This window comes from Littorina saxatilis, linkage group LG17 (assembly GCF_037325665.1).
Source record: "Littorina saxatilis isolate snail1 linkage group LG17, US_GU_Lsax_2.0, whole genome shotgun sequence".
Classification (NCBI taxonomy): Eukaryota; Metazoa; Mollusca; class Gastropoda; order Littorinimorpha; family Littorinidae; genus Littorina; species Littorina saxatilis.
The window spans coordinates 52946498-53018255 of record NC_090261.1 but is presented as its reverse complement, the minus strand read 5'-3'; the positions used below and the strand labels follow the sequence as shown (position 1 = coordinate 53018255).

General features: G+C 41.2%; 4 protein-coding genes across 16 annotated transcripts in view; 2 read left to right on the top strand and 2 right to left on the bottom strand.

The window, feature by feature from the left end:
* LOC138953931 (WD repeat-containing and planar cell polarity effector protein fritz homolog) overlaps positions 1–6985 on the top strand; it is a 26785-nt gene extending 19800 nt beyond the window's left edge. For all 3 annotated transcript variants that reach the window (XM_070325925.1, XM_070325924.1, XM_070325926.1), the window contains 7 exons: positions 200–420; positions 2432–2619; positions 3104–3194; positions 3637–3749; positions 4300–4433; positions 4903–5032; positions 5923–6985. In XM_070325925.1, coding sequence (XP_070182026.1) covers positions 200–420; positions 2432–2619; positions 3104–3194; positions 3637–3749; positions 4300–4433; positions 4903–5032; positions 5923–5979 — 934 coding nt within the window. In that variant the 3' untranslated portion in view covers positions 5980–6985. The remainder of the gene's footprint in view (positions 1–199; positions 421–2431; positions 2620–3103; positions 3195–3636; positions 3750–4299; positions 4434–4902; positions 5033–5922) is intronic.
* A 5121-nt stretch (positions 6986–12106) lies between these two features.
* LOC138953938 (large ribosomal subunit protein mL48-like) lies at positions 12107–18360 on the bottom strand. 2 transcript variants are annotated; one of them, XM_070325949.1, is made up of 7 exons: positions 18290–18360; positions 17722–17810; positions 15281–15332; positions 14116–14246; positions 13638–13740; positions 13153–13242; positions 12107–12304 (listed from the first exon to the last, which is right to left on the bottom strand). In XM_070325949.1, the coding sequence occupies exons 1-7, from the start codon at positions 18350–18352 to the stop codon at positions 12194–12196; spliced, it is 639 nt and encodes a 212-aa protein (XP_070182050.1). In that variant the 5' UTR covers positions 18353–18360; the 3' UTR covers positions 12107–12193. The 2 variants fall into 2 exon arrangements, with proteins under 2 accessions (XP_070182050.1, XP_070182051.1); XM_070325950.1 differs by lacking the exon at positions 18290–18360 and adding an exon at positions 18054–18189.
* Positions 18299–24832, top strand: LOC138953937 (male-enhanced antigen 1-like). 3 transcript variants are annotated; one of them, XM_070325948.1, is made up of 4 exons: positions 18299–18368; positions 18640–19146; positions 20761–20851; positions 21247–24832. In XM_070325948.1, exons 2-4 carry the CDS (start codon positions 18775–18777, stop codon positions 21513–21515), a joined length of 732 nt encoding a protein of 243 aa, XP_070182049.1. In that variant the 5' UTR covers positions 18299–18368; positions 18640–18774; the 3' UTR covers positions 21516–24832. The 3 variants fall into 3 exon arrangements, with proteins under 3 accessions (XP_070182049.1, XP_070182047.1, XP_070182048.1); XM_070325946.1 differs by having other exon boundaries at positions 18640–19164; XM_070325947.1 differs by having other exon boundaries at positions 18307–18368; positions 18732–19164.
* A 256-nt stretch (positions 24833–25088) lies between these two features.
* Positions 25089–61353, bottom strand: LOC138953932 (serine/threonine-protein phosphatase 2A 56 kDa regulatory subunit delta isoform-like). 8 transcript variants are annotated; one of them, XM_070325927.1, is made up of 17 exons: positions 61256–61353; positions 60995–61063; positions 60540–60720; positions 59257–59456; positions 58586–58696; positions 58154–58246; positions 53245–53375; positions 51772–51831; positions 51130–51292; positions 50891–50941; positions 50311–50430; positions 47611–47735; positions 46475–46576; positions 43067–43139; positions 40856–40987; positions 37605–37628; positions 25089–30825 (listed from the first exon to the last, which is right to left on the bottom strand). In XM_070325927.1, the coding sequence occupies exons 1-17, from the start codon at positions 61280–61282 to the stop codon at positions 30670–30672; spliced, it is 1818 nt and encodes a 605-aa protein (XP_070182028.1). In that variant the 5' UTR covers positions 61283–61353; the 3' UTR covers positions 25089–30669. The 8 variants fall into 8 exon arrangements, with proteins under 8 accessions (XP_070182028.1, XP_070182029.1, XP_070182030.1 ...); XM_070325931.1 differs by lacking the exon at positions 37605–37628 and adding an exon at positions 38012–38061 and having other exon boundaries at positions 30686–30825; XM_070325932.1 differs by lacking the exon at positions 37605–37628 and adding an exon at positions 38016–38061 and having other exon boundaries at positions 30686–30825.
* Positions 61354–71758: the final 10405 nt, after the last annotated feature.

Below are 71758 nucleotides of genomic sequence, written 5' to 3'. Positions count from 1 at the left end.
CTCCTTCATATTTTTAACTCTCACCATCTTAATATTGAGGACCAGAGAATGTTTCCTAATGTCAGTTATTAACATGCCAGTAACCAACTTTTTTTGTAATTTGATTCTTAATTTTGGAACCTTAGCAGTCTTATCTGTTTCAAATGTTAACCCATTATAAGCTAAAAATCTAAGAACACAAACATCTTTTTTACTTCAGGGGCCCCCCAGCCCTGTTGATGTTACACCTGGGAGCAGTCAGCCGCGACAGGTTCTCACCTGTGGAACTGACCAGGGAGTACATCAAGACGAAACAGGTAGATGAGGCGGTCTGCCTGCTCAGCAGTCAAAACTGGGATAGCGACGGTGCCACCTGCTACTCCTGCCTCTCCGCCATTGTCAACCACCTGCTCCGACAGCCGCTCAACGCTGACCGGGAAGGTACGAGGCAAATTGATAGAGGTGTGTGTGTGTGTTTGTGTCTGGTTGTGTGTGCGTGTGTGCCACCTGTTACTCCTGCCACCTGCTACTTCTGCCTCTCCGCCATTGTCAACCACCTGCTCCGCCAGCCGCTTAACGCTGACCGGGAAGGTATGAGGCAAAGTGATAGAGGTGTGTGTCACTCTCTGTGTGTGTGTGTGTGTGTGTGTGTGTGTGTGTGTGTGTGTGTGTGTGTGCCAGCTGCTACTCCTGCCCTTCCGCCATTGTCAACCACCTGTTCCGCCAGCCGCTTAACGCTGACAGGGAAGGTATGAGGCAAATTGAGGACTGGGTGGCCGAGTGGTAACGCACTTGCACTCGGAAGCGAGAGGTTGCGAGTTCGACCCTGGGTCAGGGTGTTAGCAATTTTCTCCCCCCTTTCCTAACCTAGGTGGTGGGTTCAAGTGCTAGTCTTTCGGATGAGACGAAAAACCGAGGTCCCTTCTTGTGCACTACATTGGGGTGTGCACGTTAAAGATCCCACAATTGACAAAAGGGTCTTTCCTGGCAAAATTGTATAGGCATAGATAAAAATGTCCACAAAAATACCCGTGTGACTTGGAATAATAGGCCGTGAAAAGTAGGATATGCGCCGAAATGGCTGCGATCTGCTGGCCGATGTGAATGCGTGATGTATTGTGTAAAAAAATTCCATCTCACACGGCATAAATAAATCACTGGCTGCGCCTTGAATATGTGCGCGATATAAATTGCATAAAATAAAAATAAAAAAATAAATCCCTGTGCTTGGAACTGTACCCACGGAATATAGCTCAGTTGGTAGCGCGCTGGATTTGTATTCAGTTGGCCGCTGTCAGCGCGAGTTCGATCCCAGGTTCGGCGGAAATTTATTTCACAGAGTCAACTTTGTGTGCAGACTCTCTTCGGTGTCCGAACCACCCCCCGTGTATACTACATTGGGTGTGCACGTTAAAGATCCCACGATTGACAAAAGGGTCTTTCCTGGCAAAATTGCTTAGGCACAGTTAATAATTGTCTACCATACCCGTGTGACTTGGAATAAGGCCGTGAAAGGTAAATATGCGCCGACATGGCTGCAATCTACTGGCCGTATAAAATTTCATCTCACACGGCATCACTGCAGAGCGCCTAGAACTGTACCCACGGAATATGCGCGATATAAGCCTCATTGATTGAATACGCGCGATATAAGCCTCATATTGATTGATTGATTGAAATTGATAGAGGTGTGTGTGTCTGGGTGGATGTGTCTGGATGGGTGTGTGTTTCTGCCTGGCTGCCTGCCTATCTTTGCATGTGAATGTTGGGAGGGGAGAGGATGTGAAGAAAAATTGACCAGGATGTATTTTACCCAATATTGACGGACTGTGTGATGATATCTGCTGCTATGGTCTGTTGAGACAGTAATATCAAAATCGAGACCGAAGGTCGAGATTTTGATATCACTGTCGAAACAGACCAATAGCAGAAGATATCATCACACAGTCCGTCAATGTTAGCTATATTGCTATTTCTCTGGACATTTTGTATTCACTGTACAGAAATTACAAAAGCATTTGTTTCAATTTTGGCTGTTCCATATCCCTCCCTCTGATTATTATTTCTTTTTGTTCACTCTTTTCTTGTACTTTCCAGTGTTTCCAAATGTCTTTTCTTTCAAAAAGTAATTAGTTACTTGCTCTACTAAATTCTGGGATAATTACATTTTCATATATATCTTTTAGTTTTTAAATTTAGGTGTCTTTGTTTTTGAAGTGGGGAAGCTATAAAGAGGTCGTCGATATCAAAACTGATATCGACGGAAATGTCGTCGATGTCACTTTTGCAATGAGCTCAGTTTTGCCCAATTGACCAATGAAAATCTACGTAACATATGAAATAGCAATATACTCACATATCAGCATCATGACAATGAGATGACATCTGTCGACAACGAAAATGAAAGCAGTAGCAGTGCATTCATTTATCTCATTTATCCATTTGTGTTCAGCTCAGTTGGAGGCAGCATTAGCAACGTTCTACGCACCCAAGCCGCCCATGTCTGAAGTGACCATCGTGGAATACCGTGACCCCATATCTCGGCTGGCTCGCAGATTCTTCCACCATCTCCTGAGATACGCCCGCTTTGACAAGGCTTTCCTTCTAGCTGTTGACATTGGGGCTAGAGACTTGTTCATGGTGAGTTGCTTTGGGAGGTCAATGTTCATGATGAGTTACTCTGGAAGGTCAATGTTCAGAGTGAGTTGCTCTGGAAGGTCAATGTTCATGATGAGTTACTCTGGAAGGTCAATGTTCAGAGTGAGTTGCTCTGGAAGGTCAATGTTCAGAGTGAGTTACTCTGGAAGGTCAATGTTCAGAGTGAGTTACTCTGGAAGGTCAATGTTCAGAGTGAGTTGCTCTGGAAGGTCCTTGGTCATAGTAAATTACTCTAGGGGGTCATTGCAGGTTGAGATCTCCAAACGTCCAAATTATGCATGAAAAAAGAGTGTTGTTTTTATTTGCAGATCATTTTGCAGACTGCATGGAGAGAAAACTATGAGGTAGTCTTTATGTTTTCTCCAAAGCATGCTATGCTTCTCTGTTTATTTGTTATGTCATTTTTTGTTCATGCATGCTTCAAAACTTGGTGAGTAACTGTTTGTGTTTTTCTTGCTCTGTGCAGGACCTGCACTACATGGCTCAAGACAAAGGAGAGACTGCTCTGGCTGAAGTGGCCAAGAGGAAAGCTGAACAGGCCGATGCCGAGTCCTTAGGTTGGTGTTTATCTTTTCTTCATTGTGTGCTTTCTTGAATATTCAAAATGAAGGTCATCTCATGCACCTCACAGTCTGCAGTGGAGATGCAGCTCATTGTGTTGAGATTGATTTAAGAGGAGTTTTTCCCCATTTGACTGTGATGACCACATACATGCAGTGAGCCCTGAGTGTCGTAGGCCATAAATTAATTATATGTCTTACCTTGCTCAGTCATCATTATCCCAAAAGAAAATAGAAATGCTTAGAATGTTGTGATCAGCAAAATTCAAATGTTTCTGGGTTTATGATCAATGAAGTTTGTTAACTGTCTAAGGGTCATCCTATTTGAGCGAGCTTTCATGGGCCCATGTTACAGTCTTATCAGAGAATACGAAAACACCACAAGTATGATCAGCATTTGGCGACATGATCATGCGAGAAATTGTGTTCTTTCCTGTAGACACACTGGATCTGCTGGATGACAGGCTTGCTCTGGACAACGGGTTTTATGGTCACCATGACAACCACACTGTGGGCCAGCAAGCAGAAGTGGAAGAGAACATTGTAGATCAGGTAAGATAACGTTATGTTGTTGTTGTTGTTGTTGTTGTTGTTGTTGAGGAGTGTATCTATACTTAACACTTGCGGGGCGACTTGGTACAGAGAAGGGGACTTGACCCTGTCATCCAAATGGGAAGATTATAAGTACAGCCATTTTCAAACTCCCCACCATTTAGGCAGGCATACTCAGTCTTCGGAGGAAGACAAAATCATCTAACCTCAGCTTACTGATGTGATCAAATTGCACTTTGATTAATCTGTGTTATTCTAGTCCCCCCCCCCCCCCAAACCCCCCCCCCCCAAACCCCCCCCCCCAAAAAAAACCAACACACATACACACAAAAACAAGTGAGCTTAGACAGATACACTTTTTTTTCTCAGGTATGAGGTTATTGGGTTTATAACCTTGACGTAAGAAATGTAAAATAGCTTTTGCTGCACATGAGTACTATCTTTTACACATATAAAGTGTCTTATAAAGAGCACTGTAAATGGTCAAATTTGTATGCATAGCCCATGAAGCTTGTAGGTGTTTTACATGTACTGTATGCTGTGCTTACAGTTACCATTGTCACGGCAACACCCTTGGCAGCAAGAATATTACAGCCAAGGGGAGAGAAGTCACAGCAGCGCTACGTCTCACAGAGGGAGAGGACAGGGCAGGGGATCTAGCTCTGGGGTCACATTCCACAACAGGTCAGTATTCAGTGTAATACGTTTCAGTTCATTGCAGTTTCACATCATTTTTGTTGTATCTGTTGTGCATTACATGAGACATTCCCTGACACTGCTAAGTGCTGTGTCGTTTCTGAAATTAACCATTTCTTAAAGAGAGGCGGTTTGAATGCTTATTTCACAAACGAAGCAGTTTCACGATTTATATAGGTACAACAAATGCACTACTTTATTTTCTTTTTTCTTTACTGTCTGCAAGACTTGTTCAAGATTTTGATTCAGTTGAGAATTATTGAACCATTACTAACCCCAATTTAAGGTCAGATGCACAACAGAGTTAATCTCCAAAACAGCAATCTCTACAAAACTGTTGGATATTTTTCCCTCCTTATAATTTTCTTCCCTTTTTTCAGCAAGGTTAGTTTTCTTAGAATGTAGCATATGAATACTCTGTCAAACACCCAAGATATTGATGGTATCCTGCTTTCAGTGAATATGCTTCCATAGATGACTTTGCAATGGGCGGTGATCTGATCAGCGATTACACAGCAGCGCTAATGGGTCCGACAACGCGTCAAACTCATCAACATGGGGCTGGACCCCAGGAACATGAGGAGGAGGTCACTAGCTTTTTATTTCTCTGCAGTTCTTATGTGTTAATCTGTTTCTCACTGTTACTGCTGCTGCTGTTATTATTTGGACGCGATATGCTATCAACTAAATGTCCACTTCAACGTACAGGAAGTGTAGTCGTATTTGCAAAAAATGTCAAGCAAAGTCATGTGGCTGAAGGTTTCTGTTTTTCTTGCTGTTTGACGGGCGGGGATGTAGCTCAGTCGGTAGCACGCTGGATTTGTATCCAGTTGGCCACTGTCAGCGTGAGTTCGTCCCCACGTTCGGCGAGAGATTTATTTCTCAGAGTCAACTTTGTGTGCAGACTCTCCTCGGTGTCCGAACACCCCCCCCCCCTTCCCCCCCCCCCCCCCCCCCCCCCCCCCCCCCCGTGTGTACACGCAAGCACAAGACCAAGTGCGCACGAAAAAGATCCTGTAATCCATGTCAGAGTTCGGTGGGTTATAGAAACACGAAAATACCCAGCATGCTTCCTCCGAAAACGGCGTATGGCTGCCTAAATGGCGGGGTAAAAAACGGTCATACACGTAAAATTCCACTCGTGCAAAAAACACGAGTGTACGTGGGAGTTTCAGCCCACGAACGCAGAAGAAGAAGAAGAAGAAGTTGTTTGAACATGGCAAGGTACATTGTGGTCAACAGAAATGTTTGTCTGAGAATGTTCACTGTACTTCGCCCGAGAAGCTGTATGTGTTCACTTTAGGCATTTGTTTTCAGTGCTTTTTTCAGTCTGGTTGAGGGAGGAGGGCTAGGTGCCTGAGTTACAAACCTTGCCTTGTAAAATGATGGAAGTGGAAGGGCATGTGTACTTTACTGTGAGATTTTACCCCACGTTCCTTCTGCATTATAGTTATTCTACTGCATTGTTGTGTTACAGGAATCAGGAGACGGATCAAGCGGGAATGTCAAGGTCATTCACTTTGGGATTGTGTGATAGTTATTCTGACCCTCAACAAACGGTTCTACCCCAGTCTCAGGTTGACCCTTCAGCTTACAGTTCTGTTCTGGAGATTTTGAGGACATTCCATGTTTGCTTGGAACATGACGCAGCAAATTTGTGTTCAGTCCAGACGACAAACGAATCTCAGGTTGTGTGAAAACATATCATTCCTGCTATTGCAAACAGTTCAGACTGATCGCCTCTTGTGCAGAGTAACATATCAAAGACAGTATATGTGGTTGTGAGTGGTTTTGAAATCCAAGGAAGAATGGTAGTCTCTTGAGTCAAGACAGTAGGAGGGCAGATTTCATTATGTTCTAGTCACCACCTGTTTAGATTTTGTTTCACCTTATGTAGTGAAACATGTCATATGACATCCTTCTGATGGGAGGGCCCCTGCCAACACAAGACATCTCCTGTTGTTGTTTCTAGTGTAAATGAACAGGACAGTGTGTCCTTTATGGAAAGGACACTGTTAGCTGGTACATGTATATTGGAAGGGGTCGGGCCAGGAAAGGCATTACTGTATGTAGTAAGTAGATTCACGTTCAAATGTATGGCAATGGAAAAAAAACAAATAATAAGAGGGAGTGGGGGGGGGGGGGGGGGGGAGGATGGAGAGGCACGCTTACATCAGTGCTTTTGGATCACCTTTTTATCAGGGCAATGTACTTATTACTTACAAAAGAAGATGTAATACGTGTGAATATCGATATTGCTTTGCAATACAATTATCATTCTGTTAAATTGAAAATTTTCATCTAAATTTTAATTTGATTATATACTTACCCAACTCACATACAGCAATTTACTCCAGTTTAGTGCTAGGACGCTGAATAGCATCGCCTTGGTAACAAGGGGAGGTCACCCTAAAAAAGAGCTACCTTGACCCCTTAACATGACAAAGTCACGCGTGACTTCCTGACCTTGCCGCCATCTTTGAATCATTCAATCGAAAGCGAACATAGAAAAATTTCCCTCTTTTTTAGGAAAAAAACCCCATAAAAACCCCAAAAGCGGGGCAGGCGGGCGGGTATCAACTATGTGAGTTGGGTAAGTATATAATCAAATTAAAATTTAGATGAAAATTTTCAATTAAATTACATTCTTATCCCAACTCACATACAGCAGAATGCTAATGAAGGAGGTGGGAAAACAAAATTCCACTTGTCCAGCAGCGACAATGGCTGGTAGGGAGCTACTGCCACCATGACGAGTGCTGGCCACATCTCGCAGGTAAAAGTTGATGAAACACAGATCGACTGTAGGCTTGCCGAAATGCCACCCAGACGTTGTAGGACCTGATGAGTCAGAGACTACTCCGTGTGCATCGTACACTACGGGCGACTGAAGTAGTCCGCAAGAACGTTGAGTATGCCTGGGACGTACTTCGCTGACGACAGAATAAGGTGCTGGCTGCCCCAGGCAAGAATCTGACCTGACCTGACAGAAAGAGCGAGAGACAAAGTGCCTCCCTGTTTGTTAAAATAGGCCGCCATGGTCGTGTTGTCTGTGCGAACCCCAATTTATTCGTTCCTGACCATAGACAGAAACGATTGGAGTCCCAGGAAAACAGCCTCTAACTCTAGGGCATTAAAGTGCCCCCCACTCTGCGTCTCGTTCCACAGACCTGACGCAGTGTGAACAGAAAGATGGGCACCCCAGCCCTCCATAGACGCGTCTGTGAACAGAAACTCGTCCGGGGGGGGGGCAAACGAGATTGGCACTCCCTGCGAAATCCCAGGGAGCAGCCACTGCCTCGTTGTGTGCCGACACCAGCTTTCAAGAGAGACTACTGTCTCCCAGCCCTGAATAGAAGGCTTCCACAGCGAACTCAGGGCAGCCTGAAATGGCCGCTTGTGGACTCTGCCTAAGGGCACAAGAGTGGCCATCGATTCCATTTGGCCAAGAAGAGAGGTCAGAACACGTACAGCCGCTCTCTTTATCAAGGACAGAGTACGAAACAGACTTTGCAACCTGTCCACCCCTCTCTGTGAAGGGCGTACCCGCCAATCGACGGTGTATGTCTTTGCGTGTGGAAGAAAAACAACCCCAATGCTAAAAACGTCTGTGCCAAACCTAGGCTTAGCCACATGATGGTGTTTAGTTCTTTCCGTAACCTCTTAGAAAGAAAAGCTGAAACTAAGGAATTCCTGCGAGTCCTTTGTGCTGCGCAGCGAAAGTCGCTGACAGAAGCCACTGCCTCAAGAGGTAGGCTTAGCCGGAAAAGTTCCGACTGAGAGGTTACGAGCAATGGCTCAGTGAGCCTAAAAATTTAGTCAGAATGTGAGCCCATAATTTGGACATGTTCTGGCGACTTGTCAGAAACCAAAGCTTATGACCCTGATGAGAAAGCGCAATTCTGTAAGCCGTAAAAGCTGAGAAAGTTTTAACAGCTTGCCTTGTTTTTCACCACAGAGGCAAAAAACAAAAATTGAGGCCTTAGCAACTTCACCGTAGAAGGTGAAAAATAAGAGGTATGCCGCACCAAAGATGGGCGTACATACCGCGAAGCTGCCTAAGGCAGAGGGTTTAACCCAATGTGTGTTTGCTTAGCTCCGCATCTTGCCTAAATAAAGGCCAAATGTGGCCAGCCGACGCAGATCACAGCTTCTCCCAGAAGATGGACCACAAAAAGCAAAGAGCGGAGTAGATCCGCCTCTTGTTTGCAACCTGAGCCAAGCAATGTGCCACGAAAAGCGCTGGGAGGCTCCGCTGTTCAAAAGACTTTAGCCAAAGCAGCTAGAAGCGACATGACATCCTTCTCCCGTGCGTCACGACGAAACTCGAAGTTAACAAGAGCAGAGAAGATAGAGCTCTATAAAAAAAAAATCTTGCAAAGTTTCCTAAACAGAGGATAACTTGAAAAGATCATGTGCTTATTCCCCCGGAGACAAGAAAGAAGACTCAGTATAACATAGCCGTCTTCCCTACCAGAATAGTGACAACTTTCTCTACCACATCGTCACGAAACCTGAATGGGTCTAATGACGACGCGATCAATCTCGACAGAGATCTCTGCAAAGTCTCAGAGAGAGACGATAACTCAAGCAAACGTAAGCCAGTTACTCCAAAGACAAAAGAGAATTCTCCGAAAACGGGACTACTCTGTCTCTGCTGTATCATCTTGCCTAAGGACTGCAAGTTCCGGAAAAGTGGAACGAGGCAAGGCAAACGAGCCAATCAAATTGACTGAATTATGCAGCAGTGTAACCCTCTTAGCCAAACCAGCAGGCAAAGCTGAGGCTAAAAACAAAGAAGCACGGTAAGGCTGCGCTGAATCAGGAGCCAGACCTTGTGCTGTTAACCACGGTACAGCGTGAAACGCACCGCCATACTGCCCAGTAGTCAGTAGCATAGACAGCTCAAACGCTACCAACGGGAATTTCCAAAAAACGGGAATTTCCGAAAGCGGAACTGCTGTTTCCAGTCCTTCGCAGAACGGGAATCCCCCAAAGCGGAAGGAGGTTGGGCAACAAGCCTACAAGTGTTGCCGCACCCTCCTCGAACTACCTTGAAGTAACTTCCGCCGCCAAAGCCAGTGCTAGCGGAAGTTCAACCAGTACACGGAAGTTGGCATCTTTGTCAACCTGAACAGAAGCACCAAAATCCGACTCATAATCCCGCACATCCGTGCAACAAGGCAACGAACGTCCGCCCTGACTACAATAGTCAGGCGAAGCGTCACCCAGAAGAGACGACACACGAGGGATGCGATACCCAAGCAGTGTGTCCCTAGGGACTGCTTTCCTGCCCAGAGGGCGGAAGCGGGGAATGTCACCCCCTCCTCAAAATACTGTGAAGCCACTTCCTCCGCTAAAGCCAGAGCTTGCGGAAGCTTAGTCGGTATGCGGAAGTTGACATCTTCGTCACCCTGGACGGAAGTGCCAAAATCCGACCCGTAGTCCCTCACTTCCGTGAAGTCAGGCAAGACACTTCCGCCGTGACTACCATAGTCCGACGAAGTGTCGCCCGGAAGAGACGCCCACGAGGGATTTTATACCCAAGCGGTACGTCCCTAGGGACTGCTTCCTGCCTGAAAGGCGGAAGCGGGGAAAGCTGTGAAAGCTGTGCTGCCGCACCAACCGCTCCTCTAGGGAGTGTCGGAGGACGCACTTCCCCTGTTCGGTCAGAGACCAAACGCGTGTCTGGGCTTTTCCCTCGATCTAGACGTTCACTCAATCGGAACGACGTAGACCTAGGGCCTAAGCTTTCGCGCACACGAACCGGTGTGGCTACTCTCTCCAAACACGCACTTCGTTTTGGCCGGAGAACCCGGTTACTGGCGAAGTATAAATACCTTGATCGTCGTCAGTCCAAGAGGCCTGGGAACGCAGCAGGGAAACACCACGGCTGCCCTCAAACGAGGCGTGAACGTCGGCGGACGTAAAAGTGGAGGAAGGCGGACACACACCCTGGCAAGGGAACGCACACCTCCCACACCGGAAGGCAAAGACACATCTCAGCCTTGGTAGACGAAAACTCGGCTGAAAGAGAGGATAACTAAGCACTCAAGGAGTGCAAAATAGCATAAACATCCTGCTTCTCGCTAACAGGGCCTGAACCGGACAAGACCGGTGAAGCAGCTGAAGGCAAACTAGGCATAGCCGGAGAATAAGGTAAGTCTATCGCACATCAAACGAGGATTTAGTCAAGGATCTGTGACTTTAATCAAAGCTTAACATGCCGAACTCTACGACTTACGAGAAGGCTTCTTTGTGGGAGAAGGCTCGGCCACCGACTTAGCATTTTTATTTTTTCCTTATCCGACATGGCGAACGGAAAAAATGTAAACAAAGCTAAGTATTCGACCAAACCTAAGTCACAAAACGATAACAAACGACAAAAAAGCTCACCCAAACACACAGTAGGAGCAGAGGGACCGTGTGCAAGTACCAAGGCAGGGTCTGACAAAGGCAGAAGTCAGACAAACCGGCTGAAAGCCGGAGCAAAATCAAAACACGTCTGTAGACACAGATCGCTGGAGAGTGAATGATTCAAAGATGGCGGCAAGGTCAGGAAGTCACGCGTGACTTTGTCATGTTAAGGGGTCAAGGTAGCTCTTTTTTAGGGTGACCTCCCCTTGTTACCAAGGCGATGCTATTCAGCGTCCTAGCACTAAACTGGAGTAAATTGCTGTATGTGAGTTGGGATAAGAATGTAATTTAATGAAGAATGCTGAAGAGCAAAACATTCCTGACAAAAATCAATGGCAGCGTTTTACTCTTGTGTAATGCATTTTTACATATCAAAGAAAGGGAAGTTTGTCATATCACAGCTTCTGTATTCACAATTAAGTTTTTGAAAGTAAGATTTGTTTTTAGTCAAGCAGTATGTAAGAAATGTTAAATCCTTTGTACTGGAAACTTGCATTCTCCCAGTAAGGTCATATATTGTAGTACGTTGCAAGCCCCTGGAGCAATTTTTTGATTAGTGCTTTTGTGAACAAGAAACAATTAACAAGTGGCTCTATCCCCTCTCCCCCCTTTTCCCCGTCGCGATATAACCTTCGTGGTTGAAAACGACGTTCAACACCAAATAAAGAAAGAATGTAAGATTTGTTGAGGAATACCCATCTAATGTGGGAGAACAAGACTGTCGGTCATAGACATTTGTTATACTTTGTGCATGTGTGTGTGTGTGTGTGCGTGCGTTTGTGCACAAGACTATTATGTTGAATATCTAATCTGTTGTATATTACATATACAAAGCTGCTGAAAGCATACATATCTTTTTGTACTGTGAATTTATGACTTTTATAGATAGATAATTATCTACAGATCTTATGTGAATAAAAAAGGTGTCTTGACTAATGTACATTTGTTTTTCCTTTGTATTTGATCCTCTGTATATTTATTCATTGACAGACAAAGAAATAGACACACCCAGGGATCATAGTTTACCTATAAATTACTAATACTTTACCTGTTAACTTCTAAAAAGCATTGAAAATGAAACTGGTTACATATACTGTAACAGTTAATATTTTGCTTTATTGATCTTTTTCCTAAAAATATAATTTAATCTGACAAAATGACCCATTTTCATGATAGCCAGGTCACACTGAAATACCTGTACTGATTTGGAATACAGTCACTCCAATCATTGATGCAGACACAGGTTTTCAAATGTTATAAAACATTTATCTGTACACAACCACACACAAAAACATGCACACACCATACACACACGCACAATGTTGATGATGTTATTTTTTGCGCCGTTCCTCCCTGGCATCTTCAATGACTTTCATCTGCTGCCGGAGGTCTCGCATCTCCTTGTCTGGGATGTAGCGGAACTCTTCCTCTTCTGGCTCCGACTGTGAGATCAAGCATAATGTTAATAAGGCCAACAAAAAAATAGGTCTGTTTACGGTAACATAGGCCCAAAAAATAGGGTCGGTAGGTCGGGATTTTATTTTTTTATCTTTTCCCAAAAACCATATTTTTACATTATTTTGCTTTTTTTTTTCTCCCCCCAAATGTCAAAAAAAAGTCTAGGGTCGCGCGAAAAAAATAGGGTCGGTCGGGTTACCGTAAACAGACTATTTTTTTTTTTGTGCCTAATACATGTAATAGTAGTAATAATAATAATGAAAACATCAATCACCCCTTTTTATATGAGTTAACGGCGGTGTGCATCACACACACACACATAAACTGTCAAACACACACAGGTTTAATACATAAAACACAATAAAATGTTACTGGCAACTCCCAGCTTTCACACCCTGCATGCACCAAAAATGTGTTCGTGTCTGGCGTTACAGTGGTCCCTGCAAGGTGAGAACCCCACCTCCAAAAAAAAGACACCCTCTCTTGTCCTTTTATCTATAAACGTGAAAAAAATATACCCGTCAGGCAAGAAAACCTGCATGTTTTGGGGGGACCAAGGCTCAAAATGTTAAAGAATAACGCTCAGGAAAAATGATTGTCCGTTTATTATTTCCGCTTGTTCCAATGAATAGTTCAGCAAATTATAACATTTTGTCTGAATTAAATCACATTTATTACCAAAAGACCATGAGCAGTTCCTAAAGGTGCTGAATCAACCAAACTCAACTCAGTACATAAAAATGGTTTGTTCATATTACGTCCATTTCGTAATCTTATGTGTGGTCAGACAGAAACTTGACAATTAAATAAACTCCACAACAACAGTAATCACCTCCTTGACATTGATGGTAACGCCCTCTGGTGCATGTGTCCTCATCATTTCCAGAAGTATCGGCAGCCGTGGGGAAGGAACACTCTCAATCTGACGGATAAAATGAAAAAGTCAGGAAGTAGTTCAGAACAAATTCTAGGTAATGAGAAAAACAAGTTAACAGAGCAGCAACATTCTGAGAAATTCAATAAAACAGAAGTTAATGATGCAAAATAACCTCCAATGAAACCAAAGAAAATGTACCAGTTAGCCAGATTAGAACAAAATGTCAGTGAAACTGGCATCAAAGTAACAGCTTAATTTGCTTACTAGACTGTAAAGTATGAGTGCTGTCTAAAAAAAGAAAAGACAACCATACCTTGATAACAAAACAAAAATTTGTTCAACATCGGGTACAGTAGATATTTTGAGAAGATTATCAGAAGGTATACAGTTCCCTCATAAAAAGCAACCTCACAGAAAACAAGTCACAACTGAAGCATCACCTGCACAACTCGTTCAAACATCTTCAGACTGTACTTGTTGTCCACCACTGTTGAGTTTGGTTTGAAAGTGTGAATGTCCTTAGACCTTGCTGGTACCGCCCATCTGTTCAAATCAGAAGAAATTCAATTCAAAAATGTATGTTAACCTGAACCTGTTAAACTAAAAAAGGATTTGCTTTTTCCTTCTTCAGTACCCCATTTTTGCACCCTTTATGCTTCCTTGAAGAAGAAAAAAAGGCTTGTCAAAGTACTTTTCTCCATTGTTTGTTCAGCATACACACACACACACACACACACACACACACACACAAAAGCTTTACAAAACTTCAAGCAGTGACAAATTAGTCTGTGAAAAACATCAACTGCTTATATGAACTATATTTAATAAGCATGTATAGGTTAAGATAAGATAAATAGCTGAAGTCAGAGTCTCGTGAAAATTCTCTCTCTCTCTCACACACACACACACACAACTCACGCATCAGTATCAAGCCCCAGTGAGTCTGCCAGGCCATGAACGTATTTAGCATAGGACTCCAGAATAACAAAGTCGTAGCCACGCATCTGAAGTTTCAGTGGGGGATATTCTGGTATATCAGGCTCCAGTTTCTGTCACAAAAACAATACTTATCATAAAATCAATCATGAGAATCAGAGATTACTTACGGGTTAGGCCAAAAAAAAAAATTGTCTGTTTCTGGTAACATGGCTAAAAAAAATAGGGTTGGTAGGTCGGCTTTTTTTTTTCTTTTTTTTTTTTCTTCCCCAAATGTAGACCAATAAAACTAACTTTAAAAATCGCGCAAAGAGACTGGATTCACTATACATAGAGACAAGACACTCAACACATTTACAAATCTGTGACAAAGACTGAAAGAGTATGACATGTTTTTCTTTGTTTACCTGGTCTGATCGTCAGTGACCAGTCAAGGTCGTATTCGTCAGCTTTCACCTGCACCGAATGTTTTTTCAAGTCAAACTCGGGTGTATGGATATCATGAAACACATCCCGGAGCGTGAATGTTTCAGGATACGCAAGTTTAACTCCCGTTTTTTCGTGCACGCACTTCTCCAGCGTCAACGCCAGAATGTGTCGAACATCACCTTTAGATTCCATATTTCAACGCAGCGTGAATGCTTCGGTGTTTGGTGGTTTTACAGGAAGTACATAGAGTGATGTCCCTTACAACTGTGATGTAGGGTTATGCCCCTTCAATCGTCAGCGGACTTTCGTTTTCACACGTTTTTGTTGTTCATTTTCTCACCCTGTCCTTATACCACCAAAAAAAAATTAAAAAAATTTGAGTTTGGAAAAAAAAAGTTTAGGGTCGGCGCCGAAATTTAGGGTCAGTCGGGTGACCAGAAACAGACAATTTTTTTGGGGGGGGCCTTAGCAAACAATAGATAATATAGAGATGGTTGTCCAAGTGAATAAGGAACAAACCTTATGTCAATCCCTGCAGTAAAAGTTGACACTAAAATACACACACAAAAAAGGTAACAACAATAGTATTCTACTTTAACAATGATTGTCACAATCACAACTCTTGCCACATTTCACTGCCTTTCCCACCACTGCTGCTGTACTACAGTAATCCTTGAAATGTATACTTTGTTTTTTCATGAATAATCCGAAAACTTACCAGATCATCTGGCTCAAAAATCCCTGCCACTGGAGCTGACCTGCTTAATGCTCTGAAACAACAACATACAGTTTTCTGTGATACGATAACGAAACCAAGCAAATAGTTTGTGCTAAAATCAACCAACACTACACACACACAAGTGAGGGCCCCAAAGGGTTTAAAATCGTGATCGTGATTGGCGTTTTTTGACCTTTCTGTGACCGTGATTGCCGAAATTTCCATTTCTGTGATCGTGATGGGACTTTGCCCGTGATCCGTGATGACAAAAAAATCAAGTCTCGTGATCGTGATCGTCATTTGTTTTCGTGATCGTGATGGGCATTATTGCAAAGCATTTTATTTTCAACGAACATTTTTCACAGCTGTATCACTCTATGATCCTCTATTCGTCAAGGAGTCAATCCCGATTGAAGGGAAGCAACAACACATTCAGAAATATGATTTTGACAGCGATTGCTTCCCTTTAAGAGAACCAATCACACACACAAAAAATCCAATCAGAAGGCAAATTGCAAAAGTCTGCCAAACTTCATCCAATGGAAGGGCTTCGTGCAAAAGTTTTGAGTGCATTCAGTCAAATTCGAATTCGAAGATCAAAAATGGCGTGCAGCGGTACTGTCATCGAACTTCTGTTATATTTTGTGGATTCAAGCCAGACCAAAGCAGGCGGCGAGAATGCCTTCCTTAATGGAAAGGTCAGGCTACGGGTCGGTCTTTCCGAAGACGAAATATCAAGGTATGTTGATCTATGTTGCTCTATGACTGTTCTGAATGTAGGCAAAGATCTTGACATTTGTTCAAGATCTTTGAGTTTGAGTGAGATCATTGACATTGTCCACATTGCTATGTCTGGCTGTCACTCGCTCAGTGTGACCTCGACTGGCTCGAGATCGAGTCTGCGTGTAGCCAAAACCGAAACTAGAAATGTGTTTTTCATCCCAGCAACGTGGACACGCTTGGCATAGATTCTAATTGTCGCTTCTTTGCATTAAGCTTGGATTTATTTTAGCGCCTGTAAACTTTAATATCAACAATGGGTTAAATTCAGAAACAATGGCGGGGAGACGTGCCAGTTTGGGTCACTTGATCCTCATGTCAAAGACGATCAGTCAAAGTCATGTTCGTTGGGGATTTTGTCAGGCATGCTACTTTTCCGGTAATTGCCAGAAATCCGATAAAGCCGTTTTCAAAATTCGGTAAAGTCAAATTTATTCCGGTGAAGTTGAAAAATTTCCGCAAAAACGATCCGTGTGAATATCGCGCAACGCGATCGGGCGCCGGTCTCAATGAAGCCAGCGCACAGTAGTGTTGTTTTCACCAGTTTGGAGGTGTGTTGAATGGTGGTGGGGGGAGGCTAAAATGGGATTTTTAACAAGATCACAACACTATTACAGCCCTGAAAATGATGCCCGGAATGCACCAGATTGCACAGATTTTAACCGTTTTTTGAAAAAAATTCCGGGGGGGCATGCCCCCGGACCCCCCTAGTTGGCTCGCCTGCTTCGCAGGCTCAGGCTTGTGGCTTCGCCACTGGCACTGCGCGCTTCTTTCAGGTAAAACCATTGTTGACCTGTAGCATTCCTGTTTGTTTTTCAAGGCCATGAAACCAGGCGATGGTGTACCTCAAATTGTATGGCAAAGTTGAAAATAAAGAGCCCATCACACATAAATTATATTCATGTGTGTGAGTGAGGGTGTGGGAGTTGAATGTGTATGAGTGGAGAGAGAGAGAGAGAGAGAGAGAGAGAGAGAGAGAGAGAGAGAGAGAGGAATGTGTATGAGTGGAGAGAGAGAGATAGAGAGAGAGAGAGAGAGAGAGAGAGAGAGAGAGAGAGAGAGAGAGAGAGAGAAAACAATGAAAACGACATTCTATGTGTGTATGAAAGGGAATTCAAAAAATAATGATAAAAAAGTGCAACAGTTCTCACTTTGTGTTGAATATACCATATAAAACCCATGATAACAAAAAAATATCTAAAGTAATATATATATGGGTATTGTAGTTGTACATATATTACTTTAGATATTTTTTTGTTATCATGGGTTTTATAAATTTTCTTCTCTTCTTCTTTTATAATTATTAATTAATGACCTATATGTGCTGATGACCAATTTAATTTCCTTTGTTGGATCAATAAAATGTTATGAGTTATGAATAAACAATAGATCCAGAGGAGCGATTTACTGTGTGGTTGTGTTTACTTTGACACGAGCTTTCCGTACATTCAACTTTTACCGTGACCGTGATTTGCCACTGGTGTTCGTGATCGTGAAAACAAAAATCAAGGTAACTGTGATCGTGAAAGCTAAAATTTCCTTTCCCGTGATCGTGATGATACCCCCCCTTTGGGGCCCTCACAAGTGAAAGATTCACACAAACTGCAATCATTGCATGTAATTTAAACAATGTCACATACACACACACACACAGTTCTTACCTGACATTTGTCTTACAGCAGATTTCACAAGTGTTAGGTCTCGCTGCCTGAGCGGTGTGTACCCATCCTGACACCACCCGTCTGCCGACCTGACGAACAACAAAAACATCACACACATGGTCATTTTCGTTCTCACTCTCAGACGAGTCAGAGTCAGACACAGAAGGCAAACACACACGCACCCTTGACTGCACACAAAACGCAACAAATACAATTTGTTATTCATTTGACTGTAAAATTAAAGCCTTTAGTCCAGTTCCAAAAGGAATCACCCCTCGGCAACAGCTACGCATAATGCACATTAGTACAATCTATCATTTAGATCGGCACACCTGCAGTAACCTTGCAGCAGACGCCATGACACTGCTAGTAATAACAATATGAGAAACACGCCATTTAAAGTTTACTGTACATTTTTCAAAGTTAGGATCTTATTTTCTATGTTTAAGTTGTTTTTGTGAATGCATTTCGCAGTATATTTGTGTTCCTTTCTTCAAAGTGAAATGTTAAAATCAAGAATGAAAGGCAGAAGACCCTTTTGTAATTTCTGAGTATGTCAACGTGTTACCTTGAGCCTATATTCCACTTCCTGTTCCAAATGACAACAAACAAAATTTAGCAGCAGACTCATACATTTGCCGTGAGAGGTATGTGTCAAATTTAAGTTTGTTGTTGACCTTTTAAATCAATTATGACGTTATGCTGTAGATGTTTAGAATGATACGAAAACAATGCAAACATCGGTTTACCTTTACTTGTTCATAGTTGAATAAATGAAACGCCCACAATGTTGTCTAACTTTCTATGACTGTCTGGTACAAAGTGATTTCTGTTTGTTTATTAACACAAACTGATTATGCTGGTTGGACATGCATGTGCGAGAGGTTGAGTACATATAGTTTTGAATGATGCTTGCAGGAAATTGAAGACGTTGGAACACCGATAAAGCAGGACAAGTATCTGTCACTATCACAGGGTCGGGGGTTCTTACACATGTATGTCTTGATCAGATAGACGGCTTCAAACTACAAGTGTCACTTAGTGTCTGTCACCATGGCCCCCATCCCAGATGAAAATCGAGACAACCCAGCAGACACGGACCCCAATCATGCCGAGGAGCTAGAAACGCCCAACCACATCATTCCTCCGGCCCACGATTCTTCCAGTGATGATGACGACTTTGACAGCGACACAGAGGGTCCAGCTGGTGATGGCTATGTGCTGCTTCCTCAGGGCCCAGAGGAGGACGAGGAGGGAGGGAGTGGGGATGTGCACCACCCACAGGCATGGCCCCCACCATCAGCGCTGGATGGACTGCCGTCCGAGCCGATGACAGAGATGCGAGGAGCAGGTGTCGATTTGACGGAGGCTATTGCACAGGGCAATGTACATCCAGCGTTTGTTGCCAACTTTGAAGACAACAAGGTGCCTGTCCATTTACAGGTGCATGATGTGTTTGTACTTGTAGAGATGCTGGGTTGATTTGCATTGTAGGTGTGTACGTGTGTGTTAAATATGTGTGTGTGTCACTGTGTGTGATGGTTAATAATTCATTTACTTAAATGTTTGATTAACATACAGTGGTCGCCGCTTAATAAAGCCACTTCTGGACCGACGAAAAATGGCTTTAATAAGCGGCGGATTTATTAACCGGCGGTCCAGGAATACGTCATTTTCGAAAGAAAAAAAAATCTTCTCTTTTGTTCACGTCACTCAGTCACTTTCTTTCGTCATTTACACTTGTTTGAATCAAAATGTTCGTTAGCAAAGTCCTGGACACCCCCAGGTTTGCTGCACCTTCCCTCAAGCTTGTAAATTTCCAGTTTCTCGTCTGTTGTCAAATCCTGGCGTTTTATTTTCGGCATGTTTGATTCAATCCCTCTTGTTGCCAATCTGATAGAAAACAGTAAACTGATTTAATTTAGTCATGAACACAACACGCGATCCAAGTTACACAATTTAAGAACTCAACACGTGCGGGTTTTATTGACTGACATTCTTTTCTGAACTCAGTTACTTCGTGATACGCGTGAGCGTGGACATAAATAGGCCTATGACTTGAGCGATTACAAGAACAAGATAATGTGAGTTTTAGTCACAAACAACGTGATTTCTCTGCGAAAACTGGCTTTAATAAGCGGCGGGTTGGGTTTATTAACCGGCTTTTTCTAATACATAAGATATAGTGATAAATCCGGACCGTCTGAAATCGGCTTTTATAAGCGGCTGGCTCTATTAACCGCGGTTTTATTAAGCGGCGTCCACTGTATCACAAAGATTAAATTTCAGAGTGTAATTCACATTAACATTGTTAACTTTATGTCTTAGCTCTTGCCAAACATGTCGCAGTTACCTAAGTAAGACATATATGTGCTTGTCTTCAGCAATTTGTATTTTTGAGCCATTAATTGTAGCCAACTGATAGTGATACTGAATTTCTATATTTTTTACATTAAAAATATATACTTTGTATATAGTGCAGCTTTCTGTCAGACATTATGCATGTTGATTGTTTCGTAGTTATCTATTTAAGAAATTTACATAATCTGCCATATTAGTTTGAACAGTTCTTTTCCCAATCCCAAGGCCCAAAAAAAAAAATTGTCTGTTTCTGGTCACCCGACCGACCCTAAATTTCGGCGCCGACCCTAAACTTTTTTTTTCCAAACTCAAAAATGTTTTTTTTTTTTTTGGTGGTAAAGGACAGGGTGAGAAAATGAACAACAAAAACGTGTGAAAACGAAAGTCCGCTGACGATTTGTAAATGTGTTGAGTGTCTTGTCTCTATGTATAGTGAATCCAGTCTCTTTGCGCGATTTTTAAAGTTAGTTTTATTGGTCTACATTTGGGGTAAAAAAAAAAAAAAAAAAAAAAAAATCCCGACCTACCGACCCTATTTTTTTTAGCCATGTTACCAGAAACAGACAATTTTTTTTTTTTGGCCCAACCTTAATTTGTTTTCGTTTGAAATTCGTAGTCCTATAGGCTATATATATATCAAAAACAATTATTAAACTATATGGTTTGGTGTGATAATAGGTGCCTGAAATACCCAAGACCATGAAAGAAGATGTTTTATGGAACCAGTCTCCAACTACAACAGGTTCACAACGTCTGCAGCTGGATTCAGGTAATGCATTTTGTTGGTGGCTTTTTGGGGGTCTATTTTGTTGTGGTATATCATCAGTCTAGTATGAGCTCTCAGAATTACTTTTTCTTTTGGCTTTTATACAAATAATTAGAAACTAACTCTGTCGTGGGAATGACGAACTCAACATTTCATGAGGCCAGCCTATCATCTTTTTGGGATGCAGAATTACTTTTGTAGTGTGCGTTTGGCTTCAGGATACAAATGTACATAAAGTTGCGTGATGTTTTCATCCCTTTGCATTCTAGGCTGCGAGTGCATTAGATTTCATGTTTGCTGCAAGTCCTAATAATTTGTGATTTTTGTTGCAGACGGCAGGTTCAGACTGCCAAGGGACATATCAGTTACATAACCACTTTGTGTCTTTTCTTTTCAAGATCATCTGTCCAAAGTGAAATCAGCAATGGCCGGGTTCCAGTTGCCAGCAGCCAACATTCCTGACTGGGTGAAGCAGGTACCTGAGGACCAGTGGAAGCAGCGGATAGTTGGCAAGCTTACCTCACCTGCTGGAGAAACGAACAAACTGACTTCCGGGAGCAAAACAAGAAGCAAGCAGTCAGCTGCTGTCACGGACACTAGCAGTGGTGAAGCTTCACACAAAAAGATCAACTGTAGTGAGGAATGGCCTGGCACAGGTGGAACTTGAGTCATCATTTCACAAGGGTTTTGTGAATGCGTGTGTGTGTGTGCAAAAGTTTTAGAGCCTATGAATATGAAATGGCCAGATACAGATGGAACCGGAGTCATTATTTCTCAAGTGGTTGTGTGAATGTGTTTTTGCAAATGTTTGGAAAGCTAGGAATATATAGAAATTGCCAAGCAAGGGTGGAACTTGAGTGGTCATTAAATCACAGATGTTTTGTGCTGTGTGCATTTTTATGAGGTGAGGAATGTGGAATGATGAATCCAGTTGTAAACTAGCTGATCTGATAACTGATCATCTATTTTGTATGTACACAATGTATTTCTTTTGTATTTCCCGATTAAGTTGCTCTTTTTCTCCCAGGTGTATGTGGTTTTATCTTAATTTATTTCTTTGCATATATATGTTGCATAATTAGTTTCCAGTGAAACTGTTTATATATTATATGAACAGCTCAGATCATGGGTAATTTTAACACCTTCACATTTAAATGCTTATTTTATAGCCATCCATTGAATTGAGAAGAAAACAAAGCATACTAAACTGCTAAGCATGAATCAAACAATAAGAAAATAAAAAGAACCAACAACATTGTTTTGTATGTGTGGGTAGTAAACACGTTTTATTTTCAAAACACGGCGGAAAATGGCGACAAATTTGTTGCACAGCGACAGGTCACTTTCTTCAACCAAGGCCAGTACTTTCATACATGACAAAGGAAAGCAAATATGGCCTGAATAATAAAGTTATAGTGTTCCTTTGCGTGTCTGAGTGATAAACTGTTTTAACCAACTCTCTTCTGAAACGTAATTGCACTCAGCAGATTTGTCTTCCGCTCATAACTTTCGTGTCACACGGTCTTTGCGACAAACAGATAGATCGCATTCTCGCAGAAAATCATTGACAACACAGACCAGTCATTTTTAGCATTGCATTTGGGAAGGGCTACTATTATAGTGTGTTTTAAGAAAGAAAAACATTATAGTATCGGCAGAACACGACCAAATGAGTTTTCGTGTCACAGCGTTATGGGCGTGAGATTTTTTAGACTTTTTGTTCTCACACTGTAGCAAAATCATTGACAACACAGACAAGTCAGTTTTTGCATAGACATTGGGAAGGGCTACTATTATAGTGTGTTTTAGGAAAGAAAAACATTATAGTATCGGCAGAACACGACCAAATGAGTTTGCGTTATGGGCGTGAGATTGTTTTTTTTCACACTGCAGATCATATCTCAAAAACTACTGAGTGGATCTTTATGAAATTTGATATGGATATTTTTGACTGTATTTTCTCATAGAAGGTTTTTTCGTTTATTGATAGGACAGTTTGATGACGTCATATTTTACCGTTTGCCAAAAGGTCGAGGCAGCACTTTCACAGTTACAGTTTTTCATCAATTTGATCGAATTTCTTATCACACAATCTCAGATCTAGGCCGGATTATGGGATTGCATTTCAGCTTGGTCACTTAAAGTTTTGTTATTGAAATGTTTGTTCGAAATATGTCATTTTTCCCAATTTTTAAAAACTAATATTTGAAACAGAAAATTTATATTGGTGTATTCCCTATTGCGTCCTGTATCTAAAACTATATAGTTTTGTTGTTTTGTATTGATAATTATGCTTAAAAATGAAGAAAACCGATAAATAACCACTATCTTTATTTATGAAAAAAGACACTTAAAAACAACTTCTATCTATTCCTTATCATTTTCTGATTCCAAATATATATAGTTTCATGGTGTTTGACGTTGAAAATATGCTCAAACTTAACAAACTCGGATCGTTGAATGGAAATTATACTTCCAAGCTCCAAAAGCACGTCATTTCAAGTGTGGAACACGCTCATGACGTCATACTGAAAGGTGATGAATTATGGCTTCACCTTGCGATGTTTCAATTCAAACATGGTAACATTTTTAAAGGGGTTTCTTTCTCAGATTTTTGTTTGCCCTCTGTCTGTCTCTCTATGTCTCCGTCTGTCTGACTGATTCAATTAAATGTGTAATTACTTAGTTTTGCAAAAGTCAAACTAAGTATGATATACCTAATTGATTCAGGTCTCTAAATTCTTATTGTAAAATTGTGAGTTTTATTCAAAACAAATTTAATTGGTGTTTTAAACTCAATAATGGGGCATGCTGTGATGAGCAGAAGAATGTGTGTTTACGAGCAGAAAAAGACCATCGAAGTCAAGAATCGTGTTTTTCTTTTTCTATTTTCACCTTGTAGCTTCATACAGACACTAAGCAACAGTGTAGTACCACTTCCAGTGCAATATCTTGTACTTTGATTTTGACCATCTGTGTAACACTTTATTGACCCATGATCTGAGCTGTTCACATATTTTACGTGTCTGGACAAACGATACTTTCTGATATGCTTTAAGGACATGTTAGCGAATTATTATTGACAGCAGTGCAACACAGTATCAGGGGCAAGTGTGATTTGTAGGGCTTTGTTTCTGAATAGCTGTTGGTTGCAGTTGATATCTTTGACGTCAATTTAGGTAAGTGTTTGCCTGCAAGGCATATTCTGGACTTCTTGCTTAATCATTACAATATTATGCAAATGATGGGTATTATTAGACTTGTCAAGGCCAACTGGTCAGTGAAGAACATTGGTACCATTAATCATTTGAACCAAGATACATTAAGTGCAGTCCAATGTACATGATACATTGTCAAAAACTTCATCACACTGAAGACCCTCCCTTTGGGATCGATCACCTGGCTAGTTGATCACTTCATTATTTAGGAAACATTTCATGTATTATGTGCATTTTGTAAAGCTTTTAACAGTGATTGTCATGAAAACTGTGGGAAATAAAATCACTTTCAGTGCTACATGTACTTTGTGTGCGTCTTGTTCCTATCCTTTACAAGGCCCAGCAAGTGTGTAAACTGCATTTAATTGCTCGATTTCACTGTTACGCACATGTGCATTGCTCAGGTTCTATTGCTTGTAGTTCTGGCTTCCACAGTAATTATGAAATTTGTGTTGATGTTAAATTACATGTCACATGAATTCTGTGAAGCAATTGTAATGCAATCTTCAACCAAGACAGGATTTATTGTGCCAAGAAACGTTATAACATCAGCTTTAGCTGTCCCGATGTAAAATCTATATGTGACTGGGCATGTGTCTGTGTTTACATTATGTGATACACACGTTATGCAATTAGAACAAAGAATGGGTGGGTCAGCTTCTGAACACATTATTTGCTGGTTGAGCTCTGTGTTTCATTATGCCATTTCAACATCACTTCATATTTGTTGTTTGTTGTCCATGTGCTAAAATAGTTTGATGATTTCTGTCCGTGTTTGAAAATAGTTTTTGCTGGTTTGTTGTCCGTGTTCTAAAATACTGAAAGATCAGCTGTATAGATTGGCATATGAAGGAAAGGCGTAAGAACAGTGAAACAGCAGCAAAATTGTATGTGACAGACAGATGAGAGAGACAAGTACATGACAGATCAACATCTGCAACACTGGTGCACAAACACAAAACGCAGAGAGAAGACATTCCAGACAGCACAGAGAGGAGTCCCAGAGAGACAGGCAGAGACCGTTGAAGCATTTTTATCAATTTACTGTTAACTGACAGTTGTTATGTTATCATGTTGTGGTCACAAACAGCAGCATACTCTCTGTACTATGGCTGCTTCCAACCACTGGACACTGTGAAACCACTTACATCTGGACCAGACAACAAGCACTAGTACATGTCCATACCGACTCAGTGTGTTGCGACTGATCAGTGATAGCAATCATACAAAAAGTCGACTCCCTCTTTTCTCTCATATTCAGAGGCAGTCATCAGTCGCTCACTGCTGGCTGGCTAGAGAGACGTTGCAAGAACATGGCTGACTGAGCGGATACTATGCTTGGACTTTTGAGGTATAAACACAGTGCTTTCACAGTGACAACTACAAAAACGCAAAGACGAAACCAGTTAGTGCAAATCCACAAAGGAACATAGCAAGCAACCACATGACACACGCCCACTCACAGACAATTTCTTTTTCTTTCTTTTTTTTCTTTGTTTCTTCACAGACATTTTCCCTGTAGTATTACTGCATTATGTCGACATAGAGTTTATACATTTATCAGGACATGAAAGAGAGAGGAGACATGATGCATGGTTAAAAGGCTGTACAAACATAACTCTTTATCACTTTACAAAACCTAGTACACTTTTCCCCCATCTGCGCACGTCTGTAATAAGATTGATACAGAAACAGTACATGTAGATAGAAACAATTGCTCCCTCCAAATAACATTGCATCGCACTTGTTATATAGTCCTTGCGCACGTTACCAACTGTATGACCCAATCGACATTGCACTCTTTCACCTGTCATAAACCACACCTAGATGACCAAGCACAACCGTACATTCTGCTGCTGCTGCTAAATACAGAGTGAGACGTAAACACTTTCTTGTTAGCTACTCCAATGCACACCGACACGACACACTCAGGTCTGTACAAGTTATTACAAAACAACTTCTTTGCAGGAATCAACAACATAAAAACTAAGTAAAACGTTCACTTTCTGGGCCCACACAGCCCTACACTGGTCTATGCAAAAAGACAGTACAATGTACAAATAAAAATATATTATTCCAAACAACACAATCATTCTCCACAAACACCAAGTACACAAAATCTGACTCATGTCAAACCTCAAGGCCTCACTACTCCTTTTTTTTACAAATTTCCTATCAAAGGTTTAGGGCGTGGAAATTATAACTGTGAAAACAATGCCAAACAGGCTCTTGTTCAGCATGTAATTATACTGAGCTATTATTACCATTTGCTGCCCTTGAGATGTACGCTTCTTTAAATGAGACTGGTCTGTATGTCTTTGGGAGAACAGTGCTTTGCTCTCAATGTCCTTCAAGTCAGTCAACAATATATGTGAGCATTTCCTGTTCATAGTAAACTTGCATGCACATGTGTATCGTTTTTCAAACTTCCAAGAACGATACTACATTTGCAAGCAAACTTCATGCGTATAAAGCCTGAAGTTCCAACTGTTTATTGCCTTGATACTTTCTATCAAGACTTTGGGATCCAACAAATTCTGAAGTTACTGACCCACACACTTTCTGTATTCTTGTCAGATTACTGATAAAATACATTCAATATGAGCAGGGTAACTGGTGCTTAAAAGCCTGCTTACTTTCTAATCAATTGTTGCATTTACACGGCAAAAAATTGAGCTGATTACCGTATTTTCCGGGTCATAAGGCGCGACTTTTTTCCTCGAGCTTGACCCCTGCGCCTTGTATAACGAAGCGCCTAATCCGTGAATGAAATACGAAAAAAAAATTGGGGAAAAAATCATGGGGAACAAAACGTGACAAGAACTCACCTCCATCTCGAATACCGGTAGTCGTTTTTTTAAATTCCGTGAGCACTTGTTTACACAACTCACACTGATCGTCACATTTCTCGGCAGTTTGATTTCATGACACACCCTCACACAGTCACACAGCAACCATGCCGAAGACGAAGCGACTTGCTTACAATGCAGAATACAAGTTGAAAGCGATCGAACTTGCTGAGGGAAAAGGACAAAGGACTTTGCCTAAGTTGAGGTGACTGAAATTTCTAGCAACAGGTGCTAGGATCCCGGAGGAGCCCCCAACTTTTTCAATTTTGGTGCGCCCTATCGGCCCCCTGCGCCCAATGAGTGACTGGATTACAATTTTTTTTAAAAGAAGGGGGTGCGCCTTATGCGCTGTAGCGCCTTGTAACCCAGAAAATACGGTACATTTTACACAGGATTGTGTTTATAGGTCCCTTACTCTTGGCTGATCATGTAATCTTAATTCTGCTTGTCAATAAAACAAAGACAACAACAACAAAACATGCACCACCTAATCCAATGACAGTAATCATTCAGGCTTCAACACGCACACTTGTTCATAGCACTGCACTTCTATAAACATTCCACCAACTTGCAGGCACCTTACCATTCTTATGCATCAAGCACTTCAAGATATTAGCACAAAAAGTTCAAATGCTCAGACCCACGTTCAAAAGAAAATGTCACAGTAACATTCCCCACATGATAACAAGCTGTGACCTTGAATATATTCAAGGACAGAAAAGAACTCTTACAAAGCATACTTAAAAAAAGTCGGTCCAATTTATCTCAAAGAATACTTGAAAAAAGTCGGCCCAATCTATCTTATAGAGAAAAGCACACTACTGAATAAAAAAGATTCCCCCTCCCAAAGAGAAACTTTTAACATGTCTGACCTCCGTGTGACCTTGAGCAAAGATCAAGGTAATCTGACCTTGACTGAGAATGAAGTGCCCCATTCAACAAGATTTAAAAAGAATTCGGATTGTTCTGCTGCATCTGAATGTCTAAATCCTCAGTAATATTATGTCAAGTTAGACAGGAAAGAAAAACACACACGTCATTCATTACACAGACTGCTGTGTATGGAGAAAAAAAAAAAGGAAAGTAAAAAAGACAAAAGGCGTGCAGCCATTGGCAACAAATGTAACAAACACAGTAGGCCAACGTGAGAGTCAACTTGCACAGAAAATTGCATGGGCGGAAAGCTGGGCTACGTACACTCAAGGCAATGACCTCACTCAGTACATCTCACATTTCACCGCAGTAACATCATCACACACATGGCACCGCATTGTCTTAATGGATTAAAACTTTGCGTGACAATGCAGCCATCTTTGTGCACAGACTGTCGACTCATTCCGTGTCGTCACACAGACAACCCCACCAAACACAGCAGTGACTTCAAGCAGAAAACCTCGCACGACACCACAGTGTCTTCCAGCAGGAAACTTCCCAAACATCACAGCCAACTCGCGCTCTCTTCAGCCCAACTAGTGTAGACAGCGCAATCAAGTTAATAATGAGTGCATTCATCATCTACCTAAACCTCAAAGGTTTCAGGCACACAGATCTAGTACAAAAAGAAGAGGTGGGGTGGGGATGGTCTCCAAGGAGTCAACATATTTAAATGCTGTGGAGGATGGAACAAAAACTTGGCAGGGTCAGGTCAGAGAGACCAAAAATCAAAATGTTGAAAACGGTTCACCAGGGTAGTGATTATGTCAACATTAAACATCAAATAAAAGTCATGAAACAGAGGAAAAGACCCCATAACAGGCAACCAAATTATGTGTTACTTGCGGTCTGTCGAGTAGAGTCATTTGGCACTTTACTGAATCAGTTTCCACACCAAAGAAATAATTTTGCATCTTACTTCTAGTAACAGAAAGCACGTACATGTACTTGCATTGCCGCACAGCTTCCTCATGCACTGTCACTAGTTTCTTTGAAGGCTAGAACATGAACAAAATTACACCTACTGTTGAGATGAACCAAGATTACCAGTACGCAGCACTGACAAGATGTAACAAAGAAGTGTGCATTAAAGGTGCTCGTCTACATTTTTGCTTTTTTTCAATAATCTTATGGTTAGATTTCGCTAAAAAGTTATGTCAGATGATGAATGAACCATGGGGAAAAAAGTTATAGAAAAAAAAAATATGTAAAAAAAGATTTTATTTTTGGGTAGCGTGACTCACGCTTCCAATATTTTGTTTTCTGTTTGCTGAGAACATGTGCTTTGCTTAAAAATACTGACCAATCAAATTCATGTCACTATGCTTATAGCCACGCCCAAACAAGTGCAGCAACAGTTTGACACTCGAGCGCTGTCCACGCTTTTTTTGAAACGCACGGGATTTGAGAGGAGTTTTGCGCTTGGCATTTTCCAAATAAGGATATTCTACTATGAGTACTACGCTGGAATACTACAATGAATTTTCAAACGGCTACACTGGCTTCGTCTTTCTTGATCAAAAGGGGGTGTATTGTTGATATTTGTACATAATAGTCTCTGCATTTTAATGGTCAAATGGCGATTTCGGTATAAAAATGTAGACAAGGACCTTTAACAATAAGAGATGGTGAGAACATGCAGTATATGATCAACACAAAAAATGTGTACCTTATCCTATAAGTCATAACGGCTGTTCTCTCTGTCTTCAAAACAAAACATGAAACTCTACCATGAAATACATTAGCTATAAACTTAACATTTAACCACCAAAAACTTCAAAAGTATATAACTAACAACACCCTCTCATCTCATCATTTGAACACCACACATTCACACACTCTCACTATAGGCTGTGCAGTATCTGTTTTTCAGACACACCAAAGAAAGCACAATCTTTCACATTATGACTCATAAAAGGCTCAGTCAGACATCTACATCACTAGTGCACACATCACATCAACACATTGCCAGAAAATTAAGAGACTGAAAAGGGGTGGGTGGGGTCACACAATGGACGATAACTCACACGCTCATCACAATATTCTGACCAGTCAAATATCCAGGCAGAAACTGACAGGCGTTCGCGTGTCAAACATGGTACCCAAATATCCTACATTGTCACACATATTATTCTGGTCCTGCAAGTACTGTTGACAAACACTACTGTACAATTGAATGTCAAAAACAAAACAACATAGACATGCCTCTCAAGAACCGGGTGAAGACGCCTGTAACCAACAATCATGTGATCATGGAAGAAAGAAAAAGACATCCAAGTTGCTCCAGTTTGAACTTGTTGAAACTTCTTTTTTTCAAAAACAAAGAACAAATGATCTTTTCTATGTCTTATCTGATTAAAGTTTATCACCGTCAATAATGAAGCCTGAAGCCACTTCGCTTAGAATTCAAGCAGCCGCAACAATCAACAGTTTACTGCACTGATTAGTAAATTGTCACACATCATTACTGTAGTCAAGTTCCGTTACGAAAAGAAACTATGCAATTTTTATTAGTACCAAGTATCTACAAACAATTATCAGACATAATTTTGTCAGTACTAAATCTTCCCCTAGACTTTGACACCGTGGATGACTGAAAATGTGAGAGGAGAAGGTGACCTGTGGGGGTGAAGAGGAGAAGGGGAGGGGGGTAGGTAGCTTAGTACACAGTGGGGGCAAGTGAACAGTGACAAGAACAGGGGACGGGAGGGGGGGCCGAGGTGAGGCCAGGTGCGCAATGACAAGGGGGGGGGGGGGGGGAGGGTGGGGGCTGATCTGCAGGAGAGGCAGAGCTGGTGACTGTCTAATGAGCATGACGGTGTCAGTTGCTGTTGACCGGGTTGTTGTCGGTGGAGTTGACACTGACGAGGAACTCGTCGGCACGCTTGTGCGTCTCCAGAGCTCGCATCATGGACATGTCGTGCGGCAGCTCAGACTTGCGACGCAGCAGGGGCTTTTCACGCGGCTTGGCCTTCATCTGAAAATGGAGCAGACCACGCACAGGTTAGCTTCAGTCACTGACTGCTGCATCAAGGTCGTATGCATAGGACAATTGGACCACCAGCATGTACAAAGTGTCCATGGTACAGTTCAGAAAATCATTACCCTACATCCAGTTTCTAAACTGAAAAGCACAGATATGTGCACATTGCAAAATCAATCATCACCCTACTTCCAGTTTCACAACTAAAAAGCACAGGAAGGTGCAGTCTTTCTCATGCTCTGCTAATATCAATAATGAATCACTTGCCCTACTCAAGAAAACATCATAAAAAATGATCCGCTTATATTGCTGAAGAACTGGAGGCTTTGTGTGCCAGATCTGTGTCTCTCCCACTGGCACCAAACAGAGACACACTAACATCACCTCGAAAGGAAGCAGTTATCAAAGAATACCAATTTATCGCTCAGGAAAAGTCAGGATGACAAAATACAATTGACAACTTTGAACAAGGTGGTCTCTAGGGCAGGTTCAGCTTTATATCTAATTACTAATCGAACATTTTAATAATACATTTTCATTTGATTAATATACTTACCCAATTCACATAAAGCAATTTACTTCAGTTTAGTGCTAGAACGCTGAAACTACGCTCAACCCTGGTAAGGGGGGAGTAACCCTAAAAATAGAACGACCTTGACGGTCACATGACAACGCCAGGTCAAGGCTACCTCCCAGCATGCATTGCGCATGCGTGCTTTTGCCGCCATCTTGTATTCATTCGCTCAAAGCACCCTCTCATTTTTAGGGATCTAAAGCGGAGGGACTTTACTACTTTAAACAAAGAGGCTATACATCTGAAGCTAGCCGTAAGCTGTCTGACATAGAGTCCTAGATTGACATCACCCAGTCTCTGGTCTGAGTGTGTCTCTGACTGACGCGGGTGTCTCCATTGTGAATTTGATTTGTCTCAGAAATCTATTCAGAGGGGACAGAAGTACTTGTATCGCTGTCTTTGCTTTCGTTAAACAGGAAACTTGACAGCTGCGGCGCTCTGGTTAAGGGAGCCTACCCCTCCTTCCAGAGTAGCCTGAATCCCGAACGCACTATACCCACTATTCACTGACTGATTACCTAAGGAACCAATGTGTAAGTGCCCGTGACAGGCCGCCTGCCAACAAAGGCGTAGTGGTTGCATGGGCTAGTGGTTCGGGGACACATCATAGGGGGTGTAGCTTGCGTCCCGCACCCTTGAATGAATCTTCCCCGTCCTCGTGAAGAAGAGCTGGAGTGTGCTGACCTGCCCCTATTCGCCGAAGAGGCGGCAGGTTTAGGCGGTCCGTAGCTCTTGCTCTGAGGCTTAGGAAAGCCGTGTTACGCTATCTTGGCTATAGCTAAATCCCGATCGTCCTGGGTTTGCTTGTGGAGCGCGTCGAGCGACGGCTGTACCAACAAGGCACCCTCCGTGAAAGGGGATAACTTGGGAGCCTCAGGCGCCGCTTTGTCTTGGATCATGGAACCCAAGAGAAACGCTAACCTGCGCGCGTGCACCGCGTGTGCAAAAAGGTGCGCAGAAAAACGCATTTGTTCGGCTGAAACTTCGCCAAAGTAGCGAGCAGCGTCGTTACGTCCTTTTCGCTCGCGTCCCGTCTAAACTCAAACGGTTCTAGGGACGTAACGATAGAACGGGAGAGAGACCTAAGCAGCGTTTCCGAAAGAGACGCTAACTCTAGGTTACCTCTCCCTGTCTTTTCCAGTGCCACAAGGGCGGACTCTGTATAAGGGACAGCTCTGTCCTTACTGTAGCCATCCTCCTTGAGCAACACTAACTCCGGTGTCACCGGAAGTGGAGCTCGTGGTAGAGAAAAGTGTCCAAGAGATTGCGTGGCATAGGGTTCAACCCGAACTTCCGGCCAGCAGCTTGCCCGACTTAAGGGGTTGTCTATGTAGAGGCTAGCCACGGCTGTGCTACCTCTGGTGCCAGACTGTGCGCTGTAAGCAGAGGCACTGTGTCCAACGGCACATATCGCGACCGGGAATTCTTAGCCAGAATCTTAGCCTCTCATCGCCACTGAGGGTGATTAACGAAACTTAAAAGTTTGTTTTTCTCTCTGTGTTGAGCGAAAAACTCTGACAGCAGAAGGTGGTGGTGCAGACAAACTTGTTGCTGACACCACTCCTTCCTCAAAGTATCTTGAAGCTACCTGTGCTGCCAATGCTACAGCATGAGGAAGCTTGTCTGGTAGCCGGAAATCTTAGACATCTCATACGCCACTGAGGGAGATTCACGAAACTTAAAAGTTTGTTTTTCTCTCTGTGTTGAGCGAAAAACTCTGACAGCAGAAGGTGTTGGTGCAGACAAGTTTGTTGCTGACACCACTCCTTCCTCAAAGTATCTTGAAGCTACCTGTGCTGCCAAAGCTACTGCATGGGGAAGCTTGTCTGGTAGCCGGAAATTAGGATCTTCCTCAGAAAGGGAAGCCCCGTATTCCGATTCTCCTTCCGGCACGGAAGTGCCTGCCGGAAATTCGCCACCATATTGACTGTCATAGTCATAGGCAGTGTCATCCGGAAGAGAGGTACCGTGTGAGACATGTCCCCTACTCGTATCCTCTCTGGAGAGAACTTCCTGCCCCCTGGGCGGAAGTGTGGAGAGCTGTGCTAGGGATGTTTTCATTGAGCAAACCGGCACTTGCGTGTCTCCTGTTGTTTCTGGGTTTCTTCTTCCCACTGTCTGCCATACTGGCGTTAGTCTTGCAGACGAAAGTAGACAAAGACTAACTCGTGGCAAACGAAAGCAAATACAACGAAAGAAAATGGAAAAATCTCACCCAATCTCAGCTAGAAAGCTAAGATACAAACGAAACCAGGGTGTAGTCTGCCAAAGAAGCAGAGGACTAACAAAATAGCCCGAGCGTAATCCAAACACGTCCTTAGACGCTATCGCTGAAGAATAGAAAGCGATACAAGATGGCGGAAAGAGCACGCGTGCGCAATGCATGCTGGGAGGTAGCCTTGACCTGGCATTGTCATGTGACCGTCAAGGTCGTTCTATTTTTAGGGTTACTTCCCCCCTTACCAGGGTTTAGCGTAGTTTCAGCGTTCTAGCACTAAACGGAAGTAAATTGCTTTATGTGAATTGGGATAAGATATGTAATTTAATCTGTAATTACTAAAAAAAAAAAATTCTAAGCCTAAAAGTAAAAATAGAATTAAAAAAAAATAAACTGCACAAAAACATATCCAACTAACAACTGTCATTACATGTGTTTCAAATATCAGCATACACATGTAAAATGAATTTTACAACTCCAAAAAACCTGCAAGAAGGCAGAATCTGTACATACATGTATACTTTTACATGTATTAGGCAAAGTTATTATCCATCCCAATAAAAAGCATGATTAATCGCAAGAATACGCTGCTTAAAACCATTTTAAAGCAAATGCATAAGCAACACTGTGCCATTTCTGTATTTGACTTTTGTTGTTCAAATTTGCTGAAAGATGGCCTCATTTTCTACAATTACAAAGTCTTAATCTAATAAATAAGTAAGTGTAATAGCCCTGAAATGGTACAAATTCATGCAAAAGCAATAGGAGAGTTTGCTACGATTATCTTCATTCAGGACAGATGGTCTATTACTCGCTCGAACACAACTTCCTGAGGGCTCCCAGTCGCATGTCTACCAGAAAATGCAGATACTGCATAAATACCAGTAAACGAAAAGAAAAGTTGGGCATAAAATTTTAGCATATAAATGGAGTGCACTCTTTTACCGATAACGCACTCGTCCGTAAAAGAAGCCCGCACTGTTCTGAGAAGACCAGCAAGTTTACGCAAAACACATGCACTTCATCGTCAAAACTCTCTTTTAGCCAAGGTGAGGACCAACCACCTGTTGAGTGGCGAGGTTGAACTCAAAAGACTTGGACAGGGGGTATTGCAGCCAGTGCTTAACAATGTGTGTGTATATGTGTGCATGTGTGTGTGTGTGTGTAAGCGAGTGTGAGTTTGTGTGTGTGTGTGTGTGTGTGTGTGTGTGTGTGTGTGTGTGTGTGTGTGTGTGTGTGTGTGTGTGTGTGTGTGAGTGTGTGTGCAGTCTTTGCTTTCGTTTACAATTATTCTCTGTATATGTTCCTAGGACAGGTTGGAAGATTAGGCTAAGCCTAAAACCTTTCTCCTTATGTAATAAAGTTCTGAGTTCTGAGGAATGTAACCACTGAGCATGGCACAGCAGACGATGCATCGGACAGTTGTAACAAAGCAAGTATGAGACCAATATGTCGTCATAAATGATAACTGTAGCAAACTTTCCCATTTGTGCTTAATCTTCTACAGCTGTATACTAGTACACCGTACACCCATCAAATCAGCAAAAATTGGCAAAATACTATTCATGCAACTACAACTGACTAAACACAGAATACAAAACACAAGTTTTTTAAAATTCTTTTGTGAGTTTAAGAATATTGTAGATTAGGGGGTGTCAGTAGGAATTAATGCTAAGATACATAATCCTAAAAAAAAAGGCATGGTTGAATAATTAATGTTCTTCTTTTGTAAATGAATTTGGAAGGCTCCCCTCATCTATTCATAGATTGTCTTCTTCTTCTTCTTCTTCGTTAATGGGCTTAGACCCCCACGTTCACTCATGTTTTTAGCACAAGTGGATTTTTACGTGTATGACCGTTTTTACCCCGCCATTCAGGCAGCCATACGCCGATTTCGGGGGACATAGATTGTCTTATTTCAAGGAAATGGGCTCCTGCTATGACACTTCTTCCAGTCAATCATTCATTAAAGTATCAAGGAACCAGGATTGTCATCGGCATAGAGAATGCTGAAGGGGCTAGGAGTGGTGTTGGGGGGCGACTGTATGTAAAACGTTAATTCAGTCTTAGTACAATCTGCTCTCATGCTACACTGTGTGCTAACACAAACAGTACAGTGTGCCATTTAAGTACAGCATGCAGTGATGTTACCATGATCATATTTCATCGCATTTCAGTATACTGTATGACCCACAAGTTGTGGGTCTCAAGGTTAAAGAAGATTATGTCACTTCAGAGAATGAAAGGTATTTTAACATCATACCCACAAAATTAACACACAGTAACCACAGCACGCTTGAAAAAAAAAAAATCTTTTTTCAAATACAGCCCAACATCAAATCAAAACCAGGACACAAACACCCAAGCAAATCACCTACTGCTCCGTATGTGCAGGTTGAGATTCTTCTGTAGTTATACAAATATAAAAAAAAATCCAAAAGTGGACAATTTAGACTGCGAGGACATTAATCCCCAATACCACCCTCTTTTATGAACCGTGAACTGGTTTTGAAAATAAAGAATGCTTGGATATTTTGCACACACACACACGTTCTCAAGACTGGCAAAGATGTTCCAGCAACATCATTTTTCGAGTTTGCTTTTGGGGCCACTGTTCCTTCTTCAAGGCGAAAATTATGAAATTAAGTAATGTTATGCACAAGCACTGATTAACATTCACAGCAAGTAACGAGTGCTAACATACTTTAACATCTGAAGTTCCAAGTTTTAACACTCTTGACTAAATGAGTAATCTCTTTTTGCTGAAGTTACAAGTTCCAACACCCCCAACTGTGAGAGTGATCTCTAGTACTGAAGTTACAAGTTCCAACATACCTGACTCTACAAGTAACCTCTTTGCTAAAGTTTCAACACCTCTTATTGTAAGAGTAGTCTCTTTGCTGAAGTTACAAGTGTTTATATCGAAAAATTCCGGCTCAAAAAGAAATGTGATGCATGCAAGATGCACTTGTTACCATGCTGGAAATGATATGTTTTCTTCCAGATCATGCTATGACCGAACATCTTTTGTGCAAAAACCAACATTATGGACCTTTTTCTTTATACTGAGTGGCATCCAATTGCATTAAGCGGAACCTGCAATGTAAGGACACCTTTGGGATCAGATAATAGTCAAGGGGATAACCGAACGTGTCCTTTATTGGGAGGTTTTCTATCATCAGAGGGGCCTCACATCACAGGCACCACTGTACTGCATTACAAATCAGGTCATAATGCTCACTTCAAGCCACTGCAAAAAAAGGTTACGGTTTGCGGCAGTGCACTGCAGTTGGTTAGTTCAGTAGTTAGTGATTCAACCTACAGCTAAGGGTGGAGTCGGCTTAAGACCCTCTTAGTTTCACAAACATTCTTCCTTCTTTTCAGGTTTGGACTATCTGGCAAATCCTTCCAGGCTTAATTTCAACTTCACGGCAACTTAAAAAAACATCAGTAAGGTCTTTCAGCCAACATTAAGGTTTAAGCTTTACAACATCAACCACATAGCCATCAGTGCCAAAGAACACTAATTTTAATAAATAATCACACTGAACAAACACAAACAAAACCAATTATTTTGGGGGGGAAAAAGGAATACTTCTCTAACAATTACCTTAACCTGGAAGCATTAAAAAAAGATTCATATGAATTACACACATGCACTGAAACTTGTAAACAATAAGACAACACCTTGTCTGACTTAAAAAAAAAAAAAAGGAAAAATAATCAGTCAACTTGACTTTACAACAGCTGACCATAAGAAGAAATATCACAGATAAAACTGAGCCGTCTATTAAAATATGCATTAAAAAAAATGAGAGAAAGAAACCTCTGCCAAAGTTAAAAGGGCCAGACAAGACAGCAGGCAATGTCCCGCACTTGCTAAGCCAATTGTCACAGTCATCAACAGTACAAAACAACTACGCTCTGCTGAGCACACAAAATATTCACACGCCAAACAGAAAGAAGAAACGTTGTACATACATCTGGACCGTACTTGAAACCAGCCTGAGTAAAAAAAAAAACATAAACAAAGACTAAGTATTCAGAACAGCTGGAAGTGTAAAAGCAAACACCATAATTTCAGATAAGACAAACCACAACATGAACTGAAACAATCAACTTTTGTCCAAAAAACAAACAAACCACTAGCTAAAAATGAAACATAACTAAAGGCTGAGTAAAGCGTAAGAGGGTGTGGCCTTCCTATAACCCAAACCAACTCCACCCTCAAAACAAACCTGGGAAAAAACTAAGAAAACAGAATTAGAATGGCAAGAACTCAAAGAAGTCAAAATCAAAGTCAAGCCAAACAAAAGAAATTAAACTGATAAGGCACAAGATCAAACGAGTGAGGAAAGGAAAAAAGTGCCGGCACTGTCAGAACATACACACTGTGAGAAATGACTGCCTCCTCTCTCTCTTGCTACCGTATGCACCGCTGTAAGGACAGAACGCAGTCAAGTGGAGAACAAATAAAACGACACAGTCACAGCGGTCAGTCACATCAAACATGAACAGGTAGATATGTACCTGTGTACACATCATAACAGCCATACAAATGCAAATAACCTCAAATATAAATTAATCTAGGGAACCCAAGTCAAAAATTATGTGTTAATTTTTTTTTAATTTTTTTTTATTCTTCTTTCTAAAAAATATGTTTTATTGATAGAAGCTGTCTTGGAAAAAATCTTTTTAGTAGCTATGTTGGTGCATACTTTTGTAACTGAAATTTGTTTCCCCCACATTTCCTGTACTCTAATCAAAATACTGCAAACTCTCTTTTACTAAAATTGTGGCAAGACAATCATCTCACATACAGTATAAAGAATGCTTTGACATCAGCTTTGGTGTTAATCGAAAATTTTAAAGTTCCTGCTTGTACTAAAAATCAAGACTTCAAAATATGTCTCAGGTTTACCTTCTAATAAACCCTCTTTAAAATAAAAACAAAAAGATCTTATTTCTCTAAAGCAGCAATAAAAACTCAATCATTCAAAATGCCCGAACAGCATCTTTCCAAAATGTATTCCAGAAGACGACTAGCCCTCTGTGACTACATCTGTGCTAACTGAAGTATGTGTACACAGGACAAATATCTTTCACAGGTAAATGACAGAGTAGAGAAGTCAGAATTGTCAAGACATGATAAGAAACTGGCACAGAACCACATGACAACAACATACTTGATAGGAAATGAAAAGTGAAATAAATAAATGAAAAGTGAAATGACTGGGAGAATGTAATGGATGTATATTTGAGTTTGTGAAGTGTATTACATAGTAAATACATGTGACAGCTGTGAGTGAATTAAAATCACCTCACATATTGTTTTAGAGTGCAGCACTTATGATGCACAGAAGGCAAACGACCTATGTGCATAAAGCCCTAATGACAACACATTGCTTATGGTCTGACAACCTTTATGTAATGCACTTTTCAAGGGAAAGCGAACAACTGACAGGGGGGATGCAAGCACTTGATGGCAAAAAGAAAGATCCACTAAGCCAGACAGATGAAATAGAATTGCCAAGTTGATGAGCATTTAGGTCATTTACAGAGAAAAATGCATGCTGTGATATTCAGTGTAAACTTCTTCACTCAGACAACCAGCTTAAAAATGCAAAGATGAATTCCACAGTGACATAAGGAAGAAACTATGACTCCTTTTCACAGTGAAAGAAAGAATTGGAGAAACTGTTAAAAAGCAAAGTCCATGCAAACAAAACACATACATCTAATGTAATCCCTACATTATTTGCAATCAAACTTTCTCCTTGAGGAAATAGGTTTCATGAGAAACAGTGGATTCATCATTTTTCATGTTCACGAAAAAAAGTGAAAAACGTGATGCAAATATTCCATACTTCTCGTAACATTAACGATGTCACAGCATCTTTGTCTTCTTTAATAATCTTTTGCAAGTAATAGAAGCTTCAGACTACAGAAATACTTATAAATATATATATAACCCTGACTGATTTGAGATGTTTGGGGATAAAACCCAACAATCTATTCCCACCCAAAACGTCTGCTCTTAGCCTCCACGACAAAAAGGCTTACCTTCTCACACCATCCCAAATAACACTCGACATAAAAAAATTTGTACTGTCAGTGAAAATGGGGTAGGTGCAAGTATGCATGTGAACAAGAACAAAGGGGAAAATCAAAATTAGGAGAAACATAAACAGGGGAACGTGACTTCATGAGAAAATTGTCATATTTGCAAGAATTGAAAAATCACTAAATCGCATGCACAAAAAAGAGTGGGAAAAGAGAAAAAAAAATGAGAAAAAGAATAAAAGGGCAAAAGAAAACAAAATCCTACACATAACTGCATACAATTTACAAACAAAAATAACCAACTTACATCTCTCAAGATCATAACAAAAATCCAAAGGCCCATAACCACCTCATTCAAAGAATATATATGGGTACACACCTTTGTACCTTTGCCCAAAACTAAACAATATACCCCTTCAACGCTGCATAAATTCAACCAAATATCATTTGTTACATCCCTCCATTCCAATTGGTTACATGAATACATCCCTCCATTTCAACTGTTCCCAAGTCAGACATAGGACTCTGACATCACCATTTTTACTAAAATTACTAATAGTGAGTAAAGTTGTGGTAAATACCTACTTTTTGTGTGCTGGTTTTAACTAACAAAAAACCCTTCTGTTGGGGTTTTGAAATTTACGGAAAATCATACATTTACTTAAAAATCTCACGTCTGACTAATAAGTGGTCTTGCAACAGTCCATGGGTGAAACTTGTTAAAAATAAAATAAAAGAAGATAACATAAAGATCAATTCCTTGGCAAAGCACAAATCACTTATAACAAAACCTGTGACTGTGATCTTATTTCACTTCACGCCAGACAACATTAAATCACAAGCTCACTTGCAAAAAGTGTGATATGCCATCTCACCAAAAGGAAAATTTAAGACAATGTTCATTGCTAAAATCAACAAATAATTCCTAATTTGTCTTGACATTTCTGAAGCCCTCACTTTTGAGGAAAATCCAAAATATGGGTACTACAGAAAAAGAAATCCCTAATCCGTCCGAACATTTCCGTAGTTTTTACTTTTATCTTTAAAGACAAGCCACAGTATGGGCAATACAAAAGAAAAGAAAAGACCGGACTGAGTTTCACCCATGCGAACCAGATGCACAAAAGCGCAACAGCGACAAAAGAAGGACAAGCTTTGCAGGGACTTACATCCTTTGCCTCTGCTTCCAACTTCTCCATGGTTGTCATGACGTCGCTTTCTTCATCATTTGCTGCCCCCGTAGGAGTGCTGGTCGTGGCATTGTTATTGACTGTTACGGCCGCTGCCCTAAAACTTCTAGACTGAAACATCAAATCAACCCCAACCGTACGGTTACCACCTCTGTCTGGCATTCACTGTATGAGGCTTCTTCTCTCCTTCACTTCAGCCACGTACCCATCTCATTTTTTTCTCCAACCTGGATAAAGAAATCACTGATTCGCAACAAAGCTTTAATTCAGCCTCCCTGATTTGTTTTATTTTTGTTTATTGTTTGATACCAACATTTAACAAATTACCTCTTTCAGTACCTACACTTACTGGAGAACGACCTAAAACTTAGTTTAAAACTGCTATTATTTAGGTCCCTAAAACGAAGTTTGTACCGGCATCCATTCAAACTTAAGTCAGTGGCATTCACACACTGGAAAAGTACACAAATGAGAACTGTGACTACTGTTGCCACACTGAACAGGCACATTTTGAAATGACTGACCGTACAACTTTCTCAATCTTCTCTTTACTGTCTGTTTGCTGAGACTTGGCCAACATCTTTGTCTTGTTGTAATCATCTTTGTGTACAACAACTAATTTATAGTTTATACACTAAAAAAAAAAAGGAAGAAAAAAGAGCATCGTTTACAAGGTAGAAAAGCATGTGAAAAAGGTAAGCTAGCTATGCAATAATACTAACACACACATAAAAAGTTCTGTTTATGGCTATATGTTTATTGTGTCTTAAGCAGGCAGCATTACCTAATTGAAAATACCTAAGAAAAACTGTAAGTTTCCTGCATTCAGAATTTTGTTTGTTTGTTTGTTTGTTTGCTTAACGCCCAGCCGACCACGAAGGGCCATATCAGGGCGGTGCTGCTTTGACATATAACGTGCGCCACACACAAGACAGAAGTCGCAGCACAGGCTTCATGTCTCACCCAGTCACATTATTCTGACACCGGACCAACCAGTCCTAGCACTAACCCCATAATGCCAGACGCCAGGCGGAGCAGCCACTAGATTGCCAATTTTAAAGTCTTAGGTATGACCCGGCCGGGGTTCGAACCCACGACCTCCCGATCACGGGGCGGACGCCTTACCACTAGGCCAACCGTGCCGGTCATTCAGAATTAAACAACATTCTAAATTTCAGATCTAAATTATGGTTACACTTACAGTTACACTGTCAGATGCAACCACTTCCATATAACTTTTTCAGTTTATTTTCCTCTCTTTGTCTGTATGTGTGTGTCTCTGTGTATGTGTGTATGCGCATGCCAGCATGCATGAACTTGAACATATCTGCACGCACACAGAAATATCCTTGCACACACCGACTAAATAATTCTTGCCCACTCATGCAAATCGAATTGCTGAAACTGAAGAAAATGGATAGCTCAATATTTCTTACTCTTCTGAGCTATGCAACAGCATTTGGAAGGGGGAAGGGGGTTAACCCAACTGCCCAAGTTGAACAAAAGAGAAAGTTTCAATAAAGAGCATTCCACAAAGTTCTAAAGACACATGAAGGAAAGAAAGAGCAAGGTAAAAGAGGTGGGGTGTTGACTGGGTGCACACTAATATGACAACTAAAACCTACAGGACATTCTTGCAAGATAATGGACACCAACCATATATAAACACTTCAGGTGATGTTGAACAAACAACCCGTATCTGGAACCCTACCCCCCCACCCACATCCTTTCATTATTCCAACTTCATTTTCATGCTGATGCCAACAAACCCCACAAACTTCATGCAACCCACCGAGAGAGAACAAGCAAGACATGTGGAGTGACTTCTGTCACTCAACCCCACGTGACAATTCTACCAATCCCAGCACTGAAAAATCAGTTTTAACATCACAATTCCATATAGGTCTACACTCCTGTTTGAACATGAATAATCTGATCAACATTTTCTGATGTCTACTTTTATTGTCAGTACTAATTGGAGTTTTCAAAATTTCCCTCCAGCAGATGATAAAACCATGTGCATTTTTTCTTACATACATAAAGTCAGAGATAAAAGAGTGCACACTGGTTGAGATAATGGCACAAACAATTTATATATTTTTTGGCGGTGCAGTACAGAGTTTAGCTGAACAACATTAGCGATTCAGGAAAGGCAAAAAGCTAAGCTTGTGAACTCATCTGAACACTCACTTGGGGATTGTCTTTTGCTAGAGTGTTGATTTTTGTCCACGCCTCATCTCGCTGTTTCAACTTTTCCTTCTCCCTGGAAAAAAAGAAGTCGCGTAAGGCGAAAATACAACATTTAGTCAAGCTCAGTCGAACTCACAGAATGAAACTGAACGCATTGCATTTTTTCCGCAAGACCGTACTCTCGTAGCTTCGTCTGTCCACTGCTCGTGGCAAAGGCAGTGAAATTAACAATCCAGAAAAGCGCGGTAGCGGTTGCGCTGAGGAGGATAGCACGCTTTCCTATATCTCTATTCTTTTTAACTTTCTGAACGTGTTTTTAATCCAAACATATCATATCTATATGTTTTTGGAATCAGGAACGGACAAGGAATAAGATGAAATTGTTTTTAAATCGATTTCGGAAATTTAATTTTAATCATAATTTTCATATTTTTAATTTTTAGAGCTTGTTTTTAATCCGAGTATAACATATTTATATGTTTTTGGAATCAGAAAATAATGAAGAATAAGATAAACGTAATTTTGGATCGTTTTATAAAAAAAATAATTTTAACCCCTTGACTGCCTGCTACGTGTGTCACTCGTAGGTACACTTGATATCCCGGACGCATATCTACGAGTCACATTCTTACTTAGCGCGTCGTTGGTTTATGAGAAGCACACAAACGATTAAAGGGAGGCAAGTGCTCCCAGTGTTGGAAGAAACACTGGGGAGGAGTTGCACACCTTTAACCATCTGGTTTGTTTATTTTTCCGCGAATTGAACGTGATTTCTCGAGATTACCAAAACAAAATTATCAATGCGACCAAAGATGGCGGACCTCGGTGGATGTTCGAATTCTGGTGGAAAAAAACGGCCCTTCCAGCGCTTATCAGCTCTAGAAGTTTTGAATGAGATTATGAACGATGATGACAGTGTTGATGGGGATCTATATGATGATGGAGAGTCTTCAGGTTCGAGTGACGAAGATGAAACAAGTGGTCACCATCCTCTTGTTGTGAGAAACATGGTAGGTGCATCAGGTGATGGGGATTTTATACCAGGCTTGTGTCTGTCCGAGTGCTTCAGGGCCTACCACACAAAGTTTATGTTCTGGCAGTGACTTGGTGAGTAAACAGCTAATGTAAACCTCCCATCTTTTTGTCTTGGACATTATGTGACATATGAAAACGCTGATTTTCATACACAATGTACACGCTTTCAAGCACAATGCACACGCTTTCAAGCAGAATCACACTTTTAGTTATGTGTTAATTTTATTTGATTTTATTTTCTAAAAGTTACATATCTGATTAACATTTGTGTAAAATTTGACATCTCTAATTCAAAAAATAAAAAAGTTATAGCACTTTTAGTAACAGTATACTGTGTTATAACTTTCGTCCCTGGCAAATAGAATGCAGCAACTGAAAAAAATCGCGGCAGTCAAGGGGTTAATGGGCGGGGATATAGCTCAGTTGGTAGCGCGCTGGATTTGTATTCAGTTGGCCGCTGTCAGCGCGAGTTCGATCCCAGGTTCGGCGGAAATTTATTTCACAGAGTCAACTTTGTGTGCAGACTCTCTTCGGTGTCCGAACCACCCCCCGTGTATACTACATTGGGTGTGCACGTTAAAGATCCCACGATTGACAAAAGGGTCTTTCCTGGCAAAATTGCTTAGGCACAGTTAATAATTATCCACCATACCCGTGTGACTTGGAATAAGGCCGTGAAAGGTAAATATGCGCCGACATGGCTGCAATCTACTGGCCGTATAAAATTTCATCTCACACGGCATCACTGCAGAGCGCCTAGAACTGTACCCACGGAATATGCGCGATATAAGCCTCATTGATTGATTGATTGATTACAATTTTCAGATTTTTAATGACCAAAGTCATTAATTAATTTTTAAGCCTCCAAACTGAAATGCAATACCAAAGTCCGGCCTTCGTCGAAGATTGCTTGGCCAAAATTTCAATCAATTTGATTGAAAAATGAGGGTGTGACAGTGCCGCCTCAACTTTTACAAAATGCCGGATATGACGTCATCAAAGACATCGAAAAAATGAAAAAAACGTCTGGTGATATCATACCCAGGAACTCTCATGAAAAATGTCATAAAGATCGGTCCAGTAGTTTACTCTGAATCGCTCCACACACACACACACACACTCACACACACACACACACACACACACACACACACACACACACACACACACACACACACACACACACACCACGACCCTCGTCTCGATTCCCCCTCTATGTTAAAACATTTAGTCAAAACTTGACTAAATGTAAAAAGGAATGTCACTTGCATATCACAAGTACCACTTACAACCAACCCTTTCCCTTGCTTATTATAACTAAAAACACAACATTCCCCTGAAATATGACACTACTTCCTGATATACAGCTATTTCAGACAGTATGGAAAACAAGAACAACTATGACGGTGTTTAGAAGATTAGCTTTTGCATTTGTAATGTTTTGTTCTGTATATACAAAAAAGTAAACAATTGGCAGAGGTGATAGATACATCGTGCTATCACCAGTACACCATTTACTTTCAACATCTTTGCTCAAAATGTTGCATCAGCTAATGTTTCTTTATCGTTTTTGTTATTACAGGGCTATATATTACTACATAAATAGTTTTACATGTGTTATTGTTTTCCTTTCTCCTGCCACTCAAGCCATTGTTGAAGTATTTGCTTTAACCCCTTCACTGCTGGTTTGTCATACGCCCATACTTTACATCAGCACTTTCCAGGACATTTGTGAAAACTAAATGGGAGGCAACCACTGTCCAACTTCTTGTAGGGGTTTAAACACAGTTCTTTCCCGTTGACTGTTCAGATAAGTTAGTACTACGTGGTAAAAACATTTTTAGAAGTTTTTTCCGATCTATAAGATTCAAAATGGCGGCCGAAAGTCGGACATCAACTCGTAGACCTGTTTTCAAATGATACAGTGTTCTGGAAGCTCTACAAGAAGTGATTTATGGATTACCACACAGAAGAATACTGTTATGGGCTGTAATGTGAGTACCTGATGTTTGACACCAGTTTTAGCTGTGTTTTCTGCGGTTTTACGTGCTGCAGTGTGTGTGTGAAAGTTTGGAAACTGTAATTTTTGAAAAAAATGGTCATTATATCGATTTTTACTATAACAATCACAAACAAAGTCCAATGATCATGTTATCACATAATAGCCAAGGGTGTAAACAAACCACATGCCAAAGATCTAAGAGATATCTCAATAAATGATTGAGCAGTGAACAGATTAGTGAACCTACCGAAGAAAGCGAAATTTGCCCTGGCGCACAGCAATACCAAAATGCTGTTATACTGTGGCAGTGAAGGGGTTAAATGTTGATATCTCTATTCACACATGCACTGACAGCACACACAAGAACTCACTTTAGCCTCTCTGCCTTGTATTGCTGAGTACAGTCGTCGAACAGTTTCTGGTTCATCTCCATGAACAGCTTCAGTGCATTGTATATTAAGCCATGAATTGTTCTGAAAAAGCCATCAACACATTTTAAAGATATGACAAATTATTACCAGCAATAACAATGCTAACTGTTGAGATGTCAGTTTGGCTACACAGAAAAATGCCATTTGCAGATAAAATAAATCAGAGATGTTTTGTTGTTTTTTAAGTTCAAAACTTTCTCTTCTCTAATTTTTGTGTGTGTGGATGGATGTTGTTCAGGACTGCAATACAAGCTTCTCCAGAAGACAATTATATCACAATGGCAGTAATGACTTTTGCATAGTCCTAAAAAAAACACACCTTAGTACCTTACAAAAGTAAAAGAAAGCAATTTTTTTCAATAGTTTTTTATTTCTTATTTTTTTACTACATGTATAAATGCAACCATGTCGCAGGAATAAAATCATGCCAGAATGACAGATATCTGCCAGATGTCCAAAAGCTCTCAAATAAATGGAAGCGAAGCTCAACTCACAACTGATTGACTATGTCTATGTAAACTGTTCATGCAACACTGGTGAATGTGAAACTGAAAGATCACGACTGAAGCTTCAGAAATAACATGAAAGTGGGGTAATTCATACTAAAATGTGAAAGTAGATATTAAAAATAAATGTCCCACAAAAAACGGTGGGTGATGCTCATGTTAATAAAAACTGGCTATAACAAAGCCTGGCATCTATCTAACCAACCTAATATATGTTACTTCGTGTGACAAATCCGTATTCTCAGACTAAAATAAATCTGGCTTTGAAATTTCATTTACACCAAGTGGCAAGCACATGTGGTTTTTTTTACAGGATTAATATAGCAGCATTTTTTAACATACACATTCTGCCGAAGAAGTAGTCAACCAACTGCATGTTCACAAAAGCAATTCTTTTCGTTTACACTATATGTAAAATTCAAGGTACTAGAAGCATAGTTCTAGGGGCAAAAGCTAGGCACTCCTACTCTAACTCTAGCAGCATACGAAGAAAGCTACCACAGAGACAGAGAGGGAGGATGAAGAAGGGAGAAGAGAAGAATAGAAGACAGACCAGAGGCAAGAGCTTACTTGTTCCAGTGTTCTTTGCTTTTGTACAAAGCTGGGAACATGAGGGGCATAACGGCCGACACATTGTCACTGATCAGACTCAAGATGTATTCGTTATTCCAAAAATACAGCGCACGCTCGGCTACCTGTGCCCCGCAGAAGAAAACAAAGACAACACATCACGTGACGTCACTATACAACACCCACTCTTTTGCCAAGTGCGTCTCTCTCTCAACTAGTACTTTTGCACTTGACTCAGTGTCTTCTCTGCTACCATACAGTGTCTGAAGTAATGCCTCCGTGTTGTACTTAGCAAGTTCGACAAAAGCAAAGTGCAACAATTCACTTATTCAGCTACACACGCATCTCGTTACTGTGCAGCTCCCATTTTGCTAAGCAGCTCAGCTTTAGTTGAAGAAATGCTGCCTAAATCACCACAACTACTTTTTCTCTTTTCTTTTCAACCAATGTGTTTTTACAACCCTCACTGAAAATGAGTACATGTATGACCAACAGTCAGAACTGCCCAAAACAGCATAGAGGCTTCCCCAGACACTGTAGAATTCTAACTATTGTATAACTAGAGGTAAACATCAATACATGGTACAGAAAGTGCCGCGCTGCAAGATACATGGTAGCTGAAACAAAACCAAGAACTGGAAAGCAAATGATCGACGTTAAACTCAAAGTCACTGCAGACATACCATGCATAGTACACTGTCACAACACACAAATTGAAGGGACAGGTAAAGCAAAATACATGTTCTGTAACAAAGAAATAAATATTTGATGACCAATGAATATGTCAAGGACAAACATTGTGTGTCGAGCACAAAAAGAGGATAGGATATCAACAATAGTTTTAGGAAGAGAAAGCTACAGCCCTTCAAATTCATCGATTTATTTCAATAATAAATACACAAAAATGCTCGAAAAAGGACCCCCCAAAACTCTCGTGTGTCAATTACGAAATAACAAGGTTTACTAGCATAAATTATCAGCTGTTGTGAGCTGTCATAAATCATTAAATGAACCTGTTACTGTGAATTCTGTCTCCTTCACACTCTTTCAAGACACCAAGTGCGCACAGCCTTATTTCTGCTTCTTCAAAACTTTCTTCCAGAGGACTTTAAACTGAATGTTTCCTGGTGTAGTGTGACATTTTTTATATACATTATTTGAAGTACACAAACAAATACTGACGGAAAGCACTGCGCATGCATCAAACTAAACAAAAGTGGATCGAAAGCCTGATGACAAATAAAGGCGCTGAACAGGTGGGTGAAGGTGTGCGCTACAACCATCACTGTCTGCTGGCAGAAAGTAACGTATACACACAGACACAGAGGGGGGTATCACAAGTTGCATGCAGGGGGAGGGCAGTGGGCACAGCCCAGCCAGGAGGAGGGAGGCAAGGGCTGGGGTGGGAGGGGGCTTACTTATTCCAGTGCTGTTTTGTTTTATACAGAGCCGGGAACATGATGGGCAGAACGCAGCCTACATTGTCACTGATGAGACTGAGAATGTATTCGTTATTCCAGTAGTACAACGCTCTCTCCGCTACCTGCAAAGGTAAACAGGCAGCATCCACAACTCAGAATGTTTTAAGTTAGTTCAGGGGCTCAATGCTTGGTCTGAAAAGATAAAAGAACAAATTCAGAGTGAATATGATACATACGGCACCAGCACGCAAGCTCCAACCAAGTACGCCTCTGAGTCTGAAAAATTGAACAGCAGATGCCCACAAACATGTTCTTTGCTGAAATAAAAACTTTTTTCAACTGACAGCACTCCCAGTCCTAAGCACACCCTGAAATCTCGCATGGACAGATTCCTCACAAAACTTGATTCACAGGCAAAATCAATGTATTGTAAGGACAGAGGGACAAAACACAAAGCATCAGATCAACAATACAAACAAGACATGATTTTTCATTGTAATTCAGAACATCTCAATTACCCAAACCAATGAAACCCCACTTGACCATTGTTACTCAATTAAACGTTGTCAAACAAGTTTCCATAATTCATGAACAAACACAAATTAAAACTTGAGATAAAACAAGAAGACTATGCTTGGAGGAAAACCTCAAAATCGTCAACAGACCATACCTGCTGGTCCTCAAAATCAGTTTATAGCAATAAATTGTACTTCAACTTTATGGTTGAAGGATATTGACACAGTAGCAATTTTACAACCTCAATGAAATATGTATGCCTCCAAGCTCTCTTTGCAACATCGAGACGACATATTACCAGACCAATCTCTGGGAAGGGTCTGCGGACCAACTACAGTGTTGCCGCATCAGAACAATTGATTCTTTTTTTTCTTCAGAAATGTGCTTTCTTCAGCAGTGCCCCCTCCTCTCTCATTGTGTAGAGAATGTTCCAAATATGGGATCCAGATTTAATTATAGGCTGTGGGGAAAATTATAAAGAGAATTGTGTGATGACTTGATGTTGCTTTTACACATAAGTTTGTGAAGGAAAAACCATTACCTGGTAAATAGGCATAGATAAAAAATGTCCACCAAATACCCGTGTGACTTGGAATAATAGGCCGTGAATAGTAAATATTCGCCGTAATGGCTTGAGATTTACTGGCCGATGTGAATGCGTGATATATTGTGTAAAAAATTCCATCTCACACGGCAGAAATTAATATGTAAAGCGCTTAGAGAACGTCAAGCCCTATATAAATCTCCCATATAAATAAATTACCTGGAAGTGTGGACTGGAGACGCACTTGGCAAGTTGTTTGAAGAGTGGCACCATAACTTTGGTGAACTCTGCCGGTTCTATCACATCGAGGATCTCCTCCAACTCGTTCAGAAACATCACCTGCACAACATCACATGTTCTATCAAAAATGGTGACTTTGGAATCTATCTTCTTTTTTTTTTAAATCGTGGACATGCAAACAAAAATCAGAAATAGAAAAAAAAGAAAAACAAACACCATTTTGCAATGTTTTCGGTCAAAACACTCCCCACAGCTTTCTATTTCAAGAAAATGTTTGCAGATAGCAAACGCTAAGATTGAGGTTACAAAAAAGATAATTTACGCTGGTACAAGGGAACGATATAAAAGCAGACCCTGCTGCCTGAAAACAAAAGACAGATGACTTTTGACTGATACAAAATTGCTGATACCATTTCAGATGATGGGCAACACACAAAAACAACACACTCCTCCCACGGATGCAATGAAAGACAGAAGATAGAGCAAACATTCTGCAACTTTTTGGTTATGATGATGAACTTCCATGTTGCTTATTTCGAAGATGAAGAAAATCTCTCACCTCTTTTGGACTGTGAACCTTTGGCCAGAACTTCAACAGACCCATGATCACCTGAAGACGAAATATAAACACATGTGTTTAGTCCCGGGATATTTGAAGAATAAAACAAGAAGAAGAAGGAAGAAAATTAAAAAATGCACTGAACTTATCGTAAATGCAACCGGCAAAAATGTTCAATTTTAGAATGTGTATGTGACCACTTTAATAAAAAAAAATATGTCACACACCCTGTGGCTTACCTGTTCTGTAAGACTTGGGTCTTTCTCCAGAAACTGTACAACACAATATGCGAGCTGTGGATGGTAGACACTGAGAGACTTGACTTTATGCAACGGTAACAACACCTTCAGCAGGAAAATCTTGTGTTCTTCCTTCAGTGGCAATGCAAACCCGTTGATTATACTGGCGAAAAAAAGAGATTCACAATAAGACAGAAATCCAAAGGCACAGCCTACCCGACCCATGAATAACACAGAAATACATATGTGGATAGGGGCTGATAGAAAGTGAAAATATAAATCCCTTTAATAAACGCAGAGCAGTTTTCGCAGAAGTGTTTATGGCTGCTTCATATTCATAATCCATGTGGCATCCAAATGAAAGAAACTTGGCAAACTAATGCAACATGTCATCTTCTTGAAGCTCAACAGTGGTTAGTTACCAAAAATTGATGTATTTTTCTCCTGTAACTAATTGTCACTTCACTAATATTCCCCATGGTGATGTGACGTGAAACATCTTTTAAGGCTTCATATGTTTGAATGCAGACATATACTGGGATCCTGTTTAGTGTTATCAATATCTTCTTCTAAGAAGTTGGATGCAACGCAACACTGGCTTGGAGACAAAGAATGACTGCTGATAAAAAAAAGCGCACTCACCTCCCTAAGATTTCCAACAACTCTGCAATGCCATTGTGATGTTCTGTTTCATAAATAAAGCTGGAAAAAAGAAAACCAAGAAATAAATATAATGTCAGGACAAAGCTAGGCTCAAGTTGTAGCAAGTTGAAAAGAACTAATTCCAACAAAGGCTCATCCTACTCCCGGTGTTCGCAATTTATTCAACAGCTACAAGGTTGGGTTTGTTTTTACATTTAGTCAAGTTTTGACTAAATGTTTTAACATAGAGGGGGAATCGAGACGAGGGTCGTGGTGTATGTGTGTGTGTGTGTGTGTGTGTGTGTGTGTCTGTGCGTGTGTGTGTGTAGAGCGATTCAGACCAAACTACTGGACCGATCTTTATGAAATTTGACATGAGAAATCCTGGGAATGACATCCCCGGACGTTTTTTTCTTTTTTTCGATAAATGTCTTTGATGACGTCATATGCGGCTTTTTTTTAAAGTTGAGGCGGCACTGTCACACCCTCATTTTTCAATCAAATTGATTGAAATTTTGGCCAAGCAATCTTCGACGAAGGCCGGACTTCGGTATTGCATTTCAGCTTGGTGGCTTAAAAATTAATTAATGACTTTGGTCATTAAAAATCTGAAAATTGTAAAAAAAAATAAAAATTTATAAAACGATCCAAATTTACGTTCATCTTATTCTTCATCATTTCCTGATTCCAAAAACATATAAATATGTTATATTTGGATTAAAAACAAGCTCTGAAAATTAAAAATATAAAAATTATGATCAAAATTAAATGTTCGAAATCAATTCAAAAACACTTTCATCTTATTCCTTGTCGGTTCCTGATTCCAAAAACATATAGATATATGTTTGGATTAAAAACACGCTCAGAAAGTTAAAACGAAGAGAGGTACAGTAAAGCGTGCTATGAAGCACAGCGCAACCGCTACCGCGCCAAACAGGCTCGTCACTTTCACTACCTTTTGCACTAGCGGCGGACTACGTTCAGTTTCATTCTGTGAGTTCCACAGCTTGACTAAATGTAGTAATTTCGCCTTACGCGACTTGTTTGTTTTTTAAGGCCAAGATTGTGTTGTACTCTTGCAGATGTGATTCTGTCACAAAGACTAATGTGACCCTAGAAGGGTTTTGACACCACTTCTTTTAAAGACAACAGCTGGGGACACAATTTTGAATCAATGATTTCATAAACTAGTCCTTTATTTGATATCAACATTTTCTTTCTGATTGGGAGATGTCAAAAGAAAGATCAGAAGTACAGGGACCAAAGATCACTTAGACAGGGATAGGTTTATGGTTTGCCAACAGGCCCCCAAAATACCTGGTTCAACATGGCCCCAAAAGACATGGCTGCAGGATCACTGTAGTTTACAGTAGATTGACGCGCTGTGCTTGTGAGATATTTATGATCATCAGCACCAAAAATGGGGTAACTCAAAAAACTTACTGACAGCATATATTTTGACTCTTGACTTACCTGTAAAAAATGTTGTTGATGTGTTTGCGAATGAAAGCACGAAGGCCAAGGAATTTGCCGTATATCCTGTGTAGTATGGTCTTGAGGAAGTCTCGCTCCCTTGGGTCCTCACTATCAAACAGGTCCAGAAGCTGAAACACAACACCTCACAATGTCAGCATCCTCACAGTCACACATGCATGACCTTGAGAAGAGTGTGGCTTCAGTGGCAGCCTGAGCTTGGGCCTGGGGCATATCCCCCCCCCCCCCCCCCCCCCCCGGTAATTACGAACCAAGTGTATGTACAACGCTGACTGTCAGGCAGTAACATAAGAGTTACTTCATACTCTACCAGTACACACTTTCTGAAAGTTAAAAGTTGCTTTACTGATTTAGTGTCGAGTGATACATTCACCAATCTCTCAGCCAGTACACAGCCAAAATCTTTGTACAAAGAACAGTGGCAGTACGCCTAGACACTCATAGTCACAATTCACACACCCCTGCAAACCCCTACCTCTACCCATCTGGGTGTCTGGTGGATTGGTACAGAAAATTCAAGATATCATCCGTGGCATAATGAAGCACGCAGAAGAACCAAATGACTTTTAGTTTTAAAAATCAGTAAAAAAACAAACTAAACTATCTAGGGCTACAAACCAACATTCATTCAGAGCAGGCACCAGGTACGAAAAAAACACATACACCCCCCTCCCACCAAAAGTTGCATGTAACTTAAGAAAGGGGGTCAAACACCAGATGATACATACATATTAACAAGAAGAGCAAACGCTCGATCGAGTCACTTTCGCAGTTCTGAATATTATATGAGGCATCAGATGGACAGGAAGAAATTGCTATTCACAACACAATACAGATGTAAATAATTTGATGTAAAGAATAATCCTATAAAGTTTGAATCAAATCCGATGAATAGTTTCAGAGATATGATATTTCAATTTTTTTCCTTCAAGACATACCTGTGACCTTGAAAAAGGTCAAAGGTCACCAAAGCAGACGTCAAAGTGTAGAGGTCACTGGGAGTCACGTTCACATAAAATTTGAGCCCGGTCACTTTTATAGTTTCCGAGAAAAGCCCAACGTTAAGTTGTGTGTTGCCGAACAGAAAAGGCTAGTTATCTCCCTTGTTTTTCTGATAACGTTCGTAAAAGGCTACAGATGTAAATACTTTGATGTAAAGAATAATCCTACAAAGTTTCAATCACATCCGATGAACTTTGTCAAAGATATAAAATGTCTAATTTTTCCTTTGACGCTGACCTGTGACCTTGAAAAAGGTCAAAGGTCAACGAAACCATCGTTAAAGTGTAGAGGTCATTGGAGGTCACGACTAAACAAAATATGAGCCGGATCGCTTTGATAGTTTCCGAGAAAAGTCCAACGTTAAGGTGGTGTCTACGGCCGGACGGCCGGCCGGACAGACTAACACTGACCGATTACATAGAGTCACTTTTTCTCAAGTGACTCAAAAATATGAAGAAAGAACACGCACACACTCATACATGTAAGTTAATAGAAATGTGATCAAACTTCTCTGCACATTCCATTAACCCCTTCACTGCCACAGTATAACAGCATTTTGGTATTGCTGTGTGCCAGGGCAAAATTTCGCTTTCTTCTGTAGGTTCACTAATCTGTTCACTGCTCGATCATTTATTGAGATATCTCTTAGATCTTTGGCATGTGTTTTGCTTATACCCTTGGCTATTATAGGATGACATGATCATTGGACTTTGTGATTGTTATAGTAAAAATTGATATAATATAAAATTTCTAAAGTAAATTTTCATTTGATTAATATACTTACCCCAATCACATATAGCATTTGACACAGTCTGAGATGCTAGGTACTGAAAACGCTTACCCGTCTAACAAATCTGACCACGTGATGGTATAGGAAGTGACGTAGTATCCACTAGATGGGAGGTAACTCCCGGTGTACCGGCCCGTTACCATGGCTACGTTTGCCTTTTTGGTGATGGGTTTGCTTCCCTTTGATTTGTTAGACGGGTAAGCGTTTTCAGTACCTAGCATCTCAGACTGTGTCAAATGCTATATGTGATTGGGAGTAAGCATATGTAATTAATGACCATTTTTGTCAAAAATTAGTTTCCGGACTTACACACACACACATTGCAGCACGTAAAACCACACAAAACACTGCTAAAACTGGTGTCAAACATCAGGTACTCACATTACAGCCCATAAAAGTATTCTTCTGTGTGGTAATCCATAAATCACTTCTTGTAGAGCTTCCAGAACACTGTATCGCTTGAAAACAGGTCTATGAGTTGAGGTCCGACTTTCGGCCGCCATTGTGAATGCTATAGATTGGTTCTACATTTCTAACACAGTTTTCACCACGTGGTACTAACTTATCCGAACGGTCTATGGGAAAGAACTGTCAGACCTGTTTACCCTAAACCTGAGGCAAGAGTACTTTCCCAAAAAGTTGAGTGTATTTTTCAAAAAGTTGGTGTACTTTGCAAGCAAAACCATATGGGCTAGGGAAAATGTACGTGTTTGTGTAAGAATAGCATGTCTTGTGAACACCTTCAGAATTTCAGTGACTCCTTCCAATACAACAGGGATAAAACAATTTTATTTACCTGTCAGTTTATAGCATTATAACCAGTGTCTTCCAAACAGATTGATAATGAAAAGATGAAGTTCGTGAAATAACATCTGCGGTTGACAGTGGCAAGTTCATTTTTTACAATCATCTCAGAAAACCTTGCTTCAGCACGGACTACAGCCTTTTCTTCTGGCAGGATTTGCTTTGCGGGAATGAACTTCATAATTCCTTGGCAGCTTTCAGCGGATTTCTTTGCAGCAACCTTGTCCAGGTGAGTTTTGGAAATGCAGTGTCGTTCGATGTCATATTTCCCAGCATGGGCAACGGAGAAATCTGATTTACAATACTTGCAGTGTGCATGACTTTTTCCCATAGTAGACTCCACAATTCCTGGCTCTTTCTTATATTTCTCCAAGAAAATCTGCTGCTTCTGCTGTTTAGACTTGGTACAGTCATCCGAAACTGACACATTTTACCGCTTCATTTTGCCACGATTGTCCAGACGATCGCACGTGCCAACAACTGAACAAGGTTTCCACAGCTGAAGACTCACTGTCATGGTTATCTCCCTTCGACCGAAACCGGTATCAGTTGTACCATCCCGTAATCAGCACACCAACACCGGAAAACGTATTCTAGACTTTTTCTTATGCGTATTTTGTGCGTGTGTCGCGTATTTGCGTACAGGTGTACCAATAATAATTTGGCGTACAAAATATGCCCAAATCGTACTGCTAAACAGGTCTGAACTGTGCTTTGAACCCCTACAAGTACTTGGACAGTGGTTACCTCCCATTTAGTTTTCAGAAATGTCCTGAAATGTTGCCGACGCAAATCCCACGTACTAGGTACGGTTATGGGCGTACGACAAACCGAAAATGACCACGTACAGGGTCCCCACTGGTTTTTAGAAACAAAATTCCATGACTTTTCCATGAGCCTCAATAACATTTTCCATGACTAGATCCACAGGTCGCCATTTCCGAACACGCAAACTTTTTACGTCTTGTCACTGCCAGTTTTGACACTGGCTTGCTTTGCACTGAATTTGAGTCAGTTTCTACGCAGTGTCTCTTCGACAAGCAAGTCAAGCATTTGCTACGCAGTCAGATTATCGGTAATGTTTGCTGGTCCTGTCATTTCACTAAACTGGACCAGCCACTGTTTGTATCCATCTGCACTTTCGAAAATTCCGTTTCGTAACCGTCACTGTGACTGACTGGAACTGTCATTTTTTTCACCGCGATACACAGTTCATTGCAAAGATCTTCCTCGGTAATTCGTTCCAATTCCGCATACTTTTTGTTGTCAAGAAACAACTCGAAAGAAAGTTTCAAACTCATCATCCTCCATCTTGCTTGTCGAAGCGCTAAAGTACTTTATTGATGCAAAAACAAAAGCAGAAAACTTTGACGAAACCGACTCAAATGCAGCGCAGACGACACGACGAGATAACGGAAGGAAGTGAGCCTCGCTGGGCAACGAAAATCGCCGCTGGCGTGCTAAAGGTTAAATTTTAAATTCCATGACTTTCCATGACTTGAATTGAAATTCCATGACTTTCCAGGCCTGGAAAATTAAAAATCAAATTCCATAACTTTCCAGGTTTTCCATGACCTGTACGAACCCTGCACGTACCAAGTACGGGGTGGGCAGTGAAGGGGTTAATAAGGGCTACATCAATTGTCTAGCTTTCTACCACTGTACCAGACAGATTTTTCATCTGTTTAGAATCTATATATATGTGAAAATTCTTTTCAACACATCAGTTTCCAGAGTAACAGAATTCCCACTGCTATGCAAATTTAGCCCACACTAGCTTCAGATAACACCTTGTTCTGTAATTGAAGAGATGCAGAAGTCAGTGACCTCACAGACACTGAGACAGAAAGGTAACCATAGCAACACTGGAACACCTCCACAGATAAGCTACATGAAAACTTACAAAAATAACTTTTCTGTCACATCCGCAAGTAAATGTATTTCAGAATATAGACTTTACGCTATGAGTCTGCTCAGAATTAAGTTCTACATTTTTGACAAAAGACTGCAATTTTTGTATATTTAATTCTACCAAATTCAATCACCTAGTATTTATCAGTTTTCATTAAAAGTTCTTGGCTGCCATGCCGCTACCATAACTGTATGCAATGTTTATGTGTTGTGTTTGTTGAGTTATGCTCCTCCTCTGATTTATAAGACCATCTCTACCCATCCATGCTAGAGTGTTCTTTCAATATAAGAAGAAACCAAGACACCCAACCCAGTAAAGAGGTACCATAAACAAAAGAAATTACCGCAAACAGTGATTAGAGATGGAGTGAGCTAACTTACTTGTAAAACAAATTTCTGGTCTATGTAACGTTTGGCAGTGTTGGGCTGAAAGTCAGGGGACTCCAAGAATCTCAAGAAGAACTCGTACACAAGCTGAAAGCAAACAGAGCACAATAAGATTACTACAAAGAATTTTCACCAAACACCCATGTCAGAATCAGACATATTGAACAAGAGCTTTGCCTCACTTGCTCGAAAAGAGAGACCCCCATTTGCATTTCACTTCTTTCCACACTTGTAGACCTGTAAATGTAGAGGTTGATAAAGTCTATTCACAGCTAAAAATCAATGTCTGTTGACAAAATGGCAAGTTCAAAGGGCAGAATTTAGCTTTTTATTACAATAACAAAATCATTTAGGAGACAAGGATGTTTATCAATTTAAACAGTCATTACCTGACACACACAGACAAACCAACAAACACACACACACCTGTAAATGTGGCCATGCAGCTTCCAGTGTAGGTTCATCTTCCTCAGGATCAAACTCAGCACCGCTAGGATTGGACGATGGTGGTAATGTCCGGAACAAGTTTGTTGAGAACTGAAACATACAAGGTCTTGAAAATGAATATAAGCCAAAATGTCATAACATTTCTGAAGACAGATGGAACAGCTCAGTGGTAGAGGAAGATGCAGGGTCCATATCCTGCTGGCACTGGCAGCACCTGGTGGAGTCTGATTTATTTGAGTCAACATGCAGACTGACTAATGCCTGAGCGCCCTTCATGTGTAAATACCCAAGCACGTGATCAAATATGAATAATAAAGATCTTTGTCATAGTTCAGTGGACTATAGAAAAAGAAAAATACCTATCAAACACCACCCCCAAATCTGAGTGCTTCATTGGCAAGACTGAAAACAGCCACACACAAGAATTAAAGTCCATTTGTACAAAATCTGGGAGGATGTAGGAGTTGTGCACCCATGAATGCTCAAGGCAGTCCTTAGTTCAGCCCGAACTCGACTTCAAGAAGTCTTTTTTTACCAAAAACGCAGTGCAAAATCTTAATGCAGACAACTTCGCGAAATATACTTCACGTAGTCTACTTCGCCCAGTTAAGGACAGGCTTATAGAAGACACAATTCTGATGAACCCTCACCATGTTGATGGCCTCCGGGTAGATGGCCTCTGTGACGACACCACGGTTCTGCGTGACATACTCCACCATCTCGTTCAGCGCCGCGCGCTTCACCTCCTTCCATTTTAGGTCGCTCAGGGGGTCTTGTACAAAGTCAAACAGCACTGTGCACTGCCGTATCTTCTGTATGAACAACTCTTCCCTCTCTGCAGGTGTTGCATCTGAAAAAAAAACCCACTTAATTAATATCAATGTTATACTTTTTTTTGTTATTGGTTGTGCTGCCACACATTTTTTTTTTTAGAAAACTACAAATGAAATGGTGGATAGTTACTTGTTTTATATGGTGGTGGTGGTGCCAACTTCACAAATATCCTTCTTGCAGAATTTAACCAATAAAATAAAATATTAGAGTTTAGACTCAGACTCAAGAGACTTATCACACATCTTCCTATTACAGCTTAAACCTCTATCTAAGTTGTTTCCATTTAACATGCCAATTCCCATCCACCTCACCCATTCACACTGCATGCAGTTAAGCCCTTATCAATACCAGCATCTTCATATCTGAAGAAAAGTTACGCTTCATTAACAAGCAGAGCAGGCCCCTGCCTCTGTGTATGGAACCTTGTTCAAGATAAATCTTCATCATGACGTCTTTGCACTCAAGAGAGAACCACAATGTTACTCATTACCCACTGAAGAGATTTCACAGTAATATCCTGATTTAGCCACATGTCAGGATCACTCAGTCACATTGAATGAATCTCAAAAGGTTCACTCATCTGTCAGTATGTGATGTCATTTAAGCTAACTTTGGAGTCAATGTCAATTACATAATCATTTGCATTGTACTTTCTATTCACTGAATTCAGGCTTCTTGTTGAACTTGACAGTCTTGCATCTTATTAAACAAACTCACAAAGAATGACTCTTATATAACAGTAAACATTCAGAACACCTCTAGTGCCACAGTGGATAATCAATGTTCAACAACAGTACCTTTGCAGCTGTTACAAACAAATATATAACTTATACCTGACGACCTACACCTATTACAAATCAAAAGCGGGTGTAATTTCTCATATATATATTATATATATATTCATAAACCCATACATGATGATTGATACAATGGACAATGAAATTGAAAACAATGACTTGTGAGTGCAAGTGTGAGTATGCATGCATAGATGCCTGCATGTGTGTGAATCTGTGGATGTACAGGAGAGATAACCTGCTGTCAAGGCTTAACAAACCTGGAAGTGGAAGTTTGAAAAAAGGAAAGAAAATTTAGGTCTTACCTTTCAAGAGTGGTAACTTCTGCAGCTCTCTGTTTTTTGACACATTGAACCGAGAGGAGTTCTGTCGTTTGTCTTTCTTTATATGTGGAGGTCCTTGGTACTTGAGCTTTGAGATGGCAGTTGGTGGTGGGTGTGTTGTTTCTGCATTTGGAGGTTGTGAAGAATTCTTCCGTTTCCCTGCCTGAAGTCAATAACGACAGAAGTTACAACTTACACATGACAATATCCAAAAATCCACAAACACTTGAGATCGAAAGTCGTAACAAACGTTTCCGAGGCAGGATACCATATTTAACACTGAAATGATACGGCATGAGAACAGGTAGATGACTGTGAGGAGCAAAAGAGTCCAGACATAGGTTGAAACACGGCGAGAGCACATTCTACCGCCATCTTGGATATCGATGTCAACATGGCTGCCTACAGAGAAACTAGAGAGACAAAACCAGACATACCTCGCTTTCTGCATTTTCGGCGCTTTCCTTGACCGTAGATTTTGCACTTCCTGTCGTCTTCGTGGTCGTCTGAAAACAAACGGAGATTAGATCTTTATCGGAACATTAAAATTCCATGCATGACAACTGGCTCGTTCTTCAAATTTTGCTCATTTCAACACAATTTGCCGATCCCCGTTTCCTAGTAAGATAGGGAACATGAACTGAGCTCGATCATTAAATAGAGCAAGGTGATGAATACAACTACATCTACTGTCTTACCTTCTCTTTTTTCGGTTTGTTTGGCATGTCGAGTCGAGAACTGTACCCCGGGGAAGGTTGATATAGTTTATCGACTTGCTTGATCACTTCGACACTAAACAAGACTTCTGATTGGCTGAAATTGGTCACATGGTTTTCAAGCTTCATTTTGATCATGTGACCTCCACTGTCAGGAAACAGAGTGTCGTGTCGTGCAAGCGGCAAGATTTAGATTTTTGAATCGCACGTAATATTTGTCTATATCTTTATTTTGAATCTTATGAAACCTTTTTTGCTTGCCTCGAAACTATCAAATTCTTGTATACGAGCCTTAGCGTCGATTTCGATTATGATGGGTTTGATATAATCAATTGTATAACGTGTTTTCCGACGGTGAAGCCGGCTAACCGGCCGGCATGTTGACTGATGTGGTATGCAAATCAATCAATCAATCAATCAATCAATCAATCTATTACAGGTGCTTTTTTTCTCCCCTGCTTTATTTTGAATATGTTTTGTTTTCTTTTAAGTTCTTTGTAGGGGAAGGGCTCCAAATACGCGGACCGTCCACTGACTGCCTGACTGGCCCGGACGGACCACCTCCTGTTCTGACAATAACGGCGCTAGAGCGCTCAAAAAAGTTTTATTCGCTGTATTTAGGCCTACCCTCTCTGGATAACTTGCACATGTCAAAACAGTTGCAGAAACACAAATCTCAAAACCGTTAGGGGCTTTTTCTGGTTTTTTCACTTTTGGCAGCGTTCACGGCTCTAACTTTCACGGTTTGCCGCCTAAAACGGACTCGTTTCTGTCCACAGCCCGGCAAAGCTTTTATCACACAAAAACTGCTACATATGACAGCTAAGACCGTATTTGTTACATTTTAGCAGTGTTGACCCCGAGTTTCTACTGCAAACAAAAAATAATAGCAACATTTCAAAGTATGTGCGAGTCAGTCCCCTAACTTATGGACCACCTTCAACAAATCTAAGAAAATAAAAGCTAAAGGCTATTTTCATTAATTCAGTAATAAGCTTGCTGAAAATAACCTATAACTAGCCCTCGAGATTTAAAAAAAAAATAACAAAAACGGTCTTCTTTTCGTGGAAGTTGATAATTTCACTTATTTTCACTCTGTTTTTGATAAGCTTCTTTTGTTTCCCTGTGTGCTTCAAATAATGCTCTCATCATCCCGAATCAGATAAATCTAAAGCATATTTTAATTAGTCTGACTTGTACACTAAGTTGTATCATGTTATTTTGGAAGTTTAGGGGTCTTTTTACAGTGATTCGTGAAGGCCGCTTCACTGGTCCATATTAGGCGCCCAGGCTCCTAATATGGACCATTTGTGATTTTTTTCGGTATTTAATTTTGGCTGAATATCTATCCGGGCAAAGCGATTTCACTCTGATTAGGCCTCACGGTTAACCTAAGAGAGAAGGACTACCAAACACAAAATGAAACTTCTTCGCAAGAAAACAAGCTAGTTATTAGCATGAAACAAAAAGTGGTCCATATTAGGAGCCCTTCCCCTTCTGTTCAGTTTGATCGTGATACTGGTAACAGTAGCGCACGGTTCGGCCGCCAGCTTGAAAAACTCCGAGCAATGACAGTGACGGTCTCAGCCTGCCAAGTCTGTTTCCATTCAAAGTTTAAGGGGAAACAGCAATGAAAATACAAACGAACAAAAAATGACAAACAGGAAGGAAAAAATATGATACTGTGGAAATGTTTGAGAAAAGGGGAAATCTGCGAAACACTTGAGAAGCCGGCCGAGCTGCACTGAACCGTGAGGCCGCCGTCCGACTCGGAAAGTGACTAAAGTAGGCCTAAGCTTATGGTTGGCCTACTCAAACAAGTCAGCCACTGAAACAACTGATCACGGTGAACCTCATAATTTTATATCGATCCCCCCCCCCCCCCCATCTGTGTCTCTCTCTCTCACACGTCAGTGACACACACGTACACACACACACACTGACACACACACACACTCAGTGACCGGCTCACACACATACACACACACACACACACACACACACACACCGTTGCACATACCGTGGCACACATTCACACACTGACACACACACACACACACACACCGTGACACACACACACACACACACACACTGACACTGCATTCACACACACTGACACACACAACTGAACTATGCACACACACACCACACACACCGTGCGGCACACACCGTGCATCACACACACACACACACACTACACACACACACACACACACACACACACAGACAGGCCGCTTACACACACACACACACACCGTGTGGCACCACACAGTGACACGGCACACTGACACACTGACTGGCTCGCTGACACACACACACACACACCACACACACACACACGGGCACACACACACACACACACACACACACACATTGATAAAATCTGAATGGAAGATCAGCGTTTGAAGCTAGAACAGACTGTTCAATACCACCGTCATTTCGCGTCCTTTTCAGTTTTCACCTAATAGGTAAATATAGATGCCCTGCTGGAAAATTTTATTAATTAACGTCACTGAGCAGATAATGTTGCCTAATCATGTGCCCCTATAACGGTTTACGTTTTATTTGACAAATTTACTAGGTGTTCTTTTGTCACTGAGATCATAGACCTATATTAGATAGGTCCCTGCTGAGATTTGTTTCCCTTTTTTTTCTTTTTTCCTTTTTTCTGTCTTTAAGTTTCGGAAAACTAGGGTACATTTTCTTTCGTTTCCGAATGTATTGGTCTACGACCGTATGCCTGCTGATTGGAATCGCCAGGATCATGCCAGCACTGATACTCCTTGCTGTCTCTTCATACCAAGCTCTGGGGACACGTCATCGACTTGCGGAGGTCAGTTCACTTTCTCGGCGTTGCTTGACGACAGTGAATGGCCATTCTTTGACGTTTACTATTCTGTTGCACTGTACCCCCCGCGGGTTAGGGGGAGTCCCATATTGGTTGGGGCGAGAAAGAATAAAGTAAATTTTTGTAAAGATTTTAGTCAAGAAGTATGTAAGAAATGTTAAGTCCTTTGTACTGGAAACTTGCATTCTCCCAGTAAGGTAATATATTGTACTACGTTGCAAGCCCCTGGAGCAAATTTTTGATTAGTGCTTTTGTGAACAGGAAACAATTGACACTGAATGGCTCTATCCCATCTCCCCCCTTTCCCCGTCGCGATATAACCTTGAATGGTTGAAAACGACGTTAAACACCAAATAAAACAAGTCGCGTAAGGCGAAAATACAACATTAAGTCAAGCTGTCGAACTCACAGAATGAAACTGAACGCACTGCAATTTTTCAGCGAGACCGTATACTCGTAGCATCGTCAGTCCACCGCTTGTGGCAAAGGCAGTGAAATTGACAAGAAGAGCGGGGTAGTAGTTCATCGTTCTTGATAGCAGTTTTGTCCAGACTGGACTCCAGCTTTTGCTCTTATTTTTCTCTATCGTCCAAGCCCATAAAATCGAACAAGGCGGATTGCGTTTGGATTTCTCTCTTTCAGATGACTGAGATTGCCCCCCTTGAATCGATCGGTCTCAAGGCCAGTTACACGGTACTGGCCGCGTGTTCAAGGATGGGTAGTAGTTGCGCTGAGAAGGATAGCACGCTTTTCTGTACCTCTCTTCGTTTTAACTTTATGAGCGTGTTTTTAATCCAAACATATCATATCTATGTGTTTTTGGAATCAGGAACTCTCATGTAAAATTTCATAAAGATCGGTCCAGTAGTTTAGTCTGAATCGCTCTACACACACACACGCACAGACAGACTTACACACACACACACACACACACACACACACACACACACACACACACACACACACACATACACCACGACCCTCGTCTCGATTCCCCCCTCTACGTTAAAACATTTAGTCAAAACTTGACTAAATGTAAAAAAAACCAAATAAATCATGATAATTGAAAGAATGTATTATTGTTTATTGTCACCCGCATTATTATTATAATTAGGTTAATAATCAAACAAGTCGCGTAAGGCGAAATTGCTACATTTAGTCAAGCTGTGGAACTCACAGAATGAAACTGAACGTAGTCCGCCGCTAGTGCAAAAGGCAGTGAAAGTGACGAGCCTGTTTGGCGCGGTAGCGGTTGCGCTGTGCTTCATAGCACGCTTTACTGTACCTCTCTTCGTTTTAACTTTCTGAGCGTGTTTTTAATCCAAACATATCATATCTATATGTTTTTGGAATCAGGAACCGACAAGGAATAAGATGAAATAGTTTTTAAAACGATTTCGGAAATTTAATTTTGATCATAATTTTTATATTTTTAATTTTCAGAGCTTGTTTTTAATCCAAATATAACATATTTATATGTTTTTGGAATCAGAAAATGATGAAAAATAAGATGAACGTAAATTTGGATCGTTTTATAAAAAAAATATTTTGTTTACAATTTTCAGATTTTTAATGACCAAAGTCATTAATTAATTTTTAAGCCACCAAACTGAAATGCAATACCGAAATCCGGCCTTCGTCGAAGATTGCTTGGCCAAAATTTCAATCAATTTGATTGAAAAATGAGGGTGTGACAGTGCCGCCTCAACTTTTACAAAAAGCCGGATATGACGTCATCAAAGACATTTATCGGAAAAAAGAAAAAAAACGTCCGGGGATATCATTCCCAGAAACTCTCATGTCAAATTTCATAAAGATCGGTCCAGTAGTTTAGTCTGAATCGCTCTACACACACACACAGACAGACAGACACACACACACACATACACCATGACCCTCGTCTCGATTCCCCCTCTATGTTAAAACATTTAGTCAAAACTTGACTAAATATAAAAACAAGAAAGGTAGGTTGTTGGAACGTTTGTTATTGACAAAACAATACATTCACACATATTTCGACCCAACAGTCTTTAAAGTGAACAGACAAACAAATATTCACACAAAAATTATCTGACTTATTAGTTTACGTCCACTCGTCAGGAAGCCGAGCGAATGAATGATTAACTAATGAATTAATGAATAGTTAATAACCATTCTACACATTTTAACACGTTCTTGTTGGACATCTGAGCAATGTGTTTGATCCATGAAACACATGACTGAATGTGTTGACTGGCCTCGATCACACGGATCCAGTAAAACCAATTTCAGCTAAAAGGTCGGTCAACACCTTTTGCAGTTCAGTTATTCTTCCCACCAATTTCCCTCCCAATGAACAAATACCGTATAAGGTATGTTAGCATGAACTGGAAATTTCATATATTTTACAAGGTAATGTGCTTAGGTGAAAATACCTGCCATTGCTATGTTATCAAATATTAGTTTTAACGCCGGGTTGCCGTGGCTAAGAGTTGGTTATTGTGGAATGTGTTTTTCTGGCCTTTGACGTAATACTTGTACTGATCATTTACAAAGCGCTGACTTTGCGGGATCACTGGTATACATACTAGGTCTTTAATCACGTGCATCGCCGGCTCAGCGATGTCCCACGCAATAGCGGCGACGATGTAATAATCCACAGTGCTCTTTTCAATTGTCGTCAAAAGTACATTATAATTACTATACGTTCATATACCTATGTCGTCGTCCGGCGATTCATTACAATAACAAAAGCGCTACCGCCCGGTAATTCAGTTTCGCCGTAATATGGATTGAATGTAGAATGAGGATATGAATAATGTGGGCCTATTTAAATAAGAATGAAGCCTCGCCCGGTCACTGGATCTCTCGAAGGCTATTCAGTCAGTCACCCGGATCTGGATCTGGATGTCCCACTTGGTGTAGGTCGTGGGGACTGCACAACGTCACAGGAGCCGACTTCGATATAGTGTCAGTAGTTGGCCCGGGGTTGACGTGGTGTGTGTGTGTGTGTGTGTTTGTGGGGGGGGGGGGGGGGCGGGGGGGGGGGGGGGGGAGAGGGCACAAAATGGGGAATGGCTATTTCTAAACAATTATGAGCGGCTTAGAGTACAGACAATGAACAATGGCCCGCACATTATGTTAAAACGCCCGGATGTTGCGCCGCTTTACAAAACGGACAAGTGTGACGTCACACATCCCGTGCCGTGAGAGGCAACCGGGTTCGCTGGACATGTATTTTTTCACCTCATGACCTATATATATATATATATATATTTTACTCTCGAGTATAAGATATTATTGAGAAAAAAAAACTCGCAACATTTGATTCAGGGCCAAACGCATACAAAAGATATGCATTGTTATTTTGACCAGCTGGCTAGTTTTAGCTGTGAAGTCTGACAGTGTAAGCTTATGTGCGCGTATAATTTTATTCTTGCTCATAATGCGAAAAATATGCTTAAAGCTTGTCTGACTACGACATAGGCCTTGGTTTCACTATACACAGAAAATAAATACAGCCTGTATAGCTTTGTGTTATATATGTGCCCAAGGGGGAAGGATGCTCTTGGTCAATGCAAAAGCCTGGATATTTCTGTGGTGGTGAACGTGATCGTCTGCAAGGAAGGAAGGTAAAGAAGTCTAAAGGACATACGCACACACACAACACACGCACATATACACGCGCGCACACGCACTGGCACGCACGCAGGCACTGACACATACACATGAAACGCACGCACAAACACACGATTAAGACACGCACACATACGCGCGCACGCACTGCCGGGCACGCACACCGTGCATACACCGCGCACGCACGCACACACTGACGCACGCACACAGACACACGAACAAGCACCGATTGACACACTCACGCACGCCGCTCACGCGCACGCGCACTCCCCCCCCCCCCCCCGCCCCACACAAACAAGCAAAAACGCAGACAGACAAATATACAGCCCCGCCCACACTAAAACAAGGTACGCGGAAGAACGGCATACCTTGCACACGCGGTTGTGGATTGGTTGCAGCACCTTGTTCCATCCTTGTGGCGCACATGTATTCTTGTCATAGCTAACCCCCCCCCCCCCCCACACACACACACACCCCACCCCCTCCCTTCTTTCCGTCTCGCCACAACCGCTTTTCTTCCGGGCCTGCTGTCAAGTTACCCTTACAAAGACAAGTCACTCAGTAGGACGTGATTACCTGTCTCTTTTTAACAATGCTGTGCTGCAGCCAGCCTAAGGCCTATGTACAGCGGAAAGCCGGAGATCAACCGAACGTCTGGTATTGCTGCCAGATGCTTTAAAAAACAACACCAACAACAACAACAACAAATGTTACGTTTTAATCATGTTATTACAATTTGATTAATAATTGTAAGATTTCTTTTTGTTTTAGTTCCTTTTCTTTGGTGTTGAATGAAATGTGTTTTTATTGTGTTTTTTAATTTTCCATGTACCCTCACGGGGTTTTATCGGAATAAAACTTGACTTGACTTGACTTGACTTGCTCATCGTGTGTTCCTCCACTATGATTTGATACAGGAAAAACGGAGCCTGTTAAAAGAGTTTCACACAGACACAGATAGACGCAGACATGCACACTGACACACACGCGCTCACACACACGCACGCACGTACGCACGCACACACTCACGCACGCACACAGACACACGTACATACACACGAAAAACACCGTGCACACGCACACACGCACACACACACACACGCGCGCGCACACACTCACTAAAACACACACTCGTGACACGCGCGCACACACACACACACGCGCGCACGCACGCACGCATAGGCTGACAGAGACACAATCACACACACACATTCCCGTAGATGTAGAATTGATGAAACGAAAAATGAAAGTGTTTTGGTTACTTCCTGGTTTGAAAGAAACCCTTTCTCAACATCTCATTCTGAAAAATGAGACTATCACAACAGGAAGTAGTGTGTGGGCCATTCAGTTCTTAATGTTCCGACTTCAGAATTTAAAATTTTGAAATGTCTCTGCGTGAAAAGGAATTCGTCTTATGACTTAACTGACGCGTGTTAGTGGTTCCCAATTGGCCCGAGGGGGAGAAGGGTGGGTAGTTTAAACATAATTATGGTTATGCATACATAAGTATGCTATCTTTAAACTCAGCACTTGTGTTTATTCCGAGAAACGTCAGCCGTCTCGACAGTTTAAAGTATAGGCTGAATCAGCAGGTCTTGTTCACTTCAAGCATAAATTTGTTAGTAGCAAGAAACAGAGCCCGGCTGCCTTTCCTGTTCGGTACTCCCCCTGAAATTGTTTTCATTTTTCACATGAATGCATAATTTTAGTCCTTGTGCGATTATGCAGAGAGCTGTAGTATGTTGCCCAGACTTCTCACCGGAAGCAGTTTCCGGGGGAAGATGTGGCGCAAAGTGTGGAAAGCTAGAGTTTGTTGCATGGCAACGCGCGCAGCTTCACTAATGGTGACCCCCCCAGGGCAACCATGCATATTATACCTTGTTCAGTCCAAATTGCCATCTTTTTGGAGAAATTATTCATAGCAGCTCGTTGTCGGTGAGGATTCGCTAACCGTGCATGATAATTATATGTATGCTTGAGTACAGATCCCATTTTCACATTACTATGTTGTACTTGAAATGCGGGCTACTGATAGGACACGATATTGCAGTTCGGGGTAACAGTTCTGTTTAACCCTACCGGTTGTCAGGGGGGGGGGGGGGGGGGGGGTAATACACTAACGTGGAAAAAAGACGATAGTGAATTGTCATGGAGTCTTAAAAAGGATTACATAATGATCTTGAGGTGTCTATCAGTAGGTCGACCTGAAGGTGTGTGATTTGACTGCTGTGACGGGTAGTCAAAGCATGTACTGACTAAAAGTGTTTCAGGTAACTCGATGCTGAAGCACTCTTAATAGCCTTGACGCCGGCGAAGTGGTTTTTCGAGTAACTTGATTAACAATCTTAATCGCCGCTTATGTCACACCGAGTGTGTTTATGACTGGCCCCGCGATCCAAACAAACTGTGCCTATTTATAATTACGTCGTTTGCTGCTGCGGCCAAATTAGTGACGAAACAAACAAATCATTCCGCATTATATAAGACCTCGCAGTAACCAGTGATGCGGGTCAAGATATTAGGCCAGAGCTCGGCGCACTGCGAGGACACAGTAGTATGCATATCTAAATGAGTTAATTCGGCGAGACACGTCACAGTATCAAAGTTGCAGAGTGAACGACCCCACACTCGTTTCTCGTCTCAGACAGCCGGTGTGACACTAGCTCTGCCCACGACGGAGCAGCCCCCGGGATAATATGAGCTGGTACAGTGGAACCCCCCCTTTTATGACCTAAAAAAAATTAGGAAAATCAGGTCTTAAAAAGGAGGGAGTCTTAAAATGGGGGTATAATTATTTACAAAGGTTATGCACAGAAAGTCCGAGAAAACAGGATCTTTAAAAGGGAGGAGTCTTAAATTGGGGGGTTCCACTCTATTATCACCAAACGGGAGGTGAAACCGTCAATCTGAAACGAGACAATGACGTCATCGTAGTACCAGTTGTGTCATCAGTATTAAGTCGTTATCCCTGTAACATGTAGGCTGCAGAATTAACTCTAACGGGGCCCAGGTACGTGTAATGGGGCCCATTTATGGCACAATAAACATCTTTAGACGCCGAAGTAATAAAGCCGGTTCACCCTATCAGGTCACGCTTCCCTGGGCGCGCGCCGTCGGTTACTGTGCCGCTATGTGTTCAGTGATCCGTATCAGGCGGGGGAGAGGCGAGTATTGAACCGGGTGGCGAAGACCGCAGCTCAATGCTCGCCTTGTTCCAGCTCTCGAAGGGAACTTACCGTGTGTATGTGACCCTTCACGTTGGTCTCAAGAGTCAGGGTCGGTGCCAGAACGTGAGCGAGCCAAAAGTAGGTCGTCACGGTGGATGATTTCGAAGGCTCTCTCTCTCTCTCTCCCTCCCTCTCTCGCGTGAAAATGTTCAAGAATTGTTTTTGATTGGAAATACTGTACGCTATTTAAATTTTTTCTTGCGTAATTTTTCTGTTATGCTTCTGTCTTTTTTGTATCTGTGTTGTGGGTTTACATGTGTATGAATGTGTAATATATAATGTAGAGTACACGTTGTCTCTCATGGGACGAGAGAAAGATGCGATTTAAAAAAAAAGTATGCTTACATCAGTTACCCTTGAAAATTAACGTTTATGTGTGCTTGTCTTTTATCGGTTGCTTCAGTTCAGGTCAAGTTTAGTTGAGGTCGCACGGGTCGCTGAGGGACAAACGGAATGAAGCAGCTGCAAGTGTTCTCCTGTGTTGCTTGACGATGATGGTGTGCGGCCATCCTGAACTCAGGTCAAAATGAGTTTCTTCCCTTCGGGTCTCAATTATCCCTGACAGGATGCCGTTGTTTTCCCAGTTCTCTGGAGAGGAAATCGTGTTTTGTTTTTGTTTTTGTGTGTGCATATTTAGAGCTTTTCGTAATGTGTTATTGATATAAGCAGATTCGCGATCGTCGATAATGATTTTTCATGGTGTTGTGTAATTTTTAAATTACAAAGGAATTGTTATGTAAGACAGTTTCAAGCGAGCTATCTTTTGCGGATGTATTTACTGTGGCAAACAACTCT

What these genes read in the sequence shown, in the direction of transcription:
- LOC138953938 (XM_070325949.1), bottom strand. Translation starts at nt 18,352, where the DNA reads ATGAGTCTGCTGCTAAATTTTGTTTGTTGTCATTTGGAACAGGAAGTG. An exon ending in TTTTTGAGCCAGATGATCTG is followed by an intron (nt 14,247 to 15,280) that starts GTAAGTTTTCGG and finishes TTTTTGTGACAG; the next exon opens with AAACTGGAGCCTGATATACC. An exon ending in CTGGGGCTTGATACTGATGC is followed by an intron (nt 13,741 to 14,115) that starts GTGAGTTGTGTG and finishes TGATTTGAACAG; the next exon opens with ATGGGCGGTACCAGCAAGGT.
- LOC138953937 (XM_070325946.1), top strand. Translation starts at nt 18,775, where the DNA reads ATGGCCCCCATCCCAGATGAAAATCGAGACAACCCAGCAGACACGGAC. An exon ending in AGGTGCCTGTCCATTTACAG is followed by an intron (nt 19,165 to 20,760) that starts GTGCATGATGTG and finishes GTGTGATAATAG; the next exon opens with GTGCCTGAAATACCCAAGAC. An exon ending in ACGTCTGCAGCTGGATTCAG is followed by an intron (nt 20,852 to 21,246) that starts GTAATGCATTTT and finishes TTTCTTTTCAAG; the next exon opens with ATCATCTGTCCAAAGTGAAA.
- LOC138953932 (XM_070325927.1), bottom strand. Translation starts at nt 61,282, where the DNA reads ATGCCAAACAAACCGAAAAAAGAGAAG. An exon ending in TTGTTGGAAATCTTAGGGAG is followed by an intron (nt 51,293 to 51,771) that starts GTGAGTGCGCTT and finishes TTTTTTCGCCAG; the next exon opens with TATAATCAACGGGTTTGCAT. An exon ending in AGCAAAGAACACTGGAACAA is followed by an intron (nt 46,577 to 47,610) that starts GTAAGCTCTTGC and finishes TGGCTTTTTCAG; the next exon opens with AACAATTCATGGCTTAATAT.